Source organism: Ictalurus furcatus, chromosome 14 (assembly GCF_023375685.1).
Source record: "Ictalurus furcatus strain D&B chromosome 14, Billie_1.0, whole genome shotgun sequence".
In the NCBI taxonomy this organism is placed as follows: domain Eukaryota; kingdom Metazoa; phylum Chordata; class Actinopteri; order Siluriformes; family Ictaluridae; genus Ictalurus; species Ictalurus furcatus.
The window spans coordinates 13112769-13184857 of NC_071268.1; the positions used below are offsets into that span (position 1 = coordinate 13112769).

At 37.6% G+C, this 72089-nt stretch overlaps 4 protein-coding genes across 4 annotated transcripts in view; 3 read left to right on the forward strand and 1 right to left on the reverse strand.

Annotated features, from left to right (window-relative positions):
• The first annotated feature begins 1591 nt into the window (after positions 1-1591).
• uevld (UEV and lactate/malate dehyrogenase domains) lies at positions 1592-14297 on the forward strand. The gene is made up of 12 exons (XM_053641156.1): positions 1592-2091; positions 2257-2341; positions 2525-2590; positions 2689-2852; positions 3668-3809; positions 4552-4643; positions 4842-4947; positions 5876-6046; positions 8324-8497; positions 8824-8905; positions 10777-10900; positions 13243-14297. Exons 1-12 carry the CDS (start codon positions 2050-2052, stop codon positions 13405-13407), a joined length of 1413 nt encoding a protein of 470 aa, XP_053497131.1. The 5' UTR covers positions 1592-2049; the 3' UTR covers positions 13408-14297.
• Positions 14298-14908: 611 nt separating this feature from the next.
• On the reverse strand, positions 14909-40836 carry si:dkeyp-19e1.3 (USP6 N-terminal-like protein). Its single transcript, XM_053641153.1, has 14 exons — positions 40345-40836; positions 25808-25880; positions 23204-23289; positions 22813-22852; positions 22263-22343; positions 22065-22172; positions 20584-20693; positions 19408-19456; positions 18967-19087; positions 18678-18772; positions 18518-18583; positions 17606-17705; positions 17295-17447; positions 14909-16617 (listed from the first exon to the last, which is right to left on the reverse strand). The coding sequence occupies exons 2-14, from the start codon at positions 25871-25873 to the stop codon at positions 15533-15535; spliced, it is 2160 nt and encodes a 719-aa protein (XP_053497128.1). The 5' UTR covers positions 25874-25880; positions 40345-40836; the 3' UTR covers positions 14909-15532.
• Positions 40837-55713: 14877 nt separating this feature from the next.
• Positions 55714-63503, forward strand: th (tyrosine hydroxylase). Its single transcript, XM_053642148.1, has 13 exons — positions 55714-56034; positions 56718-56921; positions 57890-58064; positions 58194-58282; positions 58366-58433; positions 58533-58583; positions 59032-59177; positions 59878-60013; positions 60152-60221; positions 61732-61788; positions 61914-62009; positions 62637-62770; positions 62934-63503. Exons 1-13 carry the CDS (start codon positions 55951-55953, stop codon positions 63091-63093), a joined length of 1470 nt encoding a protein of 489 aa, XP_053498123.1. The 5' UTR covers positions 55714-55950; the 3' UTR covers positions 63094-63503.
• A 6369-nt stretch (positions 63504-69872) lies between these two features.
• The window catches only part of igf2b (insulin-like growth factor 2b), a 5022-nt gene continuing 2805 nt past the window's right edge, over positions 69873-72089 (forward strand). Inside the window, exons 1-2 of the mRNA XM_053642135.1 lie at positions 69873-70238; positions 71025-71175. Of these exons, the coding sequence (XP_053498110.1) occupies positions 70164-70238; positions 71025-71175 (226 nt within the window). The 5' untranslated portion in view covers positions 69873-70163. The remainder of the gene's footprint in view (positions 70239-71024; positions 71176-72089) is intronic.

Sequence of the window (72089 nt, forward strand, 5' to 3'; positions counted from 1 at the left end):
CCAAAATAGACCTTTTTGGAAATAAACACCAGAGGTGGTTTTGGCACACACAGAGAGGTAGCCATATGGAAAAGTACCGCATGCCCATGGTTAAATATGGTGGTGGCTCTTTAATGTTTCAGGTCTGTAATTCTGCCAAAGGACCTGGACATGTTGTTAGGATACATGGCATCATGGACTCTATCAAATATCAACAGATATTAAATGAAACCTGACAGCCTCTGACAGAAAGCTTAAAATGGGCTGTGGATGGATCTTTCAGCTGGACAATGATCCAAAACATACATCAAAATCAACACAAAAATGGTTTACTGACCACAAAATCAAGGTCCTGCCATGGCCACCCAAGTCCCCTGACTTCAAACCTATAGAAAACCTGTGGGGTGAACTGAAGAGGAGACTCCACCAGGGTTTGAAGGATCTGGAGAGATTCTGTATGGAGGAACGATCTCAGATCCCTTGCCACGTATTCTCCAACCTCATCAGGCATTATAGGAGAAGACTCAGAGCCGTTATCTTGTCAAAGGGAGATAGCACAAAGTATTGACTAAAAGGGTGCCAATAATTGTTGCAGACCTATATTTAACAAAAATATTTTTTGATAAACCTGTGTTGTGTTTGCGATTTTTTGATATCCATGAGAGCAGAGTATATTTGTGAATGTTTTGAATAAAAGATCCAAATGCTAAACAATAAAGACAATTTCTCACAGCCTTCTTTGCTCAAATTTACCAAGGGTGCCAATATTAGTGGAGGGCACTGTACATGGTAGTTTCATGCTAATGCTTGGTGCAGGCAGCGTTGCTGAGAATTTTTTTTTAAACCTCAGTGTCACGGCCAGATCGTGAAACAACCCACCAAAAAAATAAACACTACTTGTATAAAGGTGTCGATTTGAAAAAGATGAGTTAATGTTTAACTGTACACTTAAAAGTTGGACAATTAACGTAGATGTGTCTAATAAAGTGAACACTGTGCCTGTCAGATTATCCCACTATCTCAGTAATATCTGATTTAGACTGTATGGCCAAAAGTTTGTGGACACCTGACCATCACACCTGTATGTGCGTGCTGTACATCCCATTCCAGATTTAGTCACTCTTTGCTGTTATAATAACCTCCAATCTTCCAGGAAGGCTTTCCGCTAGATTTTGTAACTTGGCTATGGGGATTTGTGCTCATTCAGCTACAATAGCATTAGTGAGGTCAGGCACTGATGTTAAATGAGGAGGTCTGGAGTGCAGTCGGTGTTGCAGGTCATCACAAAGGTGTTCAGTGAGGTTGAGGTCAGGGTTCTGTGCAGGACACTCCAACCTTGGCAAACCATGTCTTCATGAAGTTTGCTTTGTGCGCAGGGGCATTGTCATGCTGGAACAGTTTTGTGTCTCTTAGCTCCAGTGAAGGGAAATTGTTACGCTACAGCATACAGAGACATTCTATACAATGTTTGTTTACTTCAAACTTTGTGACAACAGTTGGGGGGGGACACATACTGTTGGACATATAGTGTAGAGGGGGCTGACAAAGTGTTCTTGAAACAGATACTTTACAGCCACTAACAAGATTTAAATAGGACCTACAGCACCAGTATGGTTTTGGTGTACTCCTTGTCCTGCTAGTTAGAACCAGAGAAAACACTGGAATCTGCAGGACAGGAGGTATTTCAGGACCAGGTGTGGTAAGTGATAAAACGTTCAGTTAGTGCAGATACAATCTGGGTGTACCTAATAAAGTGGTGGAATGCAAGAAAATATAAAATACAATATTTACATTTTTTAAAAATATATTAATGATTACTTGTCCCTTTGACAGATACGTGCTGTTTAATATCTTTCTATGTAATTGCTTTTATTTAGAACCACCAGGAGTCATCAGCAGGGTCATTAACACAGACAGACTCGCGACACGAATTTGGTCCCTTCGGCTTGCCTTAGTTCAGCACTCGTCACGCCGCGCGAATGCGGAAGTTGCTGTTTACTGTTGTGAGTTTGCTGAAAGGAGGCGGCGGCTGGAAGAAACAACTTCTAGCTCTCAAAGTTTTAAGGAACAATGGATCTGAATCACGAGTCTGTTAAAAAGATTCTTTCTAAGGTGGGTGTTAAACTTGATTTTTCCGGAGTTTTAGGTTAGAAATGTAGGAATATGTGTGATTTGTGAGCAGTCAGGTGACTTACAGCAACTGGTCAGACCTGCTAGCTGAGTGACATGCCAACCTGATGTTTGTAAAATCTCTGATCACGGTATTCTTTCAAATAGTACAAATTTCACGATGTTGCCATTGAGGAATTACAGAAAATTCACCTTAATTACCCAGACATGAAAACAGTCGCCGGCACTTACAGTGAGTAATTAATTTCCTCACCCATAAAGAGTATATTATTTGTCTTTAACAGTCGTCTGTGTCAGAATCCATGAGCCCTTTACATGTCCCTGTTTCTTTTTGTACTTAAAAACATCAATGTTCAGGTTTTTTTTTTCTTTTCTTTTCTTTTTTTTAATGACTCTCCTTTCAATTACTTTAAAGCATTTACTGACAGTTCTCAGAAGGACCTGCTGAAGGTGCTGGGGAACATCCCTGTCAGATACCAAGGTGAGAAACAACACCAGTTAATCAATTACACCTTTAAAATGGCTCAAGAGGATGTAGTAATGCTTTGTGGATACACAGAATTCTGCTGTTTTCCTCAGGTTGTTTCTACAACTTGCCGATCCAGTTGTGGCTATTGGATTCATTCCCCTTCACGCCACCTATCTGCTTTCTTCGCCCCACAGCCAACATGGTGATCAGGGAGGGCAAACATGTGGATGCCAAGGGCCGAATCTACCTGCCTGCACTACACAACTGGGACCATGTAGGGAACTTAACAGAGATTGAGGCTGTGCAGTTAAATAAGGGTCATATTAACACATGCACAAATGAGATGGACAGATCACAAAGGGAAATTCACACTAATGAAGTCTTCAGATTAACATTACACATACACTATATAGCCAAAAGTATGCAGAGACATGTCCAATCACACCCATATGTGCTTGTTGAATGTCCCGTTATAGATTTAGTCCCCCTTTGCTGTTATAATAACCTCCACTCTTCTCAGGAGGCTTTCCACTAGATTTTGGAGCATGGGTGTGGGGATTTATGATCATTCAGCCACAAGAATATTCATGAGCTCAGGTACTGATGTTGTGTGAGGAAGCCTGGGGTGCACTCGGTGTTCCAGTTCATCCCAAAGGTGTTCATCCCTGCAGGACATACAGTTCTTCTACTGTAACCTTGGTGCACCATGCTGTTATAAACCTCACAGGGGCATTGCCATGCTGGAGTGGTTTAAGCCGCTTAGTTCCAGTGAAGGGAAATTGTAACGCTACAGCATACAAAGACAAACAAAAATCCTATACACTTGTGTGCTTCAAACTTTGTGGTAACTGTTTAGGGAAGAACCACACATGGGTGTGATAGTCAGGTGTCCATATAGTTTTGACCATTTAGTGTATCTAATGAAAAAGTTCATTAATAAGTTCTCACTGAAAACTCACTCATCGTCAGCTACTTTTGTATGTTGCTTTGAATTAAATTTGTTCAGTAGAAAATGTGTTTTTAAAAATTATATATATATATATATAATACAATATAATATAATATATCTATCTCTCTCTGAATTTTCAGCCCAAATCATCCGTAATAGTGCTGCTGGAGGAGATGATTGCTAAGTTTGAAGAGGATCCTCCTCTGGCCATGAAGTCTACAGGAGATGAAAAAGACCCTAATGAGCTTCTTGCGATCGTTTCACATCTAAACATCACCGAAGGTGGTTAAAAAAAAAGTTTTTGCTTTATAACACTCAATGTAAAGATGTAGTGGTATTCTTCTGTTTGTACCACAGCCCTGTTAAATTCTTGCATTCTCGATTCTGATCAGAGATTAGAAGGTGTTGATTAATTTTCTATAACAGTAATGCTGGCTGTGATTCAAATAATATGCTCCTTTGGGTGTGTTATCATTTCTATAAATGGTGAAGGTTTCTGTGAGATGTTAAATTAGCAATTTTGAAAGGAGTCTCCAGGGTCTGTGCTTTAAAACAGTCAAGGTTAAGCTGTGAATTTTCTGACACTCGAAAGTATTCAAGATGGAGGGATTTGCAGTTTCTGTCTAACATGATGAGCTGTATTATTATTATTTTTTTGGTCTTATTAACATCAAGAGGCAAAAAAAATAAACGGCTGGGGCTGCTATGATGTAAGAGATAATAGGAAGCAACTTATTTAGTTGATATTGCACAACATTAAATCTAATTATAAATGGATAAAAATATGATGTATTGTTCTTTAATTAATTATACATTTAACCGTTGGTAAATTGCTGTGATACAAGAGGAATAAACCCATTCAAGATGTGTTGTTTTAGAAAAATAACCAACCTTGGTGCGGTAGTGTTATGTTTCTTTCATTACTTGTCTTGCAAAACTACCCAACTACAGCAAGCCTGATTTTTTTTCAGTTGTTATAAAAAGCCTAATAGTAGTCAATAAACTCAGTCCTCTGTCTTTATAGGTGGAAATCGGCCTGAACAGAGTGTAAATAAGGTCTCTGTGATTGGAGGAGGAGACTTGGGGATGGCTGCTGTGCTGAGTATAATGGCTAAAGTAAATATCTCCAATTTTTCCAAAAAAATTACCCTATACAGATTGGGTTATTATTTATTTTTCAACTGAGTACCTATCTAACTAATGATTTCAAATTTCTCCTTCTCAGCCTTTCATTCCATTCAATTATATTTTATTACATAAATAGACTGTTTTTTTTTTAACCTGGTCTTATTTCTTCCTCTACTTGTACGACAGGGTTTTGTGGACAAACTGGTTTTAATCGACATACCAGAGTGTTCAACCAAAGCAGGCACCATGGACTTGGAGATATTCAGCCTGCCAAAGGTGGAAGTCTCAAAAGGTAAACATTCATTTAGTGCCTAAAAGGAAATGTTCATTTCTTTGCATGTTTTAAGAAGAAGATAACTTGTTAGGAAGCTGGGGTCAGAGTTCATGGTGAGCCTGATGGAGCATGGCTTGGCTCAAGGGTCCATCAATGGTACCAGGGCTTGAACAACTGTCAGTAAAAGCACCATGCTGTTTCACTTTTGTAGTTATTTATCCTGATGATCCAACACTGCTACTGCTAATCCTACTACTGCTGATCCAGAGGTTTAAGATTGGATATATTTATTAAAAGAACCATGGGATTATGGTAGCATTTCTGTTTATACAAATTATAACACCTTACATGTGACTCTCTGTCCTACGTGTATTTCCCCAGTTAGCATCAGTGGCGCTGCATGAATTCATATATTACATAACACACTATTGGCTGGACAATTCATCAGTGCTTTCAGCTATCTCCACTGGGATGTGTGGTGGAGATAAAGTTATACAAGAGACAGTCACATAGTAACAGCAGAAACTTAACATGGCTCCTATCACTTTAAAACGATCTAACTTTGTTTACTTTCTTAATGAAAGAATGTTTGCAGATATTTTCAATAACTTCTTTTGGCATCTTTTTCCAGTAATCTATTCAGAGGACCCGAGTGTATTTCTTCTGAATTTATTTTTATATTTTTAAATGTACTTTTTACCTATAGGTGACATTTTATAGATTCTCTCATTCTAGATATACTATATTTGTGTAATTGACACACATTTATATTATTATATGTAATAATAATATATAAAAATATTATTAGAAATCTGTTGAGTTCCTTCTAAAACAGTAACAGACATTCACATGACTCATATAAAATAGCCTTTGCAGGATTGTGTAACTGGCCTCTAGCTCACTGAGGCTTCACTGTGTGTGTGTGTGTGTGTGTGTGTTCTTGCAGATCTGTCAGCCTCAGCTGGTTCTAAGGTGGTGGTGGTTACGGCAAACGCTTGGAATAATGAGCAGTCGTTTGTGAGTGTGGTGCAGACTAATGTGGATCTGTATGGAAAGATCATCCCGAGCCTGGCTCGCCTCAGTCCCAGTGCAGTGCTGCTCATCGCCTCTCAGCCTGGTCAGTGTGCAGTCATGCAGCATCTTGGCTCTTTATCCTTTACTCTAATACAGGTGTTGTGACTAATACAGGTGTTGTGGTGCAGAACCACATCTCAGTGGAATATCATTACAATCTGCAGCCACTGGGTGTCTGACTCACACTGACATATGTAGCTGTTTCAGTGTGATGAGTAAGCAGTACTGACTGTACTGAATCATCTGGTGGGTGAGAAATGGGCAATGGCAATGGCTTGGAACTCAACTAGAAATTATCTTTTTATTGTTGACGCATAGAAAACCCATCTCATGGTCAGAATTCGACATTTCCTACTCTCTCTCTCTCTCTCTCTCTCTCTCTCTCTCTATATATATATATATATATATAAGTTCTTCAGAACTTCCTGCATTATTGTTATCCTGTTATTTCTCTTTTGCACATATCTCAACCAGAAGTAACATTCTACCATTTTACCATTTTCTACCACTCTACTTATTAAAAAAACAAAGCAACCCAACTTATCAGTTTGATCACAAGCAACACCCACACCAGTCTCTGTCTCATCACCTGAGGTAAAAGTCATTATCAGCATTTAAGAAAAGCCTCAGCGTCATCACTTAACTCCATTGATCTTAGTAATTTAAGTTTACTTACTCAGTTAAATTTCTTATTGTTAATGTCTTTCTAGGGTGGCATGGTGGCTTAGTGGTTTGCACATTTGACTCGCACCTCCGGGGTTGCACATTTGACTCGCACCTCCGGGGTTGGGGATTCCCACCTCTGCCCTGTGTGCACAGAGTTTGCATGTTCTCCCCGTGCTCCGGGGGTTTCCTCCAGGTATTCCGTTTTCCTCCCCCAATCCAAAGACATGCGTTGTAGGCTGATTGGCATCTCTAAATTGTCCATAGTGTGCAATTGTGCCCTGCAATGGGCACCTATCCAACCCGTTGTCCTGAGCCTGGGGACCTGGGATCGGCTCCAGGCTCCCCGTGACCCTCTGTAGAATAAGCGGTACTGAAAATGAATGGATGTCTTTAAGGTCATTTAAACATTTCACAACTATGTCTACTGTCATATGTACAGAGTGCTCTTCTCTGTTTGGATGATGATATGATGGTACAGGAGCAGGAGGCATTTTGAAAGCCGGTATCTGATTTCACACTGAGTTGATTAGCCTTATGTCCATTTCACTAAACTTGATCAAAGCCTGACATTCACTGTGTGAGGAAATCACACTTAGCTAGCAAGGCTTTACACCTCTTTAGACAGACTGATTGTTTTTACGACTGCGATTGTTCAACTAGCTTCTTATCCAACATGATCTTTGTAGGCAGACAGGCAAGGCAAGGTACATTCTAAATGTGTAATAAATAAATACATTACCATGTTGTTTTAGTAAAATATTTAAGTATAGATGTCAACTTACTCTATGTTCTTGTCTGAAAAAACTCAATTTTGCTCAAAACCTGATTTATTTATTTATGGCTAATAGAATCGAGCCACAGCCCCATGTGATGAGTTTTCCCAGACACCCACACATGGCAAAACCAGCTGTTTAAGAGAAAACCAAATCAAACATGAACGATAATATAAAGATGATGTTCAGTAACATTTAGTCATTGCAAAAAAAACCCCCAAACAGCTGGGAAGTCCACTGCTCCGCCATACTTTATAATATATAACTTTGATGTCTGGTTTCTGAAGCTTATTAGAACAGATTTTTGAACACAGTGTTAATTGTGAATATTTGTACAATGATAGTGATCCAAAATGCATTAACATTTGGTGGTAAAAAATGTGAAATAATGACCACAGTTGAGGTGGAAATTGCGTGATACGGTACACCATAGGGACAGCTCTGGGTGTGCACATGGAAATTTGGAGTAATACGTCACAAAACGTCTTTGTATTGTACTAAGTATATTTCTGTCAAATATCACTGCATACTTCTATCGGGCGGGGTTTGGTGTGAGTATGCGTACACATGCTTTCTCTTCCCTCAAACTAACTCCACCCCTTCTGTTAAATTACCTTTTGAGTTGCCTTTTTTAGGGAAAAAAGGGTGGAGCTAAGCAGCTCAGTTTAGGCTAGGGTTTTGTTTCCACAAAAATGCTAATGAAAGCCTGGGAAAAAAACACCAACCTGACAATATTGCAATATTGTTATTTTCTGTCTGTGAAATGATATGGTTAAATAGGTCTCCAAACACCTTAAAACATGCTCTTGCTTTAATAATGTAGCACAACAGCTTTGAGTTGTGTGTGTGTGTTTGTGATCTGGAACTCTTCTTGTTCTTAGTGGAGATAATGACCCATGTGGCATGGAGACAGAGTTGCCTGCCACCTACGCATGTGATTGGTGTAGGCTGTAACCTGGAGTCCGAGAGACTCTCTTACATCCTCAACGTTGCATTACTGGCTAACAGCACGAGCAAAAAAGCCTGGGTCATAGGAGAGCTATCTGACAATAAGGGTGAGCTCATCTGTACATTTTTTTCGGACATTTCTATTGATGCAGATCGTTTGTCATGATGATCATTCTTTAAACTTTCTTCTCTGGAACTCAATTAAATAATCTTGTATGGTAGCACTACTTGTATCGTTCTCCGCTTGATTCATCGCTTTGCTTGTATTTCCTTATTTGTAAGTCGCTGTGGATAAAAGCATCTGCTAAATGAATACATGTAAATGTAATAAATGTAAATGGAGGTGTTGATGATGAATATAGAATCACACGTAATGTGTTTGACTCTTTTTAATTGTTGACACAATGCTGATGATGGTATGATTCCCTTTTAGTCGCTGTCTGGGCTAATGTAGGAGGGGACAAGCACCAAGTGTTAGTCCCAGTGTCCAACTCCACAAGACCACTGATAGACAGGTAAAAGTGTGGACTATTGAATGACGTTAAAAAATTTGTTTGAAATCCTGCAATAATGATATTATGTAAGAAAAAATGTAGTGCTATAATGCAAAAAAAAACAACAACACAGGATATGCTTGTATAGTAAAATAATCAATGAAATGATCACTTATGCTATAGCAGCTATAAATAGTCACCAGTTTCTCTTTTTCTTTCTTGAAGTTAATAAGACCAAAAGACCAAAAATGATGCTGCTTTTTAGTTACTTTGTCTTGAAGACCTGCCTGTGGTGGTTAGCACTGTTACAGAGCATTAACACTGGAGACTCCTTCCATACTCCTACAACATATCAACAATTACACACGTTTTTAAAATCTATTTATGTGGAGTGTCTGCTGTACAAGTCCTTGTGAATGAGCTGTGGCTATAGAATTAACACATTGGTACAAGTGTGTTAATATTAAGTTGTGATTTGAATTAACACATTTTGACCAATCAGAAATGAGAATTCAGCAGCGCTGTGGTGCAACCCCAATTCCAAAAAAAGTTGGGACGCCGTGTAAAATGTAAATAAAAACAGAATGCGATGATTTGTTAATCTCATAAACCCATTTGTTATTCACCATAGAACATGGAAAACATATCAAATGTTTAAACTTAGTAAATGTAAGTAACTCAGTAACATCATTGGGTATAAAAAGAGTCTCTTAGAGAGGCAGAGTGTTTCAGAAGTAAAGATGGGCAGAGGTTCACCAATCTGTGAAAAACTGCGTCTACAATTTGTGGAACAATTTCAGAATAATATTCCTCAACGTAAAATTGCAAAGACTATGAATATCTCATCATCTACAGTACATAATATCATCAAACGCTTCAGAGAATCTGGAGAAATCTCTGTGCACAAGGGACAAGGGTGAAAATCAATATTGCATGTCCGTGATCTTCAGGCCCTCAGGCGGCACTGCATTAAAAACAGGCATGATTCTGTAATGGAAATCACTGCATGGGCTCAGAAACACCTCCAGAACTCATTGTCTGCGAACACAGTTCGTCTTGCCATCAAGAAATGCTGGTTAAATCTCTATCATGCAAAGAAGAAGCCATATGTGAACATGATCCAGAAACGCCACCGTCTTCTCTGGGCCAAAGCTCATTTAAAATGGACTGAGGCAAAGTGGAAAACTGTTCTGTGGTCAGACGAATCGAAATTTTAAATTCATTTTGGAAACCATGGACGCCGCGTCCTCTAAACTAAAGAGGACTAAAGAGGAGAGGGACCATCCGGCTTTTTATCAGTGCCAAGTTCAAAAGCCTGCATCTCTGGTGGTATGGGGTGCATTAGTGCCTGTGGAATCTGGAAAAGCATCATCAGTGGTGAAAGGTATATACAGGTTTTACAGCAACATCTGCTTCCATCCAGATTCCATCCCATCTATACTTCTGAGAGACTCTGCCTCTCTAAGACACTCTTTTTATACCCAATCATGTTACTGACATGTAGCCAATTAACATAATTATTTGCAAAATGTTCCTCCAGCTGTTCCTTTTTAGTAACACTTACTTTTCCAGCCTTTTGTTGCCCCGTCTCAACTGTTTTGAGACATGTTGTGGCAATCAAATTAAAAATTACCTTATTTTTTATCTTAAAATAGTACATTTCCTCAGTTTAAACATTTGATTAGTTTTCTATGTTCTATTGTGAATAACATATGGGTTCATGAAATTTGCAAATCATTGCATTCTGTTTTTATTTACATTTTACACAGCGTCCCAACTTTTTTGGAATTGGGGTTGTATAAAAAAAGAGTAATACATCAAATCTGTCCTGTGTTTTGTTTGCATAATGTGATGTGGTATAATATTTAATCAGCATTGTTGACACCATGCAGGGCGTTTGAAATGTTGAAGGGGAGAGGTCAGAGGTCATGGTCAGTGGGGCTGTCCATCGCTGACATCACACACTCCATTCTTACAGACCAGAGAAAAACACACTCCATCACTACTCTGGCTCAGGTTAGTCACTCTATAGTCTGTCTGTCTGATAGATCACATGAACACAGTTGGAGCAGTATCACTTTTCTTCCATATTAGTTTCTCTGTTAACCACAGGGTCAGTTGCTATGTAGAGTATTAAAACAATCAGGTTTTAAAAAAATATGGTTGACTCCTTTAGTCCATGTCGAGATTCTCCCCAGCAAAATTACTCACTTGTACCTTATTAGTGTGTAGTTAGGGCTATTAAATTCATTTACAATGCATTTGAAGTTTAATGTCTTAAAACGATTGGAAAAAGTATTGGAATGCATTTGAGTTTGTTAATGAACCTTTTTGTTTTCCTTTACTGCCACAGACAGCGTGAACATTAGCAGTAGCTCTGCACTATGCTTTTCTACAACCCCAATTCTGAAAAAGTTGGGACAGTATGGAAAATGCAATTAAAACAAAGTCATTTGACAAATTCAATTCACTATATTGAAAACACATTATTGGTTGTTTTACTTTGTGAATTTAATTTAGTTTTGAAACTATACACTCTGTACAAACTACACTCTACACAATCTGATGACTGCAACACACTCCAAAAGTTGGGACAGTCGACTGTTTGCCACTGTGTAACATCACCTTTTCTTTTAATAACACTTAATAAGTGTTTGGACGCTGAGTGAAGACACCAGTTGGTTAAGTTTAGCAGCAGAATTTTCCCCCATTCATCCATTATGCATTTCTTCAGCTGCGCAGCTGTACGGGGCCTTCATTGCCTTATTTTGCACTTCATAATGCACCAGACATTATCAGTCTGAGACAGGTCAGGACTGCAGACAGGTCATGCTAGCACCCACACTCTCTGCTTATGCAACCATGTGCTTGTAATCCGGGCAGAATGTGGTTTGGCGTTGTCCTGCTCTGGATGGCAGCATATGTTGCTCCAAAATGTGTACATATCTTTCTGCATTAATGATGCCCTCGCAGATGTGCAAGTTACCCATGCCATGGGCACTGACACACACCCATACCATGACAGACGGTGGCTTTTGGACCTGACGCTGATAACAGATTGGATGGTCCTTTTCCTCTTTGGCCCGGAGAACAGGACAGCTGTTTTGTCCAAAATCTATTTGAAATGATGACGGACCACAAAATACGATTCCACTGTGCTACTGTCCATCTCAGATGAGACCAAGCCCAGAGAAGTCGATGGTGCTTCTGGACAGTGTTGATATATGGCTTCTGCTTTGCATAGTAAAGTCTTAACTTGTATCTGTGGATGCAGCGGCGAATGGTGATGACTGTCAAAGGTTTACCAAAGTATTCCCGAGCCCATGTCAGGATATCCAATACAGACTCGTGATGGTTTTTAAGACGGTGACATCTGATGGATCGGAGATCACGCGCATTCAGAAGTGGTTTTCGGCTTTGCCCTTTACGCACCGAGATTTGACCGGATTCCTTGAATCTTTTAATTATATTGTGCACTGTAGAAGGTGAAATGCACAAAATCCTATCGATTTTTGTCCTTGGGGAATGTTGTTCACAAAGTGTTGGATTATTCACTGATGCATCTGTTGGCAGATTGGCGAGCCTCGACCCAACCTTGCTCTTGAAGGACTAGGCCCTTTTTGGAGGCTCCTTATATACTATGATTAGATGATCTCCTCACCTGTTTCACATCACCTTCTTATTTCAACTTGTCATTTTGCTATTAGTCCTAAATTTCCCGTCCCAACTTTTTTGTAACATGTTGCATGCATCAATTTCAAAATAGACGTTTATCCTAAAAAAAAACTATGCAGTTGATTAGATAAAACATCAAATACCTTGTCTTTGTTTTTTGTTTAAGGTCTATATTCAGGTTGAAGCCATATTCCAAATAAGATGTTTACATGCGTACAGGCATTGGAATATTCCTGTATACATATGGTTGTTGCAAGTATGACTAAGTTGTCATTCCTAAATACCTACTCTACAACTAAGCATCTGTTAGTACCCACAATTCCTTGCGGTCAGAGCATGCACATACATCTCCAGAACAAGGTGTTTACATGCAACAAATTTCCGATTAAAACAGGCATATTCCAGGGGCGGGAATCAGAATTTGGGGCATCTGTTTATTGTATTAATCTGAATCGGGTAATTGGATTGTGGTGTTTACACGACTCAGTAGTAATTAGAATATTGACAAATTCTGAATAATATCGTAATATCGATGTGCATGTAAATGTAGTCACTGTAATATACAACAAGCCAAATAGCATTTGCTCTCACAGCTCTAATCCTTTTGAAACTCATTCTGTGTGTGTGTGTGTGTGTGTGTGTGTGTGTGTGTGTGTGTGTGTGTGTGTGTGTGTGTTTTTCAGGGATGGGGAGGTGTCGGCTCTGAGGTGTTCCTCAGTTTGCCCTGTGTATTAGGAGTGAACGGATCCACCCGTCTGGCAGGAGTGGCCCTCAGTTCAGAAGATGACGCCAAGCTGAAGGCGAGCATCTCGTCTCTGAGCAACCTCATCACGCAGCTGAAGATTTAGCTCCAAAACCCTCTCAGATCCCAGCAAAGACTTGCAAAGCCAGCAGCAGCATCGTAACAGTAACAGCAAATCCAGTTGCAAAACAAACCGCATCCAGATCTCCACTTGCTCGCAGCTCCCTCAAGGCTGTGTTACATTCTCAGGCTGCATGGTGCCTTTTGACAAATGTTTCGCTTCAAGAAACACCCACGTACATAGAAGGTAAGATTCAGAATGCAGGTGATGACAGGGACATGCCCACATTTTGATGGCACAGGACCACACACACTAACCATCTGAACAAAAGTAATTGAGCATAGAAAACATTTCTTTTATCCATCTTCCTATCAGAAGTAACTAACATGAACAACCTTCATGTGTGCACTTTATTAAAGGTTCATATGGAGAGGAGTTTTAAACAACAATCGCAATAACACTCAGAAGATATCTCGATACACTCTGTTACTGTACTTTGCACTTCCATGTTTGCTTGTATGTTTGCTTATTGATAATGAAGTGATTTATTTTTGGAACTGATTATGTCAGAAAGTGAAGTTATAGCTCAAGCACAATATTCTGACCCATATTACTGTGATTTAATTATACCAAAAGTACTCTGAACCAATGAAATGCCTTTTTCTGTTTTTCATGTACATGTATAATCTAGTTTACTTAACGAGGTGTGTAAAGACTGTATTTAAAGTGAGCGGGGATAGGGTAAATATTTGTTTTTGAAATTCTGACTAAGACTGCACTGTGTCGCACTTTTCCAAGAGTTGAAGTGTGATCTTGTGTGATGTAATGCATTGAACGAGCCTGCAGTTCTGCTTTAGGACGATCACACGCTGCACTGCTAATAAAGATCTGCCAAAGCAGTAATATAAATGTCTAATAAATGCTCTAACTGTAAACTGTCTCAAGATTACTTTTACACCAAAACAAAGACAAAACACACAAAGTTTTTTTTTTCTTCCCTTTTAAGCTTTTCATAATATCATTTACTGTCTGCATGGCATTGCAAACAAGACACAAATCATTCTTTGGTTTGCTGTGATAAAGTATTTACACCAGAGGAACACAAAAACAGAACATTATTAAATAATTCATGTAATAAAAATAAACAGTGCAAAAGAAATACCACTTCATGACATTCCTTTTGTCATCCAATGAGAACACAGTTCTCTAAAACATACTTGTTATATTGTCTGCAGCAACAGCAGATATCAGGATGGTGTAATTGACTCCAGGATTCAGATTATTAATGTTAAAGAAAAAGTGTTTGAGGTTATTGAATTCAAAGTGATACTGTCATTGCTCCACTCTACTTTAAAGAACGATTATCTTCCACACGATGGCGCTACTGCTCAATCGTGCAAAAACTCCATGTAAAAATAACTGATCAAGTTCAGACTCGTACAGAGGCGCATGCCATCTCCAATCCTGAACATGAGCATCACAAAACACCACAGAAGAGTAACGTCAACGCTCAGTTTCTCGGAAATATGCCCACTTAACATTTCTATTGTTTTTTTTTTTTTTTTTTTTTTTTTTTAAACAGTAAGGTATTCGTTTGACACTTTACATGACATGTTTTGCATGAAACAAACATGAAGCTGCCTAAACAGCAACTGTAAACACAGTCAACATATTTCAATAAACACTTTTATGGCCACCAATTTATAGAAAAACTGTTTCTTGGACACCTTTCCAAAATGCCTAAAGGGAGGAATGTGTGTGCTGTGGATTATCTTGAAAGTACTATGGTGTATGCTTGCTGCATATACAAAATGATGGCACCCTTATTATAATCTAGTTTACCTTTGCATTGTAAACAAATCAGAGTTTTAATAGACAACTGGCTTACTATTTGTAAAAAAAAAAAAAAAAGGGAACAAAACCAATAGAAGCAGAAGAATATAACTACTCACTCACTCACTCGCCTTAATGAGGCAAAATATGCTAGGTTAAATATTACTAAACACAAAATGAGTCGCAAATTCTCGAGCACCATAAGGTGACTAAAACATAAGAATTTAAAAAGGGGTTCAACACTGAAAACCGTAACCATCATGGACACTCAACATGGCCTCTTTTTTAATTTTTTTTTTATTGCAATGGCACAAAGGAGAGTGCACAGTTTCCTGTGCTAGAAGGTCACTGGCTTTGGCGGTTGGTGATTTGGGACATGCATTCGGTTAAAGTCAGCACACACTGGTTTGGGCTGGGAGGAAAGTGCTGCAGGTTTTATTGGCAGTCTGGGAGGCTGCAGTTGATTCCTGTAGACGTTCTGGTTCTGCGCAGACTGGACTGCTGTGTAAGGTAGCAGAGGAGAAGAAACAGCGGACGGCGGGTCTGTAAACTCAGGCGGAGGTTGAAGGAAGGCGCAGTTTGATGTTACACAGCCATGAGGGTCAAGGTGTTCTGTGGCTGGCTTTAGAGGTGGAGCTGGAGCCGAGTCAGGAATGTAAAACAAGCTAGGTGGAGAAGGCCAGGGCTGAGAAGTGAGGCCCAAGTTCTCCTGGTCTCCTGGAATCTTCTCTATAGACTGCTCTTCTTCTTCAGACAGATTGTCATAATGAGAGTGTTCAGAGGGTCGTCGAGCACCCGGGGATACCGGGATGTAAAAATTGACAGGGAACTTGCCATACTGTCGCTGTGCTCTGTAGGAAGATGGTGATGTAGACAGATCCTCCTGGATGAGGTTCAGTTTGGTTGGCGCTGGTGGGAACGAGCCCTCCGAGGGTGAAAGACCAATCCCAGACTCTGGGTCGAGGCAGGGTAGAGGAGGTGGAGGCAGTTCAGGGAGATTTAGAGAGTCCACCTGTATACATGTATACATTAGAGTCTCCATGTATACCTCATTCTCTGAGGGCAGGTATGGAGGAGGCCATTCACCCGAGTCTGCCTGGAAAAGGTTCTCTCTACTCCCGGGTGACAGAGAATTACGTGCAGAAGAGGAAACCAGCCTCTCTTCTGCAGCACCAGCCTCGGGGCTTTTCATGTCTGGCTGTGAATATGAGATTTGGAGTTCTGGACACTGTGGCTGGGGGTGCAGGGATACTGCTCTGGCTGGAGGCGTAGGTGGAAGCCGCTTCCGAATGGTGGGGCTATTTGTTTGAGGGTGAACTGGGCATTGGTCAGCATCTTTGGCTGGCTGTACAGAGGTTATAGGGGTTAGCACAATTGGATGCTCTACACCCAGAGGTTTCTTCGGTAGCTCATCACCTTTAGCTGTAAAAATACAAAAACAAATATACTTAGTTTAAGTCTGTGCTCATTGTATCTTTTCTAGATCTTTTTTGCTACCTATAGTCCTGTGAAAAGATAAGTACACCCCATTGGAAATTGTTGGCATTTACACACACACTATATTATATATATATATATATATATATATTTGGAGAAGCAAACATTTGATTCTCTTTGAAACAGTGCCTAATAAGTTGATATACTTGAACAAAGCGATAAGGCAAATTATATTTTCAACCATTTATTCAACAGAAATATCGATGTGATATTCTTCTGTGGAAAACCCAAGTACACCCTTGGCCCCCTTTAGGTGTTTTGCATAATTGTCCACCAGTCTCTGACATCAGCTTGCTGAAATTTTTGACCACTCTTCTGTGCAATAGTATTTCAGTTGCAAGATGTCTGAGGGTTCAGACTGTGTTCTTGCCTCTCTCTAGTCATAATCTATTTTTTACTGGTTTTATCGGTAGAAATTATGAAGCTCCTTAAATGAATAAAGAAACGTCTTCAAGATTATAGCACAAGACCTGTTGCCTGACTTGCTACTACTAGCGTTCTGACAATTCAGGGACAATTAAATATACTGAGACTCAACACTTCATTCTTAAAAGAAAAGGAAGAAAGAAAAAAAAAAAGCAGAAACAGATAATGGTGCGTACGTGCAGGAGGAAGATCCAACTTCATTTTTCGTAGCTCAGACATGGCGTTCTGCAGCTGCTCTATAACAGCATCATCGCTCAGCTGGAAGGAGGAGGAGATGCTCTCCTGCAGAAACTCTCGCAGATCCTCCAAAGGCATCTTCAACAGACACTCTGAGAAGGTGCAAGAACAGTTCTCTACTTATTCACGATATGCAAGAGCCTGTCATGTGTGTCCAACATGACATCGTAACAAACTGACTAAACTTCTCAAAGCCTCCAAAACAATCACATTTACATCTCTGAGTGTGAAGAAATAAAGTGATGCTTACTCTTGTGTATTTTAAGAGCCGTGTAAGCCATGGCAGGCAAAATCCTCTCTCCTTCAAGAATGTAAATGTCCCAGAGACGCAGAGTCAACGTGAATGGTGTCTATTTGATAAAGACATTAGAGTTGACAAACTATAGACAGTACAGGCACCCTATGTTTTGTTATAGATTTTTTGTTTCATGACTTCTACATTATCAAGTCAGCACAAAACATTTTAGATTTCAAAACATTAGTTTTCCAGCACACAATTAACTGTTACAGAAACATGTCTGTATGTCATTAAAGAAAGCAGCATATTACATAAGAGACCACTTTTCAGACAAAAAAAACAAACCCACAATGACTGCTGGATTTTCTGCACTAGCAAATATGCCTTTATATTAAATGCCTTAAATGTTTCTACATAATAATACATATAATTCTACATAGAGGCCAGTCAACAGTAATAAATGAAACAAAGTCAATATTTGGTGTGAAGATCCTTTGATGTACAGTGTTATAAGGACATTAGCTGGTAAGTATCCTGCAGAACCAGCCACAGTTCTTCAGGAGATGTTGACTGTCACACTTGCTTCTTAATTTTTCAGTAAAACCCAGCAGCCTTCATTGTGTTTTTAGTCTGAAAAGTGGTCTCTTACATAATACGCTGCTTTCTTTACATTTTTCTCTAAAATTTAATTTTGTGCCAGAAAACTAATGTTTTGAAATCTAAAATGTTCTTGTACTGTGCATATATCTTATCACAGTGTGGATGTCCATCATGTGAGGTACATGAGGTTTCTGTTCAATGTTATGTCCAGGATTTATAAGTTTGCTTAAAAGCTAATGAAACACAATTCTCGAACAGTGCTTTATGGTCCAGATAGGATATCTGGGTGAATCAAAAGAAACCCAAATGTGGAAAACTCCTCACCCTGTCGATAAAACACTGCAGGAACCATTTGGTTGTGTATATACCAGTAGTCATCTGCTCCTTATCCTGAACAAGAGAGAGACAGAAAAATAAGCCTGTAAAGGTAACAAACCATTTCAAGCTCCTGTTTAACTAAATATATTAGAGAAGAAGACCTTACCAAGTGCTTCTTGAGCTTTGGAAGAAGTTTAGCCAAGATCTGGTCATGATGAGTCTGGAAGCGGTGCAGTTTGGGGAAGCCAGGGATGAAGAATCCTGGGAGTAACCAGACAATCGGCATTGTAAACACGGCATGATACAGCTCACTTCAAATGATTCAATGTGAAAACTGATCACTCAGGAATTTCAGGCATTCAACGTTATTAACGTTGAAGAATTCATTGAATTTTAAATACTACTACCTGTAACGATAAATAATAAACTTCACACAGTAGATAAAACCATCTCACCATGCATAGCATGCTTCTGGTTGGTGAGAAGCTGAGACAGGGCCCAGAATGCATCCTCCTCGTTCAGGTACATCAGTAAAATGGCTGCAATCTGGCTCATGCCCTGGCAGTAGCTCACCTCCTACAGATAAAAATCCCCCAGAAAAACCCAACCGGTCATTTATCATCATCACAGATGCAATTACACATTACTTAAATCAATAAAATATTACTAGCATATAAACAGCAAACAATATCCAGACCAATTTAGAAATTCAAATGACCACAACTACATGGTTCAGATGTGATTTTTTAGAGCTTTATCTAACTCTATCAAAACCAAGTGAGATGAAAGCAAAAGGGTTTGGCAAAAACAAGGTGTGTAGGTCTAGTGCTATTCACCTCTCCTCCGATTAACTATGCATAATTAATAATTTCCTGCGTCATGTAACTGACACTCACCGTATTGTAGACCGAATACGCTGCCAGCACATGGAACAGGGCTTGCTGTCTGTTAAAAGAAAAAAGTGGTGGTTAGTTTAAAGCTCTGATTCAGACTATGCTCAGACTATATACACAGGGAGAAATGAGCTTTAATAATTTGGTTTAAAATACTGCTTGAAACGTAAGTGATGATATTTCTGTTAAATGAGAACCGACAGGGAAAACAGGAAACAGATGCATGAGAGAATTGGGTACAGTGCTGCTCCTGTATGCACAGAGGTGTTAACAGGGTGGAGGGGGAGGCATAGATGTTCCTTGCTGAGGTGAAGCAGCACTGATGCAGTTTCATTGCACTTCCTCTGCTGTGTGCAGTCCAGCTCAACCACATAGAAGCATGAAACCACATCATGTCCTGCTGCCTTGTGAGCACAGACCACAGAACTGTTCATCACTTAACGTCATAAAACGATGTTTTGCCTTTGGCAACCTCAGAATATAATCCCACTCAGGTCCATCGTTACACCATCCGGATACATCGCTATGTCTTTTGTGTGAGTGAAATCTGTGTCGTTTTGAACCGGATGTCCTAACCATAATGAGTGTCTGAGACACTGATGAACTATGGGAAACCACAGGACAACATTTTATGCTCAAGAGTATTGTTTAGGACATTTATTCTGAGCACTGAGTGGTGGGCTGTTACTTCCTGTAACACCTCACTCACATACAGGAAATTGAACCTAAAAAAATAAAAAATAAATAACGAGAGAGGAAGTGGCTCTTGTTATGGTTACAGCTTCACAAAGTCCAAAGTTTTTATTTCACAACCACCTGAAAACAAGCGACCATGGCGTTAAAACACAAAAACGCAATAGCTGAAAAAACACCTTTCAGATTCAAGTAAAGGAAATTAAGGGAAAACAAACATTGCTTGATTTTTTTCCCTATAGTTTGAAACGATTCTGTTGAAGTACAAAGCCACTGAAAGTGCTGGGCACGTGTGTTTTTCAGTATAACAGGAAGACAAAGCAGACCATTGGAGCATTTAATCTATATTTCACGGGCAAGTGAAAGAGACTGATGAAACAGAATGATAACAGCCAACATCTTGAAACAGACATGAATTTATACTGGTGTTTAAATCCTCTGTATGCTTGTGTGTTTACATTTGTGTGAGGTAAACTTGAGACGTACTTGACTCCAAATCTCTCCATGAACATTACATGATTCCTAAAAGTCCTGTTGACATCCAGGTCTATCTGTTTGATTTCTGTTGAGAAATTCCTGGCTTGTTCCTTCATTTTCTGCACAACAGAGAACAAATAAAACATTATTTCAGCTGTAATAACAAACAATAACATCAATACAGATTGGCTATAGTATGGTATAGAAGAAAGTGCTGCATTTACATCCATCAGCTGTCACGCACACATAAATACCAAAGAAAAAAAAAAAAAAAATCAGTCTAGAGATCAGTGTGTCTTGTTCTATTCGTTCAAGCCTCCCCAAAAACATCAGAGAAAAATCTTAAGAGGTTCTATTGTTGAGAGAAGCTTCTACTAAGGATTTGAAGAGGAAGGATGGGTGGGGCCGAACACAATGCTGTAGACAACATAATATTTTATGATTTAACGTTTGCCAATGAAATGAAATCAATTCATGTTGCGATAAAAAAAATGTTACTGAGCCCAATCATGAAATTCTAAAATATTAACTACGCTGTGTCCAAATACATGTTCAACTATGTCACCCCTTACATTTACCACTTGATTTAAACAATACCCAACACATATTCTAGAGCAGTGGTCACCAACTCTGTTCCTGGAGATCTACTTGCCTGCAGACTTGTTCTGCTGGGCATGATTATGGTTGGAGCTCATGTCATCATTGCAAGAATTTACAAAGTTTTTTTTTTTATTTTTTTTTTTTTAAAAGTTTATCTTCAATAAAAAACCTAAATCCGGCCTCACTTCAATAAAAATGTTTCATATGAATCAATAGAATAAAAAAAGAGGAGTTGAAACCATCACAGCACAATAATAAGCCTCAGGCATATTGGAATTTGGCATAAGGGGCTTAAAGGAGGATCACCTATTGCCAGAAACTTGTGAGTGAGTCTGTAGTAAACATCTAACGGAAACAGACGGAGTTGTCAGACAATGAGCAGTCCAGTGCACGATTTAACGGTTTGATATAAAGCCTGACTCACAGAAGCTACATTCCGAACTCTTCTGTGCTGCATAACTGTAGCACAGCACATAACTGTGGCTAGATAGCTGGAGCTATAATATTTTCATCTCTAATGATATTGAATTGTTTCTCTTAGTCAGGAATTCACTTTCGTCACCTGATTTCATTAAACTTCCCCCTACTGACTGAGACTTATCAAATATTTTATATAAATGAGCATGACTGTGTGTTGGATTGCAAGAATCAGCCATGAAGGTTGAGCGACACTGAACTAGCCCCAAGTGTTTGCAGGTTTGAGAATCTTAAACTCGTAAAAAATTTAGCATCCATTTGCAAATCGGCCAGTTAAAAACAATTTAACTGACTATGGTCCCAAAAACAACAAGACTTAAGCATGTCTAGCCAAACAGATCTCTGAGCTTTCCTTTGCCCTATTATAGCATAAGTACAGGAAGCAAAACACACATCCTGCCCAAGTCTCTTACCTCATATTTCCCCTCATTTTGCTGTTTCACCTGATCCAGCTCCAGCAGGAGAGCCCAGGCCTGGCCACGCAGCTGCAGGGGAATCCCCTTATACACACGCTTCATCATCTGCATTACACATACACACACTTGGATTGAGATCAGTGGATTAGGATCTAATATCTGTGCTCACGGTAACTAGAACATTGTAGTGCTCACCTTCTCATTGTTATGGTACCTGTTCCAGTTTTTCACCATCTTAAGCCATTTCTCCACCCTTTCAATCTCCTGATTTTTATGCTGTGGGCAGAACATCGAGAAAGTTGATGATGAACAGGAAGAACTGGAAAATGGATGCCAACGTGCAACAAGTATGTACATCATAATTAACTATAGATGGGTGACAAACTAAAGGAAAATCCAACATAGAGTCTTAACGTTTTGGGCATCCAAAATCTCCCACAGGGGTTGTTATCTGATGACTGTAAAGGCCATAGTGCATGCTTTACATTATTCTCCTATTCATCAAAGCATTCAGTGAGCCCCTGTGCATTGTAGATGGGGACAAGGTCATCATGGAAGAGATCACTCACATCAGCGCAGAAATGCTTCGTCAATGAATAAAGGTAATCAGTCGGAATAACTTTGTATTGATTTGCAGTGACCTAATGACCTTCTCTCTAAGGGAACAAGTGGACCTTGACCTGTATTTTTTCCCTTTAATTGGTCACCCATATGAATGCATGTACAGTGTGTGTCTTGATCTGACCTTCTCCTCCACTGTACTCGGTGTGGGTAACTCCTCCTCACTGGAGAGAAAACACCAACAGTAATAAATTGAGACACAAAATAACACACACACACACACACACACACACACACACACACACACACACACACACACACAGCAGTCCACATTAAAGCATGTTATATAAATATGAACTAAACAAATCATTCCCTAGCAGAAGGATGTTAAGGTCACCGTTGTGCAAGCCCACAAAAGTGCTATAGGTGACACAGGCAGCCCATAATGAAATGGCTCATCAAGTACAAGTTGTCTCATCATTGATTAATGTCTCATGTCTAATTCATCTTTAATACCAAACACTAAATCGGGCTGAACAGAGCAGCAGGACAGCAAAGAACACAGCATGACTTACTGCAGGAAGCCAAAGCGGTCCATGACCTTGTAGACATTGTAGTTGGCATCCTCCCAAGGGTTAATGTGAACGCCCTCCGTTCTGCCCTGCAACCATTCAAATAAAGCCTTTAGGGGAAGTCAGCAGGAGCAAAAAACAAGCAGAACGTGCACAAGGGAAAACAGTATGTACTAGCAGACCGGGGAAATGAGGAGGGGCACATTATTACACACTGAAATAACAAACTTTCATGTAGAAATTCACTTTGTTGTCTTCGCTCTGTACCTGTGATGACAAATATGGACCAACGGTGTGAAATGTGGGAAAGTTGTTGAATACTGCTGACTGTCTGAGATGACATAAATTAAGAATAAATAATATAGTACATCTTTAATGGGCCTTTGACTGGATATGCAGCAAAATACAAAATCCTAAAATGAATGTTTTGGCTAGGGATGTCACGATACCTAAAATCTAGTAGTCGGTACCGATACCACCAAAAGTACACGATACTCAATACCAAAGTCTGTTCCACGGTGGGGTATAAAAATAAAATAAAAAAACTCTCCTGGAGGACATCCTCCTCTGGCTGATACTGGCAAAGAGAGTGAGAAGGGGAGAGAGTGGGAGAGGGGGGAGGGTATTTTAGTTATCAAACACTGTCTGACAATGAGTCTCCGGAGGTGCACGCTTAAACACACACACACACACACCCCTTATACTCTGAATGCAAGCATTAGTTTAAATTCACTGATATGGTGGCAGACCAAAAAGATTTATTAAAAGCATGAACATTTGAATAATTATTAGTGACATTAGGCTACATGTAGTTGACAGGACACGGGCTGAATGGTGATGCATGGTGGCCCATTTGGAGGTAGTTTATAACATCGCAATGCGTTGGCGTCGTTGACAATTAACAGATTAACAGGCTATTGCAAACATTACATGGAGCATAACGTTAGTTGGTTTCACAGCCACAATACCAGCTGCCTCAAACAAATATAATATAGGACCGTCTTTCAGGCGCTTTGCCAAATTCCAGGTGTTTCCTCGCTTTGTTTGAAATGAACGATAGAGTCGGTTGCACACCGGAAACTGATACTAGCTTTCCTCTCAACGAGTCGGGGCGGAGCTAAACTCGTTAAACTAAGCTAATCTCCTGTAGTTTTTCCCGTGTGCTTGTAGGCGTTCCTCTTCTTCTTCACCACTTGTGGACCGACTAAAACACTTGCGCGTATTTGCTGCCCCCATCAGGTCCGGAAGAATCGCAACCTAGGTACTTTCGTTACAAAGGGTACTAACGCTACTCCAGAAAAACAAGTACCGTCACGTTTTAAGAATGTTGGTATCAACTTGGTACCGAAGTATCGGTTCTCGTGACATCCCGAGGTCTGGCTATATTTCATGTTAATTCAATCATAAATATTGCCACAATAATGGCACCATTTCTCTACTTACAGTAAATAAAACAACTTGAATAAAATGAATAAAAATATACATAACCCCATTCCCCAAATCATTATTTCATTAGAGCATGTGTTACTTCAGCAAATATTAGGTCTACAACTGAATAACCACTATCCTTCAACATTCAGTAAAGCTGCTCCCAAATGGCTTCTTATTCACTAGATTTGCCCAAACATAGAACAGAATGGTCATACTATCTTGTTTCTGCCCACAGAACGGTCACTCTACTGATGCCTCTTTGTTTTTCACACCACTCTGCATAAACTTTAGAGACTGCTGTATGTGAAAATCCCAAGATGTCAGCAGAAGGCCAGCAGTTTCTGAAACACTCAAACTAACCTGTCTGACACCAAAAACCATACCATGGTCAAAGTCACTGAGAACATTTTTCCCTATTTTGATGTTTGAAGTCAATATTAACTGAAGCTTTCGACCTGCATGCATAATTTTATGCAGTTATACACAGTGTGTACATATTATTTTCATTTTGCACTTTAACAATTTTGTTCAAATATATACACATTACTATTATCATTCTATTTTTGAATAAATTCAGAAAATATCAAAAATTCAGGTTCTGTATTTTGGCTGCAATCCAGTCAACAAGATAATAAAATTGTACACTTGTATAAAATTGTATAAATGGAGTCGTAATTTGTTGGCTCTCACATTGTCATCATAATATTTAATAACTTATTATTGAATAATGCAGTATTAGCAGGTAATGCTAGTGACTGAGCAATAATACCCCAAAACCACTGCACCACATGTGTTTGACAACAGCTCTGATGGACATAAGAACCCCATTTCTAACAAACATATGAGCAAAGTCTGTGACTGTGAAAATGCAACTATAATTAAACAATAGCGTGTGTCTATCGAAGAGCAAATCAGGAAGTGTTACAGCGGCCCCAGAACTAGCTCTGAGTTTAGAACAGCCATCATGAGATCATAGATAGCACACACTTCAGTGGTTACGATGTAATTATTCAGACGTCTGTTTATATCCAAACTTGAGCTGGTAACTGCAGCAATGCCAAACTGGGGCTTAAATAAAATCCTGCCTGAACAGGAAGGTTCAGAAGCAACAGGTTTCTGATGGCTGCCTTCCAACTTGGCTAGAACCGCACCACTTCATAATGAGATCTGACGAACCTTCTCATATTTTGAGATGATCTCAGCCCGTTCTTCAGCTATTAATGTGTCAATGTCCTTCTTCATCTCAAACCTAAAAAAGCAACAAAGGGAAGATTGACGGTTATTTGTTTAGTCATAAACAGGGAAATCTGAGAACTAGGGCTGGGCAATATGATGACGTAATATTGACATTGTAATAAATTCTGAGATGTCTAAGGCATCGTGATGTAATGTCAACATTCATTTTTTGTTTTGTTTTCAAAATAATTTGCACACTAACTGAAATCAAATTTTAATAGATTTTTAAACATTTAACACCTTTTTAGTATTATATTTCTAAATAGTTGTTTTTTTTTTTATACACATTAGAAAAAATAGCTCAGTTTTTTACAGTTCTGAAATGCAACACTACTATTTTGCAGATAGTTTGTTAGAAAACATACAAATTGTGTATTAAAAAATGGCTTATAATAATTTGGTCATATTGCCCAACCCTAATGTAAATAATATTTATAACAACTTGAATTCTTTTTTGCCAGAAAAATCGTCTTTCAGAATACTTCAAAGGTCACAATATGCTGATGCATATCATGTATCCCTGAAATGTCTTCAAGTAATATGACAGCATATTTTTGCCATATGAGCCATTCCCACTGATAACTGTACACTAAGCTTTGAAAGAACCATGAGGAATTTTATTTGGGGGGTTTTTTGTTGCCTTTTTGAGTGTCTCCTCTACAGGTGCTATAACAAGCTCAAGAGTACAAACGTGCTGTGTAGCATCATCAGACAGAGAACAATTTAACCATCCAAGAGCTGCAGATATTGTCACAAACATTTTATTATATCATAGTGAATCTGGTCAACAAATTACTTTACAATCATCTATACGGTTGTCTGGAGCTCGATTATCTACATCATACGTGCATCATTCACCTACTCAGTAATGCGCGCCACTTCACTCCTGGTCCTAAAACTGCACACTGAACCCTGCACAAGCTCACAAGCAAATTCCCGAACAGACAGTCCAGACATATTACACTGACAGGTCGGTTAGCACCTCCTGTCTAAAGGGAAACTCTTTTCCACCAGTGTCCAGGTTGATTATCACACATTTACCAATGTATATATGGCTCAATACGCGAATCACTGAAATCCACAAATACGTCAAATATCTGAAACTCCCCTAAAACCTCAGCCGCACAAATCACATCAACATCTCCATGGAAACTCATAGGAAACTATGAGTGGACGATATGACAAATACTTCTCCAATTTTTATGATGCGCAATATGCACCATAATAACCTTATATATGTACAGCCTTCTAACCTACTGCCAGCACAACCACCGTGTTGCATGTAAAATAACCTGTGAAGACCTGTGATGATAATTTTCTTTATGGTCTAAAGAAATAAATTATTTAACACCAAAAAATAAGAATTTGATACAAATTTAACCATTCAGCCAAATCAGATTATCTGTTCCTTTCCATTTGCAATAATGAAGAAAATAATTAATTAAAAGGAAATTGATACCTACAATCACAAAAATTCAAAAGTTCACAATTATAACAATAATGAGACGTTATAAACGTACTGTCCAGTCCTACAGGAAACCCCACTGAAACAGCTTCCACCTTCATGTGTGTGACTTGTGCAAGCTTATTTAAGTCAATCTGCATAAAGTTCTCTAAAAAAAAAAAAAAAAAAGGAAGACGGATTTACCTATTGGAAGTCAAATAAAAGAGAAGAGGTGGAAAAGAAAAATCTGGACAGCAGGAAGTGATGGAAATACTGAATGAATTAAGGATGACAACTTTGCTTTTTAAAGCACGAGCAGCTAAAACATTATTAAAAGGTGTTGTTTATCTGCCTGCGTTGTGTGATGCTTTAACAATTAGGTACTTGCATAAGAAATATGCAAACGATTAAGTTCCACCCTTTCTAGAAGTACAGCCTGCAACTTTAATTTTCTTACTGCGACACTGTACCAACTTTAAAATATAGCATTTGTTTACTTTGCAACTGCATTTAGTCTATTTATAATAGGAGGAAAACAAGCATATTCCAGCACATTTTCTTTCAATCCTGTAAAAATCTTTGTTTTTTATTATTATTTACTACAATCAGGCTTATTAAAGACTATCAAGCATCTGTGAAAGGCTCATAAAAGAAGATAAACATCATAAACACAAAGAAATACAACCAATTGCATACAGGAAATGGAATGCCTGTAATGAAGACCTGATTGAGAATTTCCACAAGCTGTGGTCCACATGACACAGCACTGGGTATTACAGTCATTTTAAATGGTAAAGTAATTAAGAACAGTTTTACAGGTCACATAGTTTTAGAGGTCACACCATTAAATACTCTGAGCCACAAGCCTGGGTGGTTGCCGCGCTTCAAAATAAATAAATAAATAAATACATAAAATAGATCATGGAGCCTCTACTCCACCAGCTGTACCATCACCTGTCGACTCAAAGCGCATATCTACTGCATAAACGATGACTACTTTCTCTCCAGGCTAACAGCTCGAACACTTTATTTAGATTCTGTCAGATTTAAGTTACTGCATGGGGAAGTGAGTGAGAAATACAGGGAATCTATAAAACAAGCCACATGTCCTTATACAACTTGTACTACCATGGATTTACTTTGCATGCAAATTTGCAGTAGTGAAAAGAAAAGAAAGAAAAAAAAAAGAAAAGCCTGCACATGACTTGGCTGTAAGCAAAATGATCTTTGCATGTCACAGTAAAATTGATTGCTGAACCGGTCACACACTGTTAGAAGGCAAGCAGACAAACTGCTCTGTGATGATCTTACATGTGACAGTGGAAACACAGTAAACCAGAATACAATGGACTACAAAGATGGATGGATGGCTGGATTGATCTAATGTGAAATGTTGGAGCTTATTTTGATCATAATACTGATATCATGATAAATTACAGCACAGTACATTTTTCTAAGATATTGTGAATAGTGCATTATGTATTTAACCTTTTATTATTATTTTTTTAAAACTCTCGAAGCAGCCAATTTGATGTTTTGTACGAGTTTGAATCTTTAAAAATGTTTTTGCAAACTTTTAAAGCTTTAAAATTGTGAATTTTTCTTCATTATTTCACGGTACCTCTTTTTTTAGTGATTGTTTACTAATGTAGACATTAAATAAAAGTATCATCAAAGTTACTTTAAGGGTAATTTTCACATGCAGCACTGCAGTTTTTCTGGAAACCCTAAGAAGTGTGACGCATATTATGCATCATACAGAAATGTCTTCTTTATAACTCTTTTATATCAGAAGATGTCATTCCCTGAGAGCCCATGCCCTAGACCACATTCTTTCCCATGATCTGAAAGCTCCCTGTCCGGTTTAACTAAAGGAAAGCCAACACATGCTTAGACCATTAGTGGTTGAATGCAGTCCTGTTAGACAGGTGGCATTTCATCTGCTGTCCATGTGAATGTGTGACGATAAACATGAGCTAGACGTATGGGGGATAGTGGTGGGACGAGGTACGAGTTTTAGACAAAACAATATACAAGAAGGTCCTTCAGTATCTCAAATCTGGACACAATATTAGACTAAGGAAATCATATACAGGGAGAATGAATGGAAAAAAAAAAACAGAAATAAACATTAGGTCTATGTTTAGGTATGACTTCTTCATCAAGCCCAGACATGCAGACTAGACTGGGAATGAGGAGCAGATGGCTTAATAAAAGTACATCTGGAACTGGAAAAGACTGAGTAAAGCACCTTATACAGTGCCCTCCATTAATATTGGTGCCCTTGGAAAATAATAGCAAAGAAGGCTCTGAAAAATTGTCTTTATTGTTTAACCTTTGGGGGAAAAAAAAAAAAAAAAAATCACAAAAATACTCTATTCTCATGGATACCAAACAATTGCAACAGGTTTATAGCTGTGATTTGCGGCAAAAGGTTGTTGAACTTCACAAAATGGGAAGTGGCTATAAGAAAATAGCACAAGCATTGAAAATGCCCATTTCCACCATCAGGGCAATAATTAAGAAGTCCCAACCAGTCAACTGGAAATATTATGAATCAACCTGGAAGAGTACTTGTGTCTATATTCTCGTCTATATTCTCTCAATGCACTGGGAAGAGGATGGTTCGAGTGGCCAAAAAATCTCCAAGGACCACAGCTGGAGAATTGCAGAAGTTATTTGTGTCTTGGGGTCAGAAAGTCTCCAAAACTAGATTTTCAAGAAAAAAAGCCTCTACTCTCATCCAAAAACAAACTGAAGCATCTTCACTTTGCCAGACACTACTGGAACTTCTAATGGGATTGGGTTCTATAGTCAGATGAAACAAAAATAGAGCTTTTTGGCAATAAACACCAGAGGTGGTTTTAATGCACACAGAGAGGTAGCCATATAGTACCTCATGTCCACGGTTAAATATGGTGGTGGCTCTTTAATGTTTTGGGGCTGTTTTTCTGCCAGAGGACCTGGACATTTTGTTAGGATACATGGCATCATGGATTCTAGTAAATATCAACAGATATTAAATGAAACCTAACTGCATATGACAGAAAGCTTCAAATGGGCCATGATGGGATCTTCCAGCAGGACAATGATCCAAAACATACATCAAAATCAACACAAAAATGGTCCTGCCATGACCATCCCAGTCCCCTGACTTCAAACCCATAGAAAACCTGTGGGGTGAAGTGAAGAGGAGACTCCACCAGTGTTTGAAGGATCTGGAGAGATTCTGTATGGAGGAATGGTCTCAGATCCCTTGCCATGTATTCTCCAACCTCATCAGGCATTATAGGAGAAGACTCAGCTGTTATTTTGGCAAAGGGAGGTAGCACAAAGTATTGACTAAATGGGTGTCAATAATTTTGCACACGTATATTTAACAAAGATTTTTTGTGATAAACCTGTGTTGTGTTTGCAATTGTTTGATATCCATGAGAGCAGAGCATATTTTTTTCACTTTTCTGAATAAAAGGTTATACAATAAAGACAATTTTTTCACAGATTTCTTTGCTCATATTTAACAAGGGTGCCAATATTAGTGGAGGGCACTGTATCTGGAATATTGCCTTTATGGGATGGGGTTTGTTATCATCTATATTTTAGTTACTGGTGTTTCAGGGTAAAACACCACTTAACTACTGAATACAGAGCTAGTTTTCTCCTTCTGACCTGTATAATGTAGTAAGATCTATGACCAAGCACTTTGGCAACATGGCACAGGAAATATGGTGATCAGAGATGGTAAAAGCTCAATTAACAGTAAATTTACTAATTTAAATAAATTAACTTAAAATATGAAAGTAAAAGTGTAAGAAAGATTCATTCGCAGTAGAGAAAATGTCTGCCTCAAATCGCACTGCTTTTAGTTACTGATCATAAATGTGTGCCCCTTTCACCAACAGCTATAGCTAACCATCAACAGCTTTATTCCTAATATCCCCAATGTTAGCATGACACACACTAGCTGGATACTAATATCTAGCTGTCACAATCCAACTCTCTTGATGAATACAAAGTGTACATAGCAACACACAGATTACAGTGATCGGTAAAACATTTTTATAACTTGCTAAAAGTCACCTTATGATGTTACAAATTAAGATTATAGAGAGATGTAGACATGAAGTGTGTTTAATCTCTACATCTCTCTATATAAAATATTTTTCATTTAAAATGTAATAAGTACAAGTCAAAAGAATTAAGTGAAAGAAAAATATAGATACTTAAAAAAACACAGACTTAAATATAATAACAAAGTAATTGTACTTTGTTACTTCCTGTCTCTGGTGGTGTGAAATGTCACCGTGGTAAAGCAGAGTTTGCATGGTACTGGTAGAGAAAACACCTTTTTGGCCTACACTGTGAAGCATCGTGCATCTTAATCACAGGGTTGTGGTCAACACGGAATCAAATTCAGATAGTTTTTTTTTAACGACCAAACATTCATATAACAACATGTCACATATTTGTTAGACCCCAACTAACAGTTTTACTACAGACTAAACGGCTTTGAGGCAGTTGACCTTCCTTCACCATGCTATTCTTGCCTCTCTCACCTCAATCAGGAGTGTGCCAGCTACAATGGGCCATTGTCTGTAGTGCAGCATAACATCCTCTGAGGATACTATAAACCACAGGTCAATCCCAGCAGGCCAGCACAACAGTACAAATCTGGACCTTAATGCTAGAATAAAACACTGACTGAAGAAGAAGAGGGGAAAAAATGGTAAGATATCTTAAAAGAAAAAACCCTTCTATAAGCAATTCACTGAAAATATTAGTTCATCATCATTTCAGACAAGCTCATATAAACTGGACTGCTGTAAAGAAGTGGGAACATGTATCTAAAGGCAGAGACTATTGTAATATAAGCTCCCACCCACCCGTTAACTAAGGTTTCATGCATCATCCATGCATATAACTAGTGTCATAGTGTCTATAGTAAATGTATAGTCGTATAGTGTCAGTGTAAATGTAGTATAATGTCAGTGCAAATGGACAGGGTTTGTGATAATTTTTACATGCTGTATCTGGTGCAATTTTATACATGCTTCTGCTTCAGACCAAATATTCTGGACCACAGTAAGATGATTTCTCACACCAACTAAACCTGGCCTTTTTTTTAAGAGCTGTTTTTTTTAAAAGCATTTGTCCATTTGTTTGATAACATTTGCTTTTTAGTTTGGTTTGTTTTCTCACTGCATGCGATTAAAGGAACAAAAGAAAAAAAAATGGGGTTGAAAACGCATGCATAAAACCTTTTCGTCAGAAATACAATAGCAGAAAAGAGAAGAAAAAATAAAGGTAAACACAAACCTTTGTGAAGTGGATGTAGAAATCCTAAAAATCAACCAAGCATGAACAACATGGAGCCGCACTTAATAAATTACTAGATAATTAGAGAAATAACTATTTTGTACATCACAGTCTTGTCTGTCAGAAACTCTAGAACATGTCACATTTCCACAGCACTTAAGCTCCGTACTTTGGCTCGGTTTGGGCCTCGCTGCTGATTTCAGCAGCTCACGTCTACAGAAAACGGCCAGCCACAAACCAAAACAGCATGTTTGGTTCACTTCCTGTATTTGGGTCGATTCAGGATCGTATTGATGTCCCACTGCATTCGAAACCTTGACTGGAACCACACTGATACCTCGCTCGGATTGTCTCAATTGTTTGGGTCCACACCGGAGTGTGATTGCTGTGTTCACACCTGCACAAATTAACCAAACCAAAGAGGAAAACAAACCAGGCTTTGAAACAAACTGACCAAACACTGCGTACTGTATATGAAAGAGTAGGAGGGGGGGGAATAGAAGAAGAAAAAAAAAAATCACCAAACTGCCATGGCCTCTGAATAAACACTCTTTGGGTTAAAAATATAATACAATTTATTGAATTTCCATGCACATTCCATAACCCTAAAAATTAACTTGGAACTGTAGATTGTTTTATCAACCATTTGCTCTACAAAAACTAATAACTACTAAGCTGACCAAACCCTCAAATTAACCTGCTTTTCTAGGCAATTTAAAAAAAAAAATTGCATTTTAATTTTATGCAACAGTCAAAACATTCACACCACCTTTTCCACATCTCCCACCTCACTCACTACAATGCCTTTAAAAAAAAAAACTTCAATGAGACCTTTATTTAATGTCCACAAAAATTTTTAATAATTAGTGAAAAAAAAAATTCTACTCAAAATTTGATCATTTACAAATTTTAAAAACTCAGCAACAAATATTTCAGATCTAACGAGTTGCTTGCAATCAGAGTCTGTAACTGTTATAAAAAAAAAGTACTAAAGATACCCGTGATATAATTTATCCCAAAATCAATATTACATCATAATACCATTCAGCCCAACTACTCAGTCCAAAATGTGTTGAAATGTGTACAAAACATGTCACAAAACTGAGAGACATATGATGCATGAGCTGATACGCACAAGATATTTTTAGCATGCGGATTCTGAATAGAACAGCGACAATGTTAAGCAATTTTAAAAAAGTCGCAGTATTTTTTCACTAATTCTCCGTTTTGAGCTCCAGGTTGAAGTTTCCAACAACTATATCATTCCCACCGTGTACCGTACTGCTGGTGCATTATTAAAAACTGCCCATTTCAGACCATTACAGGCATTTGCATGCTTGGAGGTCTGAAAGTGTGCTAACGACAGTGAAACAGCAGTTACACTCGCTCCCATATCATGGACTATAGCCTGGAATTAAAAAAGAAACACTGCAGCATTAGAAAGTTTCAGATCCTTTATGGATTTCCCCTTGACTGATATTTAACTAGGAGGTGTAACCCTTAAAGAGGCAAAGCCATACTCATGAACTCCAACAGACTAAAAGCTCTAATATAAACTAAATGCAGATTTTTATTTTCTCAGGATTAATTGCTAGATTCAAGCCATTATACAAAGAACTACAGTAGATTTATTATTAAATGCAGTACCCAACAGCTTCCCCTCAGGGAAACAATAAAAAAAAATGTTTAAAGTTTGAATGTTTGTGCTGGGCTTCTTCCTAATTTTATAATCATGTCTGAAATTTTTTCTACCACAAAAACCCCACCATAACAAAGTCACAGGAAGTGTGCAAAGGTTTTTCCACAGGTTAAAAGAGGAAAAAGAAAATGTACACTGTACATCACATACCATTTACATCACATAACAAAACTAGAGCTGAGTGATATTTCGCCATTATATCGATATCGTGATAAAAGATTATGCAATATACTTTTCTGAGATATCGCTCATATGGTGTTGTACTTTAATAATTACAAATTAAATGGTACTGAATAGATGCTGTTGATCTGACGAAATTTTTTAAAAAGACTTAATCTTTGTAGGTATTAAAGAAAAGTATCAGTAAATTCGGTAAAATAAACCAAATTTTTACTACTGTTGTGCAGACAATTTGTTAGCTAAATTATATATATATATATATATATATATATATTTAATTTCATGGCTATTTCCTGCGTAACTGTGTTGCTTGCAAGTTAAATACTGCTGAATTCACAGGGACTTGTAAGTATAGCGCTAATAATACATGGATTTAAAACTTTTTTTTTTTTTTTTTTTTTTTTTTTTTAAGTGTTATTGTTTAACAAAAGAAAATTACAGAACCATTGATGTGAGGAAGTTTTCTGTAAAATGTTTACATAACATTTATGGAAGGAGTCTCCAGTGTCGGTGCTTTGTAACAGACAGTAACTTTCCTGATATGGGACTTCAGGTTTTCAAGACAAAGTGTTTACACTTTTTGGTTTCTCTGTACAAGCTGTGCTTTTTTTTTGTCTCGTTAACTTTAAGAGAGAAAAAATAGAGGCTGGTGAAGGAATGACTGTTTATAACAAAAGTGATAATAGGAACTAACTCATCCCATGAATGTTCCATAATAGTAAATGTAACTATAAACATAAAAAACATCACTTATTAATTTTAAAAAAAAGGGAATCACGCTGTTATATGAAAATTATCCACTTATGGATCACACTGCCCCGGCTTAAGATTATTTTCGTATAACAGCACAGCAGGAAGTGTGTTATTCCTTACATACAGCATAAGCTAGCTAAAAAGCATTGTGATATACACTACCTCAATGTATGTAGAATGAAAATAAAAGATTAAATGAACTGAATAATAAAACTGTGATCATTTAGAGAGCCATGAAAAGCACAAGGCTGAAATGTGTCTGGCGAGGAACTTGTAAAACACAGAACACTTACATAAAGGGTAGTGTAAATAAATGTTTAGTAGAAAACACACCTTTTCCTGCACTTAACAGGATCATTACTGAGCCTGTGTAGTACACGTCAGTTCACCACTATGAAGGTGTGCAGAAGGTAAAGGTCTGCAACACCAGCTGTTCATAAAAATCCCCCAAAAGCAGCATGAGAGGCCAACTGACATGAAATTACTGCACTATTGTTCATCTTTTATACTTTTAGAGGGTTTGTATGGACATTTTGGAATTCCAGGACTTTTCTAAACCTTACAAGCATACATTTTGTTTTCTGTAACTAACCAAGAGATTTTTTTTTTTTTTAACTTACTGTTAAAAATAAGGGTTAAAATTTTTTCAGTTAAATGGAGTGGTTTTCCTAAATAAAGCTAAAACACCAACACATTTCACATAATAATGACATTTATGAAATTCAAGTACTTTTAAGCACTTTCAACAAAAAAGGCTCTCTTCCAGTCTAAGCAGTATTCAGTAAAATGTTAAAACGAGTACTTTAAGCAGCTCTGTGTTCAACAGGGACAGGCCAGCGAGGCCGAAGGTGCTACCTGTTCATTTTTATGCGTTTGTCTCAGTAAACTTTCACATGATAAAAATCACTAACACATAAGGTGACTGTCCAAGCAAATTTACGTTTTTCTAATCTTGACAGTCAGGAAGTAACACACTGTACTCATGGTGCTCACCAGTGCCAACAACCAGGAACCAGACAAAGGAATTCAAGGTAAGCTTCATACAAAATGCTTGACGTGCTTAATGAAGATCCACAAACTCACTCAATCATGAAACATCACTTGATCTTCTGCCAGTTCAGAAGTCATGGACGAGGTCTGTACGAGCCCTACTGAGTGGAAAACACCACTACAGTCACTGAAACCAAACTTCCTACTTTTCGCAATGAGGTGCACATGAAAAAGTTCTTCACGAGAGAATTTCTATTTCTAGCCACTGAATCCGCAGTGTATGTACATAATGACACAGTTCTCTGTACTGACCTGTTCCACTGAAACGCACTTATCATGGAAGCTTGAGGTTTGTTGCTGAACACCATGAATAAACTATGCGATTAATGTAAAATGACTAAGCCATTTGAAATGACTACACTCTAATAATAACGGATTTAGGATTAGAAATGCTTCTTTAATGAGAAGCATTTTTTGTCTCCTAAAGAGCATTTGGACTGATTGACCTTTTTGTTGGCACCACAAAACACTAGAAATCCCACCGACATGGCAGCACCAAAAATGGTTTAAGAATAATGTACAGAAAGTTTCTTTAGGGCAGGATGGGTCTCATACTTTCTGCAACCCCTCGGTACAGACTTATTTCATAAAGATTGTGCACCTACTCAATTATTAAGCTCGTTATTCAAATGTCTATTTCTGGAGCCAAAAAGGGTTTTATTCCTGAGCTTTCCACTGACAGAACAAGTCTACTTTTTTTATTTAAGTTATTAAAGTTCATAAACAAACAAACAAATAAATAAATACAACAGAAAACCAAATTGTGGACTCGTGGCTATGCTTCATGAACCCCAAACTAAGAACCACTGCTTTATGGAACCAACAACTAGGTTTTGAACAGAAAAAATTCCTCTTACAGAATTGATCTAGAAACCTTTTCTCAGCATCGTCATTTCATTTACTGACTTTCCCACCATGGAGCAGTACATCAAAAGATATTCCAATCCTTTGTGGATTTTAGAAGGTTTTTGTTATATCCATGCACCATCAGGCTGAAACTGAGGCTCTTATGTGTTTACTTTGAGTTTACACTAAGTTGGCAACACATAACTGCACATTCTTTCCTCTGATGAAGTAGTCTTGTCCCTGAAAAGATTAATTACACACATTCGAGTGAAGAATTCATAAAAGCATTTTAAAAGATTTACTGATGCCCAAACAACTGCCCTTACTTTCTATCATACGCGAGTTTTCAGTAAAGAGTTTTTCTTTCTTTTCTCAGTACAGAGATGTGCTTAAATTTCCATCACACATTACATTAAGATGCAGTAGCAAAAGGTTGGGATGAAAAATGCTGTTCTATTTCTTTACCTGTCGATGTCTCACTTCATCAGAATCAGACAAAGTGTTAAATAAAATGATCCAGGTCTATTCAGACCATGCTTCATACATAAAGGTTTTGCCTAACTTCTGAGATGTCTCTGCATTTATTTATTTAAGTTATGGGTGCAGTGAAGATCACAATAGACAGAACATGGATTAATTACAACCGTTTGGGCAGGATCGTTCTTGTATACATTTTCGAATTTTTCCATTTAAAGGAGCAACATGTTACAACAAATGTTTCCAGAGCCCCTGGTCCATGGCAAGTTCTGCTTTTCATACTTGCAGAAAATGTCGACATTGGTTTAATGCACGGTCTAATTCAGGCCTTTCTTCAAATGACACATCGTGTGAGACTCTGACTCATACCGCACTCATCCAAATTAAACAAAACCATTCACATGGCCATCCTGGTGGCACTGTGCCAAAATGTACATCCTCTCAGCTGTAAGTGCTAGCTCTTTAGCCACATCTGAAGCAGAATTTGCTACACATTTAACCAACATGAGCGGACATTATGCTGCATACCACTCATGAGGAAATGCTTATATTGGTGTGTCACCATTTGTTCATCGCTGTTTCTCAGTCAGAACAAAAGTAGACGCTCCATGCTGAGGTTTTTAGTAAATTACAGCACAAAGATCTATCTAGTATTCTTCTTATGTTAATCCTTCAGGAAGCTCAAGATTATCCAACTGTTGCTTCTTCAAGCTTGGCATAGTCCAAATACTGTATAAAAATTCTCTCTTGCTCCCAAAACAAAGAAGTAAAATGTCTTAGTATCTGAATGATGAAGAGGCTTAGCCAAGTGGCAAAACGTCTTCAACATCATTCACGTTTATTCATTTGGTCTAGACTTTTATTCAAGTGAATTCACAAGATGAGAAGATGAAAGTTGCCCCCAAAGGCTCAACAGTGGCTCCTCTGGAACGCCTGGGATTTGAACTCACATTGTTCCCGTCAATAGATCAGATATTTAAAGTTAAATTTTGGCCAAATGAAATTTAGGGGTTACACACACACACACACACACACACACACACGCAAAACTCAGTTATCTTCAATTTAAAGTTAAATTTTGGCCAAATGAAATTTAGGGGTTACACACACACACACACACACACACACACACACATGCAAAACTCAGTTATCTTCAATAAGTGCTTTATTCAATCAGTAGCCTATCTCAGAAATGCAAGGCACAAGGCAGAAATACTCCCTGACAGGAAAACCAGTCTATCTCGGGGCACCACACACACATTCATACCTAGGGACAATTTTGTGTAGCCAATACACCACTGCCATGTTTTTTGGAGGTTTGAGGAAACCGGAGAACCTAAAGGAAACCCATATGGACACAAAACTAAACAATTAAACTAGGAGTGCACTCATCGCATGTCTTCCATTTTCAATATGTTACCGTTATTGATGGGAACCCTATAATGATTAATCTTTTTAATAACAGAGACAACTGTCTAAAGGCTGATGTTTCCATGTTATACAGAACATCACAGTTGTGACATATACGTACGCATGCTTTAAAACAAGCAATAACGTTCACGGCATGAAAACCATCAGTATATCGGCTGAGAAAGAATTCTCAAATCTGATTCAGTACCGATCTAGTGTTTCCAAGTATCAGTACAACCCTAACGCAAACATGCCTTAGGTCATCGATGAGGTAATATGAAGATTTTTTTATTTCACTAATTTCTTAAACCCAGTGAACTATCACGATCTACATTAGCGACAAGCATCCCTCTCTTACTACTACTAGAAATGTCAAAAATAATCTTGATGAATCAAACTCCTCATACACACAAAACAAAAAACCCTGTGCGAATTTGTTTCTGTGATCAGGCTTATGGCCTGTGAATAGGAAGTTGACATCTTCCACACCCGTGTACTGAGCTGAAGGAAGCAGAAGGCTGTGACCACACTGCATCCTGTTTAGCTCAACTGTGGACATTAAAGTCAACACATTTACACACCAGGTGCTTTCATGGGATTTCTGCTGGAATACTGGAGTACAGTACTGTCATTTAGCTAATCCATCAGTGTGTTTCTAACTCTGTCAGTACACCACAGCTCAGCTAATGCAGTGCAGGCTGGTTTCTCAAGCAGCTTTCAATGTCAAATCACTTACAAACAGCTGTTTGGGCTGATGTTTTCTCCGTATAGTGACGAGAAAAAGGCGAGAAGCTGCACAAGGAAAGTCATTTCAAAACAGATTCTTAGGTAGTTTCCATCATCTAAAACACAGGAATGTAATGATACCTGCTCTCCCCGTAAAGCCTCCATCGTTTTCATGCTTTCAATACAAGTAAATATTTCCTATAAACTATTATAAACTAACAAAACACTTCAAAGGTTGTTTATAGGCGATTTAATACACTCCTGAAATGGTGTTAGCTCTAATAGAAGTAACATTACATTGTGTGTTGTGTGTAAGTATATAATATGTGTATGTGTGTGTCTGTGTGTGTATATTATATTATATTATATTATATATATATACACACACACACACACACACACACACACATATATATATATATATATATATATATATATATATATATATATATATACACATATGTATGTGTGTGTGTATTGTAGTCAACTCCTCCTCGGCCATCACCATGCTCTAACAGAGACATTTGGCTGGTAAATGAAGGCGTGTAACTATGTTTGATATATAAGAACACTTACCGTTTATGATAGGTCTTCTGCACCCCAAAGGCAGCTACACAAATAGTCTTTTTTCATAGTTTCACGTAAGTAGAAAGTGAGACAACTCCGACACATCCATTCTAACTTGGCTCCATGTGAACAACTGAAAGCCCGCACGAGTCAGCGCGGTGACTCACAGCGACTCGGCTCCTTTCAAACGACTCTTCAACGCCAGCCGAGTGAATCGATCAAAATTAATCCACACACTGCTTCTAAGGCAACCTAGATCAGATGAAGCCGTATGTATCGCCACATATGACTGAAAATTTCCATCACTCACTATTAGTCAAAACAGCTATATGCGAGCGGAGCGAGTACAAAAAAAAGAAGAAGTCCCGCCTCCTGTGCTAGGATTGGTCAGTTCGTACTCGTGAAACTGCTTACTGGACAGTGAGCTTGTGTGAGTATGAACCGCTAACCAATCATATTGCGGCAGCCGATATTTATCGGAAACATGTCGGGGAAAATAAAAGGCATCGTTTGTGACATCAACGCAGCAACGCGACATGGTGTGTATATGAATAAAAATTAGATTGTTTCCTAAAACATGAGGTAATGAGACAGGACAACGTTAAAGAGTCCAGTGTAATGGAGAAAATAAGACATGTCAAGGTAACTGACATTAAAATGTCCCAATATAGGTACGTTGGCCCAACTTATACTTAAAAATAAATATTTATATGGCATTAAGCGCCCTCTAGCGGTGATTATAAGTCTTATAATTCAGTTATTCCATTTCAATCTCTAGTGCAGGTTTCTCAAAATGTTGCAGCTATGCATATTTGTTTTCTGAATATCACTGAATTATTCCAATGTTACGTATAAAAATGCATCAACACCTTTTTTTTTAATTCATGAACTTTCCACCCTCAGAACACAAATCAATTACACTGTGTGAAAATTGTTCATCTTGCACTACATGGCTGAAAGTATATGGACACATGATATTTACACCATTTGGCAGACACCCTTATCCAGAGCAACTTACATTTATCTCATTCATATATCTGAGTAATTGAGGGTTTAGGGCCTTGGTCAAGGGCAATACAATGGCAGCTTAGCAGTGTTAGGGTTTGAACTCATGACCTTCTCAGCAATAGAGCAACACCTTAACCACTGAGCTACCACTGCCCCTACCTAAACTACCACTCATATGTGGTTCTTCCCCAAACTGTTGCCACAAAGTTGGAAGCGTGCAATTGTATAGGATGTCTTTATATGCTGTATTGTTATAATTTCCCTTCACTGAGACTAAGAGGCCCAAACCAGTTCCAGCATGACAGTACTCGATGTGCACAAAGCGAGCTCCATGAAGACATGGTTTGCCAAGGTTAGAGTGGAAGACCTCGAGTATAGAGCACAGAACCATGACCTCAACCCCACTGAACACCTTTGGGAAGAACTGGAACACCGACTGCACTTCAGGCCTCCTCACTAATGCTCTTGTGGCTGAATAAGCACAAATCCCCACAGCCGTGCTCCACAATCTAGAGGAAAGTCTTCCCAGAAGAGTGGAGGTTATTATAACAGTAAAGGGGGACTAAAACTGGAATGAGATGTTAAAAAAAACACATATGGGTGTGCTGGTCAGGTATCCACAAACTTTGGCTACATATAGTGCATTAACATCATTTTCCTTATTTTATTATAATTGCAATTAAATAAAAAAATACTTGTTTTTGAAGTTATTAAAATTAGATAAATAATGAATTATTGTAATCTGCAGCACAATTTCCTCTGTTGAGGTTTCACTCCTTTTTAGGAATAGAGAGTGATGCTCTCCCTAGCTGAGATGAGCAACAATTTCTGACAGGGGCCAGAGGCCCAGAAAAACATGGTCAAAAGGCTGAACCAAAGAAACTAACATCCAACACATGACAATATTGCATTTCTCAGGGTTTATTTGTGGTGCCCATCACTTCACATGGCTCTTATAGGTCTATAAATAGCACTATAAAAATAAGCTGCTCCTTTAAAGGATGAATTTGAGTCTCTTGGCAAGAGACATTGTTTAAGGTTGATGATTTCCAAGTAAGGAATAATTGAGTTGTTTACCTCACCTTTAGCTCTTATCCTGCACAAAAGGCTTCAGTCATCAAATAGCATCACGAATGCACTGAATGGCCTAATAATGGTTTACCTGCAGTTCCACGCTTCATCACAAGAGGGCTTCTCCTCTATTTGTGAAGACGTGAAGAGTGTAAAGCAGATAAAGGATAATTTCATGACAGATTAAATAGTTGTATCTTTTCCTTCAGAAAGCTTTTATATCCCTAAATCTAGAAATTAAAGTGGAGTGTTATTCAAAAGAAAGTCTAACCCCAGTTTTTATTATTACACATACTGTTCCTATTATTGCTGATCATTTAGGTATTAATCTTTGGATTTACCTTGCACATTATGTATTTATGAGTAAGAGGAATGTATCTGGTTCATGTGCCCTATAGAGTCCAGTGTGTTGAATTATTCTGTTTACACAAATGATAAAAGTGATTTTGTAAGGATCTATACTTAGGCCTATATTGTTTGTATATTGGGTTTGTCTGGTTACTTTAAAGAACTCATAGCACTTTGTTTGGATTTAAATAAACATTTGTACAATCACCACAATGTTAATTTGTGCAAAAAACAATACAATGAAATGTGAAATAATTAAATCACAATTAAAAACAAAAACAAAAAACAAACGTGTGTGTATAAATTGCATCCCCAACCAGACCAATGTTTAATGGGGTTTATCTTTATATATATATATATATATATATATATATATATATATATATATATATATATATATATATATATATATATATATATATAATCTCTGAAAAGTGAATATCTTATATGTTTATTTCCTTTTCAGTCTTTTTTTTTTTTAGTATTTACAATTATTTGTTGAATAGAAATAAGAAAGATTAATGATAGTAACTAATTTCTTTGTCATTACTGACTGTGTACTGCACTGTTTGAGCTGACTTTTGTGCCTAGGAATAAATGTCATCTATAATTACAGTTCTTTTGGAAGATTAAAATGTCAGCTACACATCAATACCTTCGTAACCTGGAACATGTAAAGATTAAAACACAATGGGATGTGCTGTTATACGGAAACAATAAATGACAGGGTGGTGTGATGTGGCCTGATGGGAAGTTGGTTATTTTCCTTTAACAGCACATCCTGACGTGTTTAATTCCTCACAAATCAGTGATTTGCCAATGATTAGAATATCTATTTATTAAAGAAAACCTAATTTTTTTTATCCATTTAGAGTTACATTTATTGTTGTGGAACATCCGTGAAACAAGTGAGTTCCTGTTATTACATGTCATAGCAGATTTAAACAGCCATTCCTTCACTTTCTTTTTACAGTAATGAGACAAAAAAAATACAGATTTTTACAGAGAAATTACCAAAAAAAAACAAACAAACAAAAAAAAACATCCTTAGACGTTTGTGTTTTTGAAAACTTATAGTTACAGCTTAACTGCTGTACAAAACCCCCCATGACTATTACAAAACACTGACACTGGAGACTCCTTCCAAAAATACTAAATAAATGTCTTCTTATAGAAAACTTCACCATAGCGACACTTATCTTTTTCTTTTTTCATTTAATTAATGAAATGTATGCCAGTATGCCTTTAATCAATTTATTATCAGACTTAGATAACATGGAGCATCTGGTACACAAGTCTCTGTGAATTAGCTGTTACTATAGAAACTACTTATTAGTTTATATGAACTAGCTGTTACTTTAGAAGTACTTCATTTCTATAGTATTATAGAAATACCTGCTTGAATTACTGCCAGAACTATTGTCAGAGCTGCAGTTATAGAAAATTAATTAACCCTTTTTACCAATCAGATTCAAGAATTCAACAACACTAGGGTACAATTTGAATATTATGAAGAAATATTCATAATAAATATCATAATGTTTCTTATGTATACAAACATTATTAAGGAAGTCTTGAAAAAGAAAAAGAATATTATATTCTTTTTGATTATTGTGATCTATTATATCCTCTGTTGCAGTTTATAAAACTGTAATGTATTTCTGCAAATTATTTAGCTGAAAGCGGCTCATTGAACCAGAGACTGGACTCTTAGTTTTTATTGACCTTTTTCTGTTCAGATTAGGGAACTGACTACTCGAATTATGTGTTTAATCTCCCCGAGTCTAAATCAAAATAGATGTCTGCTCAGAGCCTCGGATGCAAGCCAAAAGTCATTAAAAAACATTAAAGAAAACTGTCATCATTCAGCCGTGTTAGTTGCTTATCCAGATGTTTATAAGCAAGGAATGTTGTGGAGCTGGACTATTAGAAGTTCTATTTAAATACTCCTAGACTATAGAATAAAACACCGTTGTGCTGTTTAGGTTGAGAGGTCGAGTGGAGATCACTTACTGTTCCTCCTCTCCTCTCCACTTCCTCCTCCCCTCCCTGTCCCTGCTGTCTGATAGGCAGTGCCAGTGTCCAGCAGTGGAGACGAAGTGACAGGCTCTTCAGCCTGGAGGGCATGAGCGTGGTGTCTCTGGATAGTCACATGCATGGTCTGACATTTACCAGTAGCTGTGTGCTCAAACACAAGATCAGATGGGATTGTGCAGCATTTAGAGTCAGCTTTTTAAAGGGTCAGTTGGATTTTCTACTGGAAGCAGGAGCTATGGTACTCCATGTGGTAGAAAATGTAAAACAGAGGAACTCAGTCTCAGTGTAGTAATCTTTTCAGGGTGGTTTACTAGTAACAGCTGATATCTAAAAATGAATGTTAATCTGATTCATGCTAAAGACTTTTAAAACTGATCCCTATCCACTGTGTCTGTAGTCTTGTATGTGTGTCTTGTATGATTACTACGGCTAAGAATTTTTTTCTGCATTAATAAAACCCGTTTACTGAAAAGTTATAACGGCACGTCTTATTGTGTTTTATTCCTTACCATTCCTTATGGTCACCATAACCATTTATTAGAATGGGTTTGCAGTGCTGCACTTTGACTGAACAGCAGTCACCTCAGCAAATGTGACAATTACGTGTCGGTCCCATTGCTCAGTCTGTTTTCTCTCTGGCCCTTTAATGCTCTGTTAAACCTTTCACTGCCGTCACATTCGTGATGACTACGTCATGACAAAACAGTCAGCCTTTACATCAAGCACTTATATCCTCAATCCCTTTTCCATTTAAGAAAAAAAACCCAGCTGTATTTGACACCATGGTGACAATGTTACATTGTTATCCTCGGCAATAACCATCTGTGACAGTATCCTTTCCGCTGTGAAGGACAAGGCTTGTTTGATGTGAGGGGTGTAATTTGTAAACAACAAGACGGCCTGATGTGCATGGTGCGACGTTTTGGCAGATGCATAATAAGAGACACCTGCAAGCGGCTGTGGGCCTTTTCAGCGAGCAGAATGCCACCCAACTTGCGTACCTCAGTTTACGACCCTCTGTTTTCTGCATGGTGAGGAGGCATATTCAGCACCCTAAAGAACTAATAATTGTGTGAAACCAAGCAATGGTGAAGGCTTTTTTGTAAGACAATAGCTGTATTGGGAAAGATTTGGCTAAGTGGTGTGTGAATGGTGTTTGCGCTACACATGTGCTGAAGGGTGATAACAGTTATCACAAATCCACCCCAATTTGTGTTTTCACAGGAAGCCAAAAGCCTGGTCTTTCTATCTTTAGGATGTCGGTACTTGTTTAGAGGAGTTTATTAGTGAGGTCAGAGAGTGTATCTTTAAGGGTATTTGCTAGATGTAGAAATGTGGGGTCAGCCGCTGGAGTCAGTGCAGTTAATGTCACAAATGACATAAATGCACATGGCTCGTTCAGAAGCCTAAAAGCACTGGGGAGCTGCTTGAACCCTGAGTCCACTAACTAGATCTCAGGACAGATAGACAGGTGCAGAGACATGCACACAGTACATGCACACACCCACTCGTGTTTATCCTGCAAAAAAAACTATTAATGGGATGTGTATATCAGTGTGATTGCTTTGATCTCCTGCCTATTTACATCCCTAAAGTCTCAATAATTTAATAGCAAATGGGAATTGACTTTCCACAAAGTGGTCAAACTTCTCATTAATGGCAAACAGGAGGGCAAGTGAAGGCAGCCTGCCTCTGCATCCCCATCTATCTATTAGACCTTTCTCAGCATAAGTCCGCAGTAATGGGCTGTGTGTGGCTTGATGAGGCCCTGAGACACTTGTGTGAGTTTGGGGGCGGCTGCACAGATGCCTGCCACAGCTGCAGCCATTATTCAGAGGAAGTGACCGTCATCGACAAGCCAAACCGCGTGTCACGTCCACGTCACAACCCCAGCACGAGCCGGCTTCTGAAGTGTCATTGATCTGGCCTTATGGGAGCCTTAGTTCTCTAGTCACGTCGAGTTTCAAAAGCAATTTGCTCATATCAACCACAATAAGTGATTTCAGACATAACATTTTTGCTTGGATTGTTTCATTTCACATTATTTCTGACAGCGGGCCTCAGAAAACTCAGAAATGGTGTGTACTACCTGGTTATTTTTCACAATTTTTTAGTCATTCAAAGTAGTAAATCCAACTGAAACTGCTCCAGGGTCTCCAATAGTCTGACTATGGAGGTGAAATTCATATAAAACTTTAACAAATGTAATCTTTAACATTTAAGCACTCGTTTAGTAGCAATTGCCTGTTGTGTCAAATCTATCCAAGTGCTGCTACAGCCTATAGGTAACACTCAGGATAATGTATCTAGCTAGAACATGTCTGAATGAACATGAACTCGCTAGCTACATGTAGCTAACAAACCTAGCAAACTACTCAATACCCAACAGCATTTGGCTAAGTTAGCTAGCTAGCTAGCTATTATTATGTTAACTTGCTTTATATATTGTTGATAATGGAGGTGGTTTTCAGTATAGCTCGCTTTGACAGTTAACATAATTGTTCAAAAATGCATTTCTCAGATATAGAGCATTTTCAGATTAGTTGTGTCGATTGTAGAGGAAACAAAAACAAACAAACAAAAAAAAAAAAACAAGTCAATTGTAAAGTAATTACCCAAGCAGCTTTTCCACCACACAATTTATTTACACTCTTACTTGAGTAATTAAGTGAATTATTACTACAGTAGCGTTACTGTTACTCAAGTCAATGAGTCAGTCATTTTGTACTCTTTCCACCGCTGCACTTGTGTTTAACAATTGAGCTTAAAAGAATTTCTGATTATGTTTATTTTTATATATATATATAACATTCAGATAATGTTCCTAGCTCAGAATATACCTTTAAATACACTGTTCATTGGAAAATCAGTGCTGTCTGTTTAACAGAAGTTAAGGCGCAATGATAGGTCTTTTCTTAAGGGTGGAAACTCAGCAACACAATCAATAGCCCTTAACTTCCTTTGGGAGGGAGGAACATAGATTTGTTTCTGTGAATAATGTCAAACATTTCCTCAGGGAAGGGAGATAAAACAAAGGTATTAAACGCTATCTTTCTTGTTTCTGTTATTTTCTGCGATCACAAGATCTTTTTGTAAAGCTGAACTGAAAGATTTAAAAACAGATGAAGGTAGTAAGAGCAGAAAAGGGTGCATGTGCTGAGACGGGAAAATGTCAGAGTTTAATTAGAACATGTGTCAGTGAGATATGGGTGCCCGTAATTATCACATCCTGCTCTAGTCTGCCCTCAAGCAGGCACTACACATGGTGCCATTAGGAAAGGTAAATTCAATAAAGTGTTCACTCCCAAAGAAAATTTGGGACTAATGTGGGTTGTGTGGAGTCTTCTTGCACTCCAGCATCGCCTCCAGGTAAAAGCTTTAACACCCATTTTTGGTCTGTATTACACATTCACTTGAAAAAAACAAATAATTTTTTCCATGAATTAAGGTTATGTGAAGGGTACAGGTGCATCAATTTATATATAAATAAAACTTTAATCCAAATTTAAATTAATCTAAAATTGTGCAGAACAAATGAACATCTGTTACTATTAATTTGCAGATACAGTACTGTGCAAAAGTTTTAGGCACCATATTTTTTTAGTACAAACTTTATTAAAGATTTTTATTTTATGACTTCAACATTATTGAAGCAGTACAAAAAACATTTTAAATTTCCAAACATTAGTTTTCCAGCACACAATTAACTGTTACAGAAAAATGTTTGTATGTCATTAAAGAAAGCAGCATATTACATAAGAGACACTTTTCAGACAAAAAACATAATGAAAGCTGCTGGATTTTGCTGCTAAAAATAAGAAGCAAGTGCGACAGTAAAAGTCTCCAGAAGAACTGTGACTGGTTCTGCAATAAAACTGGCCAGCTAATTTCTTTATAAAATTGCACAAATTGTACAGGAGACTACTCTTTTATTTTTATTTTTTACTTTTTTGTCACACCAAATATTGACTTCATTTATTACTTTCATTTATGACTGTTTACTGCTCTATACTGTATTTTTTTTTAATGTAGAAATATTCAATTTCATTATTTTGAAGGCATCTTTGCTCTACAGCATTTCTTTGCATGTGCCTAAAACTTTTGCACAGTACTGTTTATCGAATATAGTATATCAGAATATACCAGGACGCATTTCATGAAATTCTACCAAGTTATGATTGAAAAGCACAATGATTTATTATGACTTATGACAAACGTCCTTCACCTCCGTCACATCTGGGCCGACCTGGGAACATATCATACCATTCTCTAATCATACCGTCATTCATTCATTCATTCATGTTCAGTAACTGCTCTATCCTGGTCAGGGTGGAAGTAGATCCCAAGAACACTGAGAATTCACCTTCAATGGGATGCCAGCTCACAGCAGTGTACCATGCACACTCACATTCACACACTCATTCACAACTAGGGCCAATTTATCTTAGTCAGTCTGCCTACTGGCATGTTTTTTGGAGGTAGGAGGAAACCGGGTAACCAAGAGGAATCTCACATGATCACGAGGAGAACATGTATAGAAACTCTTCACTGACAGTAACCCGAGCTCAGGATCGAACTGGGGACCCTGGAGCTGTGAGCTGCAACACTGTGCCCCATTATTACAATGTTTAATTTATTAAAGAACAACATGTTGTATTCAGGTGGCATGTGGCTTAGTGGTTAGTACATTTGCCTTACACCTCCAGGATTTGTGGATTTAAATCCTGGCTCTGCCCTGTGTGCACAGAGTTTGCATGTTCTCCCCGTGCTTCGTGAGTTTCCTCCAGAACTCCCCAAGTGCATAAACATGTGTTGTAGGCTTATTGGCATCTCCAGATTGTTCATAGTGTTAGAATGGGTGTGAGAATGTGTGTGAGATTGTACCCTGTGATGGGTTGGTACCCCGCCCTGGGTGTCCCTCGCCTTGTGCACTGAGTTCCCTGGGATAGGCTCCAGGTTCCCAATGTGCAGGATAAGCAATATAGAAAATAGATAGATGGATGCTGTACTCTTAATCAATATATAGTTACATTTAATGTTTTGGAACATTCATAAGACAAGGTACTTCATATACGGCAGCTATAAACACTCATTCCTTCCCCAGTCGGCTTTTTTCTCTCTCATAAAGTTAATAAGTCAAGTAAGACATGTCGTGTTACTAATAAACCGCCAAACTCTCTGTCTGAAGACTTTCCTGTGTTGAAAAACATAAAATTACAGCTTTTTCCTGTTACAAAGCACTGATACTGGAGACTGCTTCCAATAATGCGAAATAAAGATCTCATTTATCATCAAAGTCATGTGAAAACTGAGACTGGTATTAGAATAAGTGTATAAATATAAACTGGTGATTTGCCTTGCAAGTGGAACTAATGTCAGACCTGCTCTTATAGAACACTAACCAACAGTCCAGCCAATCAGAAGTGAGAAATCAACAGCACTGTGGTATAAAGTTTGCATAATTCATATTCTCACAGGAGCCATAGACACAGTCAGGGTAAGCAGCCATGACTCAAGCATCGTCAACACAGATCACTGAGCATCCATCCTCAGAACACTCAACCACCTCTGACAAATTACATGTGTAAAAAGTAATGAAAGTGCACTCTACATGATTAGCCATTTTGTTTGGCAGCTGTATTTTGACACACTGCAAAGCAAATGGGTAATTACCTTCACTCTACATCACATTTAACAGAAAGGACAGAGCACAAAGCATTTACACTAATTCTGTAGTTACTCGGAAAGCGATTGGAAGTGATTTCATGACACTGTCACACCAAATGTTTCCAATTAGCATTAGAACGTCACGAATGGATATTTGCACATTATATTTGTGAATAAAATGTTACCATTGAGACAAAAGCAATAAAACAAGACAAAAAAAAGCTAAAAGAAATCATGCCCTTCTCTTTTCATAGTAATAAGAAGGCGGATTGGTGGCAAACCCTGATCAAATGAGAATGCACTCAGTAGTCTGTTTGACGCCCTGGGCTATGGGAAATAAGAGTCAGATAGCTGTTTACAGGGTTTAGATCATGCTGCACTACATGTGGCCTGTGACTGGCAAGGAAACATGGACACATAAAAACACAATACAATTCTGCCAGTAAAGGGGACCAACACGAGTGCAGCTTCTGTTCATTTCCAAGCTGCTTTTATGACTGTGACACATGGGGGACCTGATGGAGCATTTCAAGGGGTTGTTGAGGAGGATTACAAAACGTCCAATTTCTTGGCAGTAAGATGTCCATAAACAAGTCTCTTTAGTAGTGTGAACTAAACAAAATTTACTGATGCCTTAGGCAGTCTGCCAATTTTTTTTTTTTTAGAAATATGTCCCACCCCAAATGTGTCTTTGATCATTTATTATTACTACAGAATTGAATGTGAAAATAATCAAATATTTTTTGCTTCTTTCAAATTGGAAAAACTAATGACCCTCAGAGAAACAAGTGAAACACCAAATGCTCAATAGACAAAAAAACCCCCCAAAAAACCCCAAACAAACAAACAAAAAAAATACAGAATTGAGGAGGATGAGGAATAATCACCCAGCTGGGCGCGTGCCGCAATTACACCGTCTAACAATTATACACCAAAAGCGAGCCTCCGAGCACAATGCGAGGAGGACGCTACCGGGGACTCAATACATAATTGCGATAATTGTGTGCCTTGTGCCAGGGAACCTCTGTAACTTTCAGAAAAGGGAGAGGGAAAAACTGAATAAAGGGTGAATGATTGATAAAGGACAGAAGGACGTAATTTCGTCATTGCTGTCATTTGTATGAAAACCCTGTGTGCTGAGTCCCCTCCCCTAGAGGGGTCACCTTTACCCTCAATAGTCAGCCATGTGATATTTGCACATGTTTTTTAATCTAAAATAATTACAATGTTCTTTCTCCTGCTGATTTAGTGTTAGATACTGTATCTCACATTATCTAGGTTTATTTTGGTGAGAAAATATTCTGGTCTCAATTAACTAATTAGAGAAACAAATATTTGTGAGAACACAAAATATTATGGGGATATAAATCATTACTGAGTCTCATTTATGACTAAAATGACCAGTGGTAATATTTTTCTCCCTAACCCCAATTCCTTTCAGAGCTTAGCAACTCATGACTTTTCAGTTTTGCTGTATTATGTCTGAATAACAACAACAACAACAACAACAACAACAATAATAATAATAATAATTATTATTATTATTATTATTATTATTACTATCACTTTCTATATACAGTACTGTGAAAAAGTTTTAGGGTTTTAGGCACATGCAAAGAAATGCTGTATAGCAAAGATACCTTCAAAAATAATGAAATGAGAAAAACAACAACAACAACAACCGTAAAGAGCAGTAAACAGTAGTAAATGAAACAAAGTCAATATTTGGTGTGACAAAAATAAATAAATAAATAAAAATAGTGGTCTCCGGTACAATTAGCACAGTTCTATAAGGAAATGAGCTGTAAGTTTTTTTGAGCATCTTGCAGAACCAGTCACGGCTCTTCTGGAGACTTGTTGCGCTTGCTTTGTATTTTTGCAGCAAAATACAGCAGCCTTCATTGTGGTTTTTTTTTTTTTTTTTTTTTGTCTGAAAAGGGTCTCTTATGTAATATGCTGCTTTCTTTAATGACATACAAACATTTTTCTGTAACATTTCATTTTGTTCTAGAAAACTAATGTTTGGGAATATCTGTTGATATTTGATAGAGTCCATGATGCTATGTATCCTAACAAAATATCCAGGTCCTCTGGCAGAAAAACAGCCCCAAAACATTAAAGAACCACCACCATATTTAACCGTGGGCATGAGGTACTTTTCCATATGGCTACCTCTCTGTGTGCGCCAAAACCACCTCTGGTGTTTATTGACAAAAAGCTCTATTTTGGTTTCATCTGACCATAGAACCCGATCCCATTTGAAGTTCCAGTAGTGTCTGGCAAACTGAAGACGCTTCAGTTTGTTTTTGGATGAGAGTAGAGGCTTTTTTCTTGAAACCCTTCCAAACAACTTGTGGTGATGTAGGTACTTTGGATTGTAGTTTTGGAGACTTTCTGACCCCAAGACACAAATAACTTCTGCAATTCTCCAGCTGTGATCCTTGGACGTTTTTTTGGCCACTTGAACCATCCTCTTCACAGTGCGTTGAGACAATATAGACACATGTCCAATTCCAGGTTGATTCATAATATTTCCAGTTGACTGGAACTTCTTAATTATTGCCCTGATGGTGGAAATGAGCATTTTCAATGTTTGTGCTATTTTCTTATAGCCACTTCCCATTTTGTGAAGCTCAACAACCTTTTGCCGCAAATCACAGCTATATTCCTTGGTGTAACCCATTGTTATCTGTGACTAAGGGAATTTGGCCTATGTGTTACCTCATATTTATACCCCTGTGAAACAGGAAGTCATGGTTGAACAATTTCCTGTTCCTAGTCACCCAGGTGTACTAAAGAAAATGTAAAATATCAAGGGGAATATACCTCAAATATATTGTTCCTCATATGAATTCATAAGGGTGCCAATAATTGTTGCCCACCTATGTTTAACAAAGTTATACTTTTTTTTGTTGATAAACCTGTATTGTTTTTGCAATTGTTTGCTATCCATGAGAGCAGAGTATTTTTGTGAAATTTTTTAAAACAAAATATCAAAAGATTAAAAAATAAAGACAATTTTACACAGCCTTCTTTGCTCATATTTACCAAGGGTGCCAATATTAGTGGAGGCACTATATATATAAGGCAACCTATTTTTCAGTACAAACTTGGTTATAGATTTTTTATTTTATGACTTTTTTTATTTTATGATTTTTTCTAGCACAAAATGAAATGTTACAGAAAAATGTTTGTGTGTCATTAAAGAAAGCAGCATATTACATGAGAGAGAAAAATGACAGTTGAAGCCATATTTCCTGCCCTGAGGCCAAGGCAAAAAGGTGGCACACGTTATCCTAATGTCGGCCTGTGTTTTATCTTATTTTGTTCATCTGTCTCTCTTAATGAAGGCTGAATGTACCCTTTTTAGTGCAGAGAGCCCTGGGCCACATCATTGCTCTTTAGCATTTCTGCTGTGCACACTGCAGCATGCTAACCCATGCACAGTCAAGTAGCTACTGTATTCCGTAGCTGCAGTAGCACCTGTGACTCAAGCAGTAACTGCATCTGTGCTACATTTACATGACTTTAGAATCAGAATCAGACTCATAATCAATTTAGTTCACCATGCACATGTGCAGGTAAAGTTTGTCTTGGTATAAATGTGCAGACATACAATAACAACAACAACAACAACAACAACAACAACAGAATACTGTATACACAAGAGCACAACTTTACAAGAGCATGACAATGGATGAGAAATAAGGTTTAAATTGTAAATAATTGCAAAGGTGGTGTTTAATATGAAGATGTTGTCCATAAACTATTGAATGTACACAATAGTACTGAAAAGTGATCTTGTTGAGTGAGTAGTTGGAGTTTGTTGATAGCTACTACAGCTCTTGGAATGAAACTGTTTTTCTGTCTTGTAGTTCTTGCTTTTTACTCACCAGAAATACTTGCCAAAGGGAAGTTTTATGGAAAGGATGGTCAGCCAAGATCTTTTGTGCATGCGTAATTACTCTGGCTATGTGTATGTCCTGTAAGGATGGTAGGCTGCAGCCAGTGGCCTCCTCAGCTATTCTTATAGTCCATTGCAGCTTAGCCTTGGCCTATTATGACTGTTGTCCCAGTGTGGAATGAGATGGCATTTTCTTCCTAAAATCAGTGACCCTTTCCTGTATCTCCTGAGGAACATGCATAGCAGAGAATTGGTCCTTCAGTCAGGTTGAGTATGCTTTCTCTGCAGCTGTAATTACATTTTCTAGGGCATACTTGGCTTCCCTATATGCCTTAAGGTTACCATACCAGTAAGCTTGCTCCTTGTTAGAGCAGGGCTGAAGTGAAGCAGGGCTTGTTATTACACCACACCACCAGTTTTGGGGAGATACACATTTCTTCACAGAAAGTAAAGCTGTTATAGTGTCTGTATAGCCATGTACTGTATGTTATTTGAAACAGTACAGTTTTGAAATTGTCCTAATAGGTTAATTCAAAAGAGTTCTGTAGCTCCTCCACAACCTCACTCATACACCGCTGCAGCTTCAGCCTTTGTCTATATGTTGGGATATGGCGAATCATCAAGTAGTCTGAGTTCCCTAAGGGGGTACGGGGGACAGCATGGTAGGCATCTTTTAATCATGTTATTCTCAGCTGGAGATAAAACTCCATTTAGTGGTCCAGGGAACTTGCAATGCTTTATTCAGAATCGAATTTGGCAGGCTGGATGGGAATGGATATTGAATTGAGCTTAGAAAGTGACTGAATTTTCTCTGGCCTTTAGTCTTGTGAGGGAGGTTTTCATAATGGGGGAAACTGTTGAATTTACTATCCCTAGTTGTGTAACATTTGTGTTCAAAGATGTAATTAATTCTAAACTTGTGATTTGAAGATTAAGGATATTTAAGAAAATGTATATTCTAGTGTAATTAAACATAACCACAGCAAAATTAGATTAATGAAAACGTGACTCAAATGAGCAATATTTAAAAAAGATAAAGAATTGTGTCAGTTCTTGTAAAATCTTTTACATTTTTACTCAGCTGTCACTAAAAATTTTTACAAGTACTTTCCCAACTGTAAAGTGTAGTGATTATAGTGAAATCATTTTTGAAGCATAAATTAAATTAAAGGATTATTAATAATAACATTATTACACTGGTGTTGTTATTCATATTTTGTTTAAAAATAATTTTATCCTTTTATATATATAAGTCAGTGGATAATAGGACAACCTTTAAAAAATGTCTAAAACGTGTTTATCAAACATGGCTCATTGATCGCAGATTAGTCCAATTTTTTGCTCATCAATAACTGGAAAATGGCAAAGCACGCAGCGCTAACGGGATTAAATACAACAAGAGCAGGGGTGTGAGAGGCTATAAAGTGTTTGAGGACGAAAATGGGAGCTCTGGGTTTGACGTCAGTAAAGAGAAATTGTCCGTATAAATATAGGGCTTAGACAGTCAGTGATGCAAAAACACACGAGCGTCCCCGAGACATATCCGAGCTTCTGAACGGCGAGATCACTAGAAACCGAGAATGCCAAATTCAACCAGTTCCACTTCCTCCACCAAAAGCATGAGGAGAGCTGGGTCTGAACTGGAGCGCTCCGACTCCATCACGGTAAGCGCACAGACTCTTATCTTTACCAGAACATATATATATATATATAACATACCAGAAAGTGATAGATTTTCATAGATGTTGTTCTGATTTACAGTTATTTGTAGCATAAGGCAGTGCGTATGATGCGCTTTGGGCTTGTGCGCATTTTGGAGATGCGCATCACTTCCACCCAAAGCGCACAGCATAAAGATAAACATGAGAGGAGAGAGGGAGAGAATCTTAAGACAACATTTAAACACCATGCTGCCGTACTGGACCGAGTTTCCCAAACGCATCACAGCACAGAGACCAGCATTAGCCTATACCATTAGATGATGATCACTTTGTTCAAGTTAAGATCTTAACAGCACTAAGAAAAACTCTCAGGGTGCACATTTTGTAGCCTACCTTTCGTATTTATCTTTTAGTTAGACACGTGCATATATTGTACCTTTAAAGCGTTACTGTAAAAGATAGTTATGTACCTCTTTTTTTTTTACACCATCTTAAAAAAAAAAAAAAAAGGTACACTACAGCCTGTGCACGTTCCCAGGTGAAAGATACAGATAATATAGTTCAGCATACTGGAGCACAGACACTATTTCAGACAAAGGATTTACTTTGGCAGTGGAAATACTTCCTATATGCATATCCCATCAAGCACCCCCCCAAGGTCACCGTCTCTGTGTGCTTTGCCTCAGTCTCAGCGCTTCGTGGGGCGCAGACAGAGTCTGATCGAGGACGCGCGGAAGGAGAGAGAAGCGGCGGAGGCGGCGGAAGCGGCGGCGGAGGCGAACGAGCACATCGTGTTTGAGGAGGACGACGGAAAAGCACTACTCAACCTCTTCTTCACGCTCAGAGGCTCCAAAAGTCCGGGCCTCTCTCGCACTCTCAAGGTCTTCGAGGTAGGTAAAGCTCCATAGCTATGTACGATTAAAGAAATATTGATGACGGACACGCGCAGTTTCACTTTTTCATATCAATTCTTTTCTCCTTAAATCACAATACCCCAAAATAATAAACATGCCCAAGCAAGCCTTATTCATCATGGTTTTTCCTGTGCATACAGTAATCGGACGTTATGTGTAGAATATGTCTAAAAAAAACCCAAACAAACAAAGAAAACAGTTTTTAAGATTTGGACAGTGTGATGACATCCATTAACGTTAGAAATGAAGGTCCCAAACTGTCATTTCTCTTGGGTGGTGCCATCAAGTGTACATCTTTTGTGTCTGTAGAATGTATCTCATACATTTAAAAATAACTTAAGGTACATAACTGAACCATTATGACCACTGATGTACCTTTAAAACAGGTCAAATATAAAATACACATTTAAAAGAGATGGTACAGAAGAAATTCCCTTTATAGTACCATACCATCGCCATTTCTTTATTTCTGAGAGTGTAGGGTAACCAATAAAAAAAAGAAAAAAAAGAAAGAAAATCCAGCCTGCTGACTCAAGTATGAATTATGCATCGATTTAAAAGTGCATTAGAAATGATTTTTATATTAAAAATACCTTTTAATCAGACGTAAACAAGCTACAGTTGTTATTGTTTCCATAAGGTTTCTGACAGTAAATATTTACTACTGAAATATGATATATTTTAAACATAATAATTATTGACATTGGAGAAAAATCTAAATGAGTTTATTTATCTACTTTTAATAGATTTTTAAATTATTATTAAAATGATATATGCTCAGGTCGTATAAAAATCTATAATTTTATAATATCACTTTTCACTGTTCTCAAAGGTACATGTGCATATAATCAGCTGTTCACACAAACAGTATGAAGAACATACTAGTGTCAATTTCAGCTACTTGCACCCTTTGAAGCGATAAATGCTTCTCGTATTATTCACAGACATTCGAAGCCAAGATGCACCATCTTGAGACCAGACTGAGCCGTAAACCTAAAGATGGCCCGCAGGACTTGGAATATTTTGTGCGCTGTGAGGTTCATCTCTCAGATGTAAATACACTTGTCAGTTCCTTGAGAAGGATTGCAGAAGATGTCAGAACCACTAAAGAGGTGAAATGTAAGCTTTTTGCATTTGTATACTATTACAGGCTACATTTTAATTTAATTATACTTTTAGGACTACAACTGAAACGCTTTATAATAATGTGTTATGATAATATTCGTTTGGTCATTCCATCCTCTCAAGTTCACTGGTTCCCAAAGAAAATTGCAGAACTGGATAGATGCCATCACCTGGTGACTAAATTTGATCCAGATTTGGATCAGGATCATCCAGTGAGTAAATTTACTTTTGTTATGTGTGATGATATTCTCACTGCACCCCAAAAGAGCTTTAAGTCACAATTTCTTTCCTGTAGGGATTCACAGACCCTTTGTACATAAAACGACGAAAACTGATTGGAGATATCGCTTTCAAATATAAGCAGTAAGTCAAGACCAGACCATGGCTACCATCATACTTTTGCCCTATTTTTGTTGTATATGAATTTGATTCATTTGGAAAATATCATTTATCTCTTTTCAGTGGGGAAACTATCCCTCGGGTGGAGTACACACAAGAGGAAATTCAAACGTGGTATGTGTGGCTAAATAGATATTTAAGCCAAGACTGTTCCATTAAATATGCACACATATGGTTTCTCCAGTGCTATGTTTCTAGATAAATTGATTTGTTACATTTTGATTTAACTCCACGGCAGCATGCAGCGTTAACGCAATCACTACCAGAACAGGCTGTGCAACTTAGAGGGAATCGGTTTACACAGTACAAATCAGGTCAACTTGCTAGGCCATGCATCATGTTAGCATGTTTTCTGTTTCTGTCCTTTTTAAATTTGACATGGAAATTTCATTATGGACCGGCTTGCACCTGTGGTAGGACAAGTGACGGCTGTGAAGTCAAATGATTTTGTGAGAATTACACACCTCATAATCTGACCTTGGATTGTAAATGCTATTTGTGTGTATGTGTGTGTTTTTGTGTATGTGTGTGTGTGTGTGTGTGTGTGTGTGTGTGTTGACAGGCGAGAGGTCTACAATACCCTCAGAGATCTGTACACCACCCATGCATGTAATGAGCATTTAGAGGCTTTCAGGCTGCTGGAGAAACACTGTGGTTACAGCCCTAATAGCATCCCTCAATTAGAGGACGTCTCACGCTTTTTGAAAGGTATTGAAGTATCAAAGTTTTTCCACTTTTTTCGCCTATTAGTTGTACTGCTCTCTATCAGTAATGAAACTGAAATATGAAATGTGGAAACACATTTGTTGTTTTTAACGCTAAATTTAAATAACACTGTATTCACAGTTGAAAGCAAAACTGTACAAACTCGTATATAATTATGAGGTTTAGTGGATTTTACAGATGTACCTTCGTTATCACAAGACAAATAAAAATAACAAATAGCAATATAACAAGAACAGTTGAATAAGCTTGTGAGTTTATTAATGTTGGAGAAAAACCTTTGAATGTATGTTCACCCTTTGTATGTATATCTGCTTCTATATATCCCCTGTATGCATAGTATTCTAGACATGTATGTTATAACTCTTTATATATAACATGTATGGTATAATATTAAGAACTGTTATAGGACTCTGTCTTTGTCAAATCAGGCCTGGAAATTGAGACGCTCATGAAAAACACTTTTCTCTTGAGTTTAGCTAATGTTTTTGGTTGTTCTTATGCTATTTCTATTACTTTCAAAAGCTTTTCGTATACTAGAAATGTTCTTTTAGAGCAATGAGGGAGTTGCGCAAGGTATTGGTTACTGTAGGTTGTTATTGATATGCATTTTAGGACCATACTAGAATAAGCAGTAAAGGAAGAGCAAGTGGTTTATTGTACTGATATTTCTCTGTGTTATCAGAGCGTACAGGGTTCCAGCTGAGGCCTGTGGCAGGTCTTCTTTCAGCACGAGACTTTCTGGCCAGTCTGGCATTCCGTGTGTTCCAGTGTACCCAGTATATTCGCCATGCCTCTTCCCCAATGCACTCCCCTGAACCGTAAGAAGATCTAACATCTTCATATTTACCCTACATCAAGTCCTCCTAAACATTTGCTCTTTAAACTACATTGTTATCATATATTAATAAGTGAAAGGGGAGTCTTACCACCTGAACATGGTCATGTTTTCTTTGTAGGGACTGTGTACATGAACTCCTGGGCCATGTTCCTATGCTGGCTGATAAAACATTTGCACAGTTTTCCCAGGTAAATATGTTATACAGCATTTTTGGGTCTTAAAAAAATAAAATAAAATAAAAATACTATATTCACTGTTCTCAAAGTAGATTCCATCTGGAGTCAATGTATATGGAGGATCTGTGATTTTATTATTATAATGTTTTTTTAATGACATGATGATTAATGGGTTTAAAATGATGCTGGTCACACTGATGTGTTATTCAAGTGAAGTTGTTCATTTCCTAAAGTAAAAGAGGATCATGCAAAAATCATGAATCATTTCTAAATGCAATATAGAAAAGGAAAACATATTGGTAAACATTAGTAAATACTTAATTAAGCGAGTCACCAAGGACTCCCAACTCCAGTCTTGGTGATTCTCTGTCATTCAAGGCCTTGTTTTGCCTATTTTATTCGTTTTATTATTAAGTATTAATTTAATTAAACTTTTAAGTTTTTAACCTTACACTTGGGTGGATATGTTGTTATAAGAATATAATCACCAATGGGATGGTGTGATGCCATTACCACCACAAATCAAACACATCCCTAACTACTGTATTCTTTTCATACCACAGCAATTTGTTGACGGAACAATTTCTTAGAATTAAGGAATGATACCTCATACTTTTTATCCATTTATACAGCTGCAAAAAAAAAAAATTTGTTCCCTCAGCACTTTTTTGTCTTTAATAAGACAAAAATGCAGCTTAGGTTATCGTGAACCTGCAACGTGCAAAGTGTGTCTAAAAACTAAAAACACACATGTAAATCTTATAAACCTTGCAGCCAGAACTACATTCAGAGCTGCGGTTATATAGAATTAATCAACACATCACATGTCACAAGCAAAGATTATTCATTAATTAATCATACATCTTTAATGAGCAAATTATGTATTATTACCAAACCTTAAAGATGGATTAGTTATTATATTATATTTTACTTAATCCTTGTACACATTGAAAAACTTACAAATAACCTGAAAGATTATTAGAACATGAAAAAAAAAATCCCTGAAAACAACAACAACAACAACAACAACAACAACAATGGTTTCAAGGTGTATGAAGTCACTTTGGAAAACAGACTCCCGGTCCAGAATGCTTGTCTGTGTTTAAATGCACTTAATGTCAGTCATTTTATAGACAGTATACGGGCCACCTTAGATCCTGGGGGTGTAGCTTTTTGTTCATGGCCAGGAATCATTCAAATATAGACTCCATCTAAGCACCTAATCTTAAAAGAAAAAAGACTAATATTACCAAATGCACCTTTAAGTTCAAGTGTTACCAAAGAAACTTTTAATATTATACAAAATATTTCAAATCGGCTTTCTTTCAAAACTCTAATGGCTCCAATATACAAATAAGAATAGGCTTGTAGTTGGCTTATATTAATAAAACGAGTTTGTGTTGTGAGTATAAGCGGGTCCATAATTTTTAACACTTTAATGGGGACCTGATTAGAAAATGTTTGAGAACTCCTTCCTGGCATCTATAATGTCAGAGTGGGTCTGATATATCTGTATTTGCAGAACATTGGTCTTGCCTCTCTTGGTGCCTCAGAGGATGACATTGAGAAACTGTCAACAGTGAGTATTTTTCTTCCATCATAGGATAGCATGTCTATAGTTAATTGATATGTATTTTATAATCTTGCTGAGCTCTGATAACTGTGTCTATTAAAGTGTATGCTTGTGTATGGATGCCTTTTCAGCTTTATTGGTTCACAGTGGAGTTCGGACTCTGTAAGCAGGGAGACACGGTGAAAGCTTATGGAGCGGGCCTTCTTTCCTCCTACGGTGAGCTAATGGTGAGTGTCCCTTTTGTTACAGTCCAATTGAATATTCATCTTTATCATACGCCATTATACTGCACCAGTGTTGAATTCTTGAATGTGATCGGTCAGAAGGTACTGATTAGTTTTCTTTAACAGCACAACGCTGACGTTGTGTTAGCTACAAGGCAAATCACAAGTTTCTTTTAAATTGCTTTTTCTGATATGTAATCATTTCCATAGTAACTGCTAATTCACAGAGACTTATATGGACGACGCTCCAAAAAAAAAAAAAGAAAGTGATGAAAAAAAACCACCCAATTAATTATTTAACAGCAAAAAACTATAGACGTTGCTCAGGTGAGGTTTCATGTAAGGAGATGTTTAACATGTAGCAAAGAAGACTTCAGTCAGTGTCAGCACTTTAAAGTAAAGCTATTGGGAAAGGAAGAGGACTTTTCAGTGACAAGCTGCAATAATCCTTTTATTATTATTATTATTTTCAATACATAAATAAAAAAGGGAAGGGGTGGTTAGGAAACTGTTTACACCTTTTATAACAAATCTGCACACTCACTTTACTTAATACATATGCACACTTTATTGTGTTTTATTCCTTACTTAACGCATTCTCCTATGTCTGTTTTTTTTATTTCTCACCAGCATGCACTTTCAGATGACACAGAGAGACGAGAGTTTGACCCAGACACTGTAGCTGTGCAGCCATATCAAGATCAGACCTACCAGTCTGTCTATTTTGTGTCTGAGAGCTTTTCTGATGCTAAAGATAAACTGAGGTAAAAAGGAGCTGATGATTGCAATATTTAACACTAATATACTTATACTTATGCGAACTTATACGCATCAGGCGTATAAGTTCTGTTAGGGGATGATTCAGTGACATTTGATAAAGAAATAATATGACCTGTTCTAAATGTTATTGCTTATTTTTAATGACAGAATGTATTCGATGGGGATCAAGAGGCCATTTTCAGTGCGGTTCGACCCATACACAAACAGCATAGAAGTTCTCGACAACCCACTGAAGATTAGAGGAGGATTGGAGATGGTGAAAGAAGAATTGAAGGTCCTTGCAGATGCCTTGAACATACTGGCCTGAGTTTACCGGTTCATGCCACCTGCTGCCCTGATCCTCAGTGTTTACTATGTGGCATTTTCTTTATATTGTGTGTCTTGTATTTTTCTGCTGCAGCTAAAGTGGTTGCTTTTAAAAAGCTCAATGGCAACAAAATGACCTCATGCTGGAATTTGTTTCCAAAGACCTCACTGGATCACTTTGTGACTCTCATTTTTGTGTCAAAGAAGACGACTCTCATATTCAATCATTATTGAAACCAAATCCTATTTATCAGAAATAAAACATTATTATTTAGGTAATACCAAGCTCTCTCTCTATATATGCATAAGGATTAATATATGAACAGTACTAAATTCTAAATTATTAAGAATATAGGGGTATTTTAAACATATAATCTGCATACATGCAAAATAAATAAATAAATAAATAAACTCGCTACATGTTTCATTAGCATGTACTGGCTCACAGTGCACTGGATGCTTTTTCCAATTATGTATTTATCTAGAAATAGCTGACAAAAGCAGTGAAACTTTTTTCAGTGCCACAGTGATGATGCTTCAGCTACAGTATTATTTGCAGGTGGGTGCGCTTTTTACATTGTGGTGGCTGATATCAAACAGCATTCCTGCTCTACTTGCCATTGTGGCAATCAGGTGCTGCTAATACAACAACAGCAAATATCAACAATATATACAATTAAACTGTTTGAAATGGCTGACCACAGGTGTCTTATTGTTCTTTTACTACAGTATATAAATGAGTAACTCTGATCAAATGCTATAATATACATGTATTATGGACAAATATTGAGGATCTCTGACACTATTATTATATACTATATATATTATATATTACTATATATACAGTAAAGATTATTATTATTATTATTAATATTATTATTATTACATCTGTCATCATACCACACATTTATTACACAGTGTCACTGATTACAAAGCACCCCTCGTACTGGGCATCCTGGAGCATTTTCTACTTGTGCTCATCTCTGCAGGTGAAGTACACAGGTCTGATTGATATGAATATTCCTAGATGAAATAATTGCATTATTTTTTATGTTTAAATGTAGAAGTTATTATATTTTTTATGTTTATAAATGCCTGACAGATCTGTCGCTATAATGTGAGAAGCAGTGCTGACCATAATGTGATCAAATATATTCAGAATTTGGTGTGACATACTATTACTGTTAAAGGAAAAAATATATACCCTGAATGGCTTGCAAATTAAGCTTGATAAATTATATGATCTTCAGTGCTGTCCAAGATTTATTTTATAGTGAAATTGTAATGAGTTGACATTTTTAGTTCTTTCATCAACACATTGTTCTATTGCCACTTAACAGTTAATTGGTAATGGTTTCATAAATTAATAGGAAAGTTATTTATTCTGCCCAGCTCTCTCACATCCACATCTGTACACTCTGCTCAAGCAGTTCAGGATTCAAAGCTCCAGCTTTCATGCTAATACCACCATCTACGCCACTACTTGTTAACTAGCTGAGCTAAGTCTTTGTTGTAACTCAGTGCAACTGTGTTGTATAACTTTGAGTCCAATGTTTGCTGTTTCCACTACTTCTAGGTTGAAATTCTCATTAATATGAGAGTAAACATGGTGAGTGAAAAACGCTCTTGCTCTTTTGTTTTTAGGCAAAATCTGACAATTAACCCTCATAGTTGAGATTGTTGTCATTTTTTTCTCCTACTGAACGTCATTGTAACTTCACTAGTAATGTCCTGCTGTGATGCCAGTGGCACACAACCAAGATCTTCTCACAGGAATACAAAAATAAAGCACCCATCAGCAAATTATCACCAGAACCACTAAACAAATCACAAATATTTCAGTATAAACATACAGTCGTGTGAAAAAAATGAGTACACCCCATGGAAATCATTATATATATATATATATATATATATATATATATATATATATATATATATATATATTTGGACAAGCAAACATTCGATCCTCTTTAAAACAATGCCTATTAATAAAGTTGGTACACTCTAATAAATGACACATACATTTGATATTTTGCAGTAACTTTCACAATTTTTAATTAACAAAAAAACACAGATCACTCACATATAAAAAAGTACATTTATCACACCTTCAAATCCATAAAATTAGAATCAGGTGTTGAAGATTGGGTGCCAATGATTAGAACCTGCTTAGGGAGTGCAGGTGGAACCTGTCTTATTTATACCCCTCTCATATCTAGTGTCTGGTGTTCCCTCTGTTGTTGAGGAGTTTGGTGTCATCATACCAAGATCTAAAGAGTTCTGTAAGGCATTTAGAAAAAAGGTTCTGGATGCCTATGAGTGTGGCAAGGGATTTAAAAAGATCTCCAAATTATTTGAAATACATCATTCCACTGTAGGGAAAATCATCTATAAATGGCGCAGATTTTAAACAACTACCAATTTGTCCAGGACTGGCCGTCCTGGCAAATTCAGCCAAACAGCAGACCATCTGAAGCAAAAAGAAGTCTCCAAGAACCCCAAAATTTCATCATAGGATCTGGTAGTAAGTCTTGCAACTGTCAAAAAAGCCAACAATTTCCATGGGGTGTACTTATTTTTTCACATGACTGTATGTAATATTTTTTAGGTGATGTTTTCCTTTAACCTACTGTGACTGACTGAATTTTGATGATCTCAGTAAAAGAAAACATCAGAATCAGATATCAGAAATGCGTGCAGAGTTTGCACTTCCCCTTTACTTCATTTACACTTATTTTGTGAATGCAGACAAAAGTAGTTTTCTTCCTTGTAGCATGACACACTTTAACAAATATTCAGTCTATTAAAACTTAATGAATGATAAATGTGAATGACTGAGTTATAAACAAGGTCCATGAAACAGGTTTGATTCACTGCCTGGTGTTTTCAAAGTGCTGAATTAACAATGGATTCAGTTGATCAACATCAATTTCTGTGTTCCATATATGTATCGTTTTAATTAATCTTAATTACATTTGAATTTGAGAAAGGATATATAGGCCTCCTGATGATATAATATGTTCAATTTCACCATTTACTGTATGTCTGCAAATCACTGCCAATTCAAACACTGTCTGCATGGTCTATGTTTTTAAAATGTGCTTCTTTATTCTGTCCTATATGTAGTTACTGGGTTTTTATTTTATTTTATTTTATTTGATAGATTTACAGTGATTTCAATAAATGTAGTAGTGAAGCATCTGTATGTAGTAGTGATAATGAAAGATTATTTCATTACACTACTTTAGCATTTGCATTTGATATTTAGCATTTGCTTATCTTTTAATATTTTCCATGTAAACTACTTTGTACTAAAGATATTTTATTTTTATTTCATTTCATTTCATTTCATTTCATTTCCACACTGTAGCCACCAGATGGCAGCATACTTACATTTTCGTAAAATAGATTTTCCTCCAATTAGCTATACTTTTAAATAGAGGGAAGACCTTTGTTCTACTAAGAAATCCAAAGAAGTGTTAGAATATCATGGGTAAATCACTTCTTTACAATAAAAAAAATGCAGAACTGTTTTGCCGTTAATGAGTACTTTCAATAATCTAAGATTATATTAAAGATGCCTTTACATCATTATCGACTGATTGCATTCTTCACCCATGAGCCACACGTGCTTTTTAGACCTAAAACTTGCATTTTCCTTGTGTTAAGAGGAAGATGTGGGGTTTGTGTGGTGCCTTTCATTGTCTTGCAAAGCTAAAAGAGAGATCAATGTGGCTAAAATGAATGATGCTCAAGTGCAGCTCAATGAATGGGGCAGTGAATGATTTATGATATTATCCTTCAGACCTACAGGATTTCCTGTTTAACACAACCGTTAAATGATCTGAGAGCAAAGAGCTTTAATGCCCTCTTAATGGGGCTTCCAGTAACTCAGCTCATTGATAATTTATGACAGAAGGACTACTCTTCAGGTGTAGCAATGGTACTGAGCTCCAGTAGGGACGCTGTTCTCCTTTGTGCTCTTTGGACATCTCTCAATATTTGCACCTTGGTCCTATAGCTACTGCATTCCAATAGCATTAAAATAAAAATGTAAATAATGTTATGATTTCTCTTAAGCTGCACTCGTGTGGTGTATGGATGACTGATGCCCACAGGAGCTAAATACTTGTGCAATGTATGATCACACATAGCCCATAAATTGTGAAACCAAGTTCAGTCAGTACAGGGTTACATGCAATCATGGCTTATTAAAAGAAAGCTACATATTTTCTATTAGACTGTTTGAGAAATTAAGTGAGCATCAGCACACAGAAACAGACGATCAAGAACTTTTTATTATTAAAGCACACTATTCAAAAACTATTATGAATTCTTTTTAACTGATAAGAAAGGTATGTAGTTACAAGAGTGTGAATCTAGACCTGCTAACAGTTCCTGTGAGTTTAAGGTGTTAATGTGATAAAGCAGACTATCACATGAACCAGTCTGCCAATTGTAGCCAGTGTATTCCTACAGCAAGATGTTAAACACAACAATATACTTAATATACTGTATGTATGTAATGTATACTGGTTTGCTACATGATCCAAAAATGAGATGCAAAAAAAGCCAGGAGAAACTATGCACCAAAAATGTGAAACACTTTACTGATCAATATTCGGCAGGCGCCTACCATTAATAGTTGTTAAAAGCCACATGTCTGCATGTCTGTGTATACAATTCTGTAGTGTTTCCATCTTCCCAAGTTCAGTTAATGTATTTACCTGGATTGTGTTTTCTTTCTTTGTAACATGTTAAAAGGGAGGGGTAAAGATGATGAATAAGCTGGAATCTGAATTCTAAAAAAATAAGAGTATTTGAAAAGTAATGTGACTGTTACCTTATATTTGTATCTTAAATATTTATTTTGATTATTATTTTTCTTAATATTTCCTTTTCTGATGTTCTTTCAATAACAAAATGGAAAAAGCTATCTTTTGTTTGCAGTTTGTGAATATAACAAGAACAACAACAACAACAGCAACAATAATAATAATAATAATGATTATTATTATTATTATTATTATTATTATTATTATTATTACAACCCCAAATCCAAAAAAGTTGGAATGCTGTGTAAAATATAAATATAGAACATAGAAAACATAACAAATGTTTAAACTGAGGAAATGTTAAGGAAAAAATAAGGTAATTTTGAATTTAATGGCTGCAACACATCTCAAAAAGTTGGGACAGGGGCAACAAAAGGCTGGAAAAGTAAATGTTGCTAAAAAGAAACCACTAGAGGTTAATTGGTCCTCAGGCAGCACTGCATTAAAAACAGACATGATTCTGCAATGGAAATGACTGCATGGGCTCAGAAACACCTCCAGAATTTATTGTCTGTGAACACAGTTCACCGTGCCATGCACAATTGCTGGTTAAATCTCTATCATGCAAAGAAGAAGCCATATGTGAACATGATCCAGAAACGCCGCCGTCTTCTCTGGGCCAAAGCTCATTTAAAATGGACTGAGGCAAAGTGGAAAACTGTTCTGTGGTCAGACGAATTGAAATTTTAAATTCTTTTTGGAAACCTCTAAAGAGGACTAAAGAGGAGAGGGACCATCCGGCTTTTTATCAGTGCTAAGTTCAAAAGCCTGCATCTCTGGTGGTATGGGGTGCATTAGTGCCTGTGGAATCTGGAAAAGCATCATCAGTGGTGAAAGGTATATACAGGTTTTACAGCAACATCTGCTTCCATCCAGATTCCATCCCATCTTTACTTCTGAGAGACTCTGCCTCTCTAAGATACACTTTTTATACCCAATCATGTTACTGACATGTAGCCAATTAACCTAACTAGTTGCAAAATGTTCCTCCAGCTGTTTCTTTTAAGTAACACTTACTTTTCCAGCCTTTTGTTGCCCCCTCCCAACTTTTTTGAGACGTTTTGTGGCCATCAAATTAAAAAACACCGTATTTTTTCCTTAAAATGGTACATTTCCTCAGTTTAAACATTTGATATGTTTTCTATGTTCTATTGTGAATAACATGGGATTATGAGACTTGTAAATCATCGCATTCTGTTTTTATTTACATTTTACACAGCGTCCCAACTTGTTTGGAATTGGGGTTGTATTATTATTATTATTATTACTGGAATTATTATAGGCCTATTATATGAATGAAAAATTTAATGCACTCACTGTGTGTTGTTCAGAACCAATTAATACACATATACTAATAAACAAAATACAGAAGGTTTATGTGCTATAAAAACTGAATAATAGGTCTATATTATGTAAATATTTATGGTGGGAAGTTTCTTTGTGGTACCATCACATGCATCAAAATAGAAAACGGTTCCTCAGTAAAATCCCTTTTCTGGCACCGTTATGTTTAAGAGTGCAGTGCAGACTTCAGCCTTAACTCTGGCTCCCACACTCAGTGTGAATTTGATGCATCTAGCATTCACAGGAAATATACAGCATTGAGAGGCCAGCTATTATTTCAGACTGAACCATTCCCACAAACTGGCCGCGTCGAGTAATGGCTGTAATTACTTTGCCTGCTGATGGATGACATTTCCAGGTATAACGTAATTCAATCACACCAATTCGAGTTCAGTTCAGATCCTGCTAATTCCCCAATATCCCCTCTCAGCGCAGCACTCAGGCCGTAAGTGAATTAGCAGCGTATAACAGGCACTATATACTCAAGGATCAATAAGACAGGTAGACAGCGGAGGAAATGACAGCATGCGAAGCTGCTCGCCAGCCGCCGAGCCCCGAGCTCGTGCTACTCTGTTCGCGTTTGCGCAATAAGGTCGCCGGCGTGGAAGGATGCGGTGGGCGGGGCAAGACGGGCCAGAGGGCGGGCCTTGCTATATAATACTTCACTCTGAGAACTTTTTGCCTGTCGCCTGGATTTGGGGACAGCGTCACGCACACACATGCACACACACACGCACACACACATGCACACACACGCACACACACATCTCTACAGCACCATCTGGGAAAACTACCTGGTTTTATTTTTCCTACCAAATACGACGATTTCTTCTTCTTTTTTTTTATTATTATTATTCCTATTTTTGTTTCTGCTTTTTGAAACACTGACATGGAGCAAGAACACAACCTCAGTTACCATTCTGTTTGCCACAGCTGCTACAGGACGGACAGTGGCATAAATAAGGTAATACGGACATTTGATCAACTTTTTTTTTTCTTTTTACTGGCTGGAACTGACAAGCTGTACTTTTACTGATGCAATTCTGCGGTGTAGGAGGATATATTCAAGAAGGGGGCCGTTACAACCATTGCGGAATTCTAATATCATGTGTTGATATAGCCTAATGATGCCAACACTTCACACAGGCTTAATAATAATAACGTTTCGCCTGGTTATGTAAGTTGTGTTGTGTGCTTAGTGTTATTAGTGCTGTTGGTGCGTCTCTTGACCAAAATATCGTGCATTAACAGGAAAAGCTGATCAGCACTAGGGGGCGTTATTTGGTAAAGGCAAGAACAGTTGTATGCTGAGTCTGGACAGACAACTTGAGTTATTGAGTAGTTAGCAACTTATGAAGAGTTGTGCAAGATACTGGGAGATAAAAACAGGTTTTCGGCCAACACAAGCAGTTCTTCCTATATCAGCCTAAGCATCATGGAGGAGGTAGTGCTTTTGTGATATGTTTTGTGTGTGTGTGTGTGTGTGTGTGTGTGTGTGTGTGTGTGTGTGTGTCAGTCACTGAATACGATGGAATAAAGAAACATATATAAAAAAAATTGCGGCAAATAAAATGTAAGGATTAATGACAGGTGGTGCAAAGTTATGCATGGTTGTATTCCAAACTACTTTTTTTCCAAAAGGGTTAAGAGTTTTGGATGTGAAAAAAGCTGAAGTTACAGGTTTAAAACGCTGTAAAAATGTCTCATTCCGGGCTGGTTTATGACTGTACACTTTGCATTTTCTCCGCAGGGCCGAAAGCTGTGCTCGTCCAGTCAGATGCTCGTGTGCGCGCTTGTTTTATCCTTCTGCGTGTTTGAAATCACTGCAGCAGAGACGCTGTGCGGCGGAGAGCTGGTAGATGCGCTGCAGTTCGTGTGCGAGGACAGAGGCTTCTACTTCAGTAAGTACTTCAGCATGCCTTTTGTTTCTTATCCAAACTCGAAAGTTCTAACTTTGTGTGTTTGGGGGCGGGCGCGTGAGCGCGTCTTGGTGGGTAAACTGTGCTTGCAGGTATGCTTGCGCGCGCAGGGTTGCAGGATTGAGATGAAAGTAAACGTTTGTTTCAAAATCACAATGTGAACCCCCACCAGATTCGAAACAGTAACTAAACTATGTCAACTGCACGCCTGATGTCATTATTAAAATAAAACAGCCATGTTGGATGAGGAGGCCAAGCTGGCGACGCTGAGCGCGCACTTGCTGACTGGGCGCATTCTCTGCTCCATATCTCTGATTGCATATGAAAGGGACGCGCACTGTTAAGTGGCCCACAATGGCGCGTCTGTTTACTCGCGCATTCCGAGAGAGAAAGTAATAGCACCCAAGTGACATTCCGTTCACCTCTCCAGCAATGTTCCCAGGCTACATGTTGCTGGTAGAGGTTGGAGTGGGTGGAGTATAAATACATGCTTTGATGTCAGACTAATAATATAACTGATATTGTAGACAAATTGTGGGATGTATAGCCTATAAATACACACTATATATATACATATATACATATACATACACACACACACACACACACACACACACATATATATATATATATATAGATAGATAGATAGATAGATAGAGAGAGAGAGAGAGAGAGAGAGAGAGAGATATGATTTTTCTTTCATGTTTCTCTGCTTTAAAAAGTCAAACACTCGTTTTTCTCCCACACGCGTTGACAAAACAGACCTTTGTGTTCTCTTTTGGCCACAGAAGCGCAATTGCCCAAAGAGATCATTATCCAATTTAGGCCAGGACAGTTTCTTCCCTTTCGTCCAGTACCACTTTCCCTCAGTCATGTATCCTGTCCTACTATCTATT

Coding starts and splice junctions, on each gene's coding strand:
- uevld (XM_053641156.1), top strand. CDS start 2,050: ATGGATCTGAATCACGAGTCTGTTAAAAAGATTCTTTCTAAG. Junction 2,591..2,688: donor CATCCCTGTCAGATACCAAG/GTGAGAAACAAC, acceptor TGTTTTCCTCAG/GTTGTTTCTACAACTTGCCG. Junction 2,853..3,667: donor CACTACACAACTGGGACCAT/GTAGGGAACTTA, acceptor CTGAATTTTCAG/CCCAAATCATCCGTAATAGT.
- si:dkeyp-19e1.3 (XM_053641153.1), bottom strand. CDS start 25,873: ATGAAGAAGGACATTGACACATTAATAGCTGAAGAACGGGCTGAGATC. Junction 22,853..23,203: donor GACCGCTTTGGCTTCCTGCA/GTAAGTCATGCT, acceptor TTTTCTCTCCAG/TGAGGAGGAGTTACCCACAC. Junction 16,618..17,294: donor GTTGGATCTTCCTCCTGCAC/GTACGCACCATT, acceptor GTATTTTTACAG/CTAAAGGTGATGAGCTACCG.
- th (XM_053642148.1), top strand. CDS start 55,951: ATGCCAAATTCAACCAGTTCCACTTCCTCCACCAAAAGCATGAGGAGA. Junction 60,222..61,731: donor CATTTGCACAGTTTTCCCAG/GTAAATATGTTA, acceptor CTGTATTTGCAG/AACATTGGTCTTGCCTCTCT. Junction 61,789..61,913: donor ACATTGAGAAACTGTCAACA/GTGAGTATTTTT, acceptor ATGCCTTTTCAG/CTTTATTGGTTCACAGTGGA.